This window comes from Sorex fumeus, unplaced genomic scaffold, assembly GCF_029834395.1.
Source record: "Sorex fumeus unplaced genomic scaffold, SorFum_2.1 ptg000050l, whole genome shotgun sequence".
NCBI classification, from domain to species: domain Eukaryota; kingdom Metazoa; phylum Chordata; class Mammalia; order Eulipotyphla; family Soricidae; genus Sorex; species Sorex fumeus.
Window position 1 is genome coordinate 6,495,493 of NW_026606107.1, and position 72,089 is coordinate 6,567,581.

General features: G+C 38.7%; 1 non-coding gene and 1 pseudogene across 1 annotated transcript; both read left to right on the forward strand.

The window, feature by feature from the left end:
- The first annotated feature begins 9,521 nt into the window (after positions 1–9,521).
- Positions 9,522–33,685, forward strand: LOC130032592 (heterogeneous nuclear ribonucleoprotein C-like 2; annotated as a pseudogene).
- LOC130032690 (U6 spliceosomal RNA) lies at positions 18,067–18,173 on the forward strand. Its single transcript, XR_008793866.1, has one exon. It is a non-coding gene; the product is annotated as a U6 spliceosomal RNA (small nuclear RNA).
- Positions 33,686–72,089: the final 38,404 nt, after the last annotated feature.

A 72,089-nucleotide genomic window follows, 5' to 3' on the forward strand; every position in this document is an offset into this window, starting at 1 on the left:
AGGAAAGGACCCCCATGGCAACAAAATTCCTGGGAAGTAATAACCAATTATTCCTAAAGCAGTTAAAACCCACCCTTTGGACATAGGAACTAACACCTGATAAAGTATTTACCTGTTTTTTTTTCCCTTTGGAAAAGTTTCTGTTCATTTTATCACCGCATTTTTGATGGAGTTGGATGTTTTCTTCTTGTACAGTTCAACCAGTGCTTTCTATATCCTTGATATCAACCCCTTATCAGATGGGTATTGGGTAAATATCCTTTCCCATTCTGTAGATTGTTTTTGTATTCTGGTGACTGTATCTTTTGAGGTGCAGAAGCGTCTTAATTTAAGATAGTCCCTCTTGTTTATCTCTATTTCCACTTGTTTAGTCAGTGGAGTGTCGTGTCTTCTTTGAAGATACCGTTAGCCTCAATATCATGGAGGGTTTTGCCGACCTTGTCTTCAATGTATCTTATGGATTTTGACCTGATGTTGATATCTTTAATCCATTTTGATCTGACTTTTTTGCATGGTGTTACGTCGAGGTCTAAGCCCATTTTTTTTGTCCAGTTATGCCAGCACCATTTGTTAAAGAGGCTTTCCTTGCTCCACTTCACATTTCTTGCTCCCTTATCAAAGATTAGATATTCATATATTTGGGGTTGCAAATACTGATATTTCACCCTGTTCCATTGGTCTGCCACCCTGCCTTTGTTCCAGTACCATGCTCTTTTATTTATTACAGCTCCATAGTAGAGTTTGAGGTTGGGGAGGGTGATGCCTCTCCAAGTCTTTTCCCAAGAATTGCTTTAGCTATTCGTGGGCATTTGTTGTTCCATATAAATTTCAGGAGTGCTCGATCTATTTCTTTGAAGAATTTCTTGGGTATCCTTATCGAATGGCTAAAAGACACATGAGAAAATGCTCTACATCACTAATCATCAGGGAGATTCAGATCAAAACAACAATGAGATATTGTCTCACACCACAGAGAACAATTCCTTTCTCCATACTGAGTCCACAGCTTCCTAAGAAATCAAGTTGTGGGGATTAACTATTATGCCCAGCAGGACACGTTTACATTATGTGTGGCTTGATGAATATATAGTGGGGCAAGCAGGAAATGAAGTCCATGCTATTCAGGGTCTCACTGCAGACTATTTTCAGTCCTAGTGTTCCCAACTGCTTCCGTGGTGTTAGAGGTAGATTGGGAGACAGAGGCTGTCTCTCCTCTCTCTTCCACTTCCCTTCACAAAACTAACCCAAAGGCAGCACCAGCATCATAACCATACATATATATTGGGTGATCTAGAATCAATGGACAGATCAATAGAGTATTTTAATCTTTCAAAACTTAATGAAGAGGAAACACAAAAATCTGAATAATCCAGTCACAGGCAAGGTAAGTAAAGCATTAAGAATCTCACCAAAAACAAAAACTCTGGTCCAGATGGGTTCACTGCTCAATGTTATTAAAAATGCAAAGAAGACTTAGTATCCTTACCCACAAACTCCACCAAATTATCAAAGAAGCAGGAATTTTCCCTATCAGATTTCATGAAGCCAACATGATTCTAATATCCAAACTAGACAGAGATACAACTGTAAAGGAAAATTTGATACCAATTTACTAGGTATATATTGACTAAAAAATTCTCAACACCAGGAGAATGTCCCGGGCCCCAAACAGAGCGGATATCACGGGGAGGTCCCAGATGGGGTAGGTGCTGCCGTCCCACCTTCTCCAGATGGAATCCCGGTGACCATGAGCTTCTACAAGCATGGTTCTGGCATGCAGGTACCAGGACATAAATAATAATTAAAATAATTCGTTAAGCCTATCTCAATTCATTCTGCATATCAAGCAGAATAGTAACAGTGAACATGAAGGTCTAAACCACACTGGTCACAATGGTAAAGCAACGCAAAAGCCCACCAAACTTTCTTATTGAAGAGGCTAGTTTTGCCAGCACAATTTGTTAAATAGTCTTTCCTTACTCCACTTCACATTTCTTGCTCCTTTATCAAAGATTAGATTATCATATGATTGAGGGCAGACGTCAGTATATTCAACCCTGTTCCATTGGTCTGAAGCTCTGCCTTTGTTCCAGTACCATGCTGTTTTAATTATTACTGCTTTGTAGTAGAGTTTGAAGTTAGGAAAGTTGATTCCTCCCATTTTCTTTTTCCCAAGAATTTCTTTAGTTATTCGTGGGGGCTTATTGTTCCATATGAATTTCTGAAGTGTTTGTTCTATTTCTTTGAAGAATGTCATGGGTATCATGCTAAGATATAAATTGTAAGATATATCATTATCATTATCTAACTTGAAACTATAGTAAAAAACACAGTGATTAATTCAGCAGGGTATTATATAAGGATAGACTCTCAATTGTAAAGTTTCTGCATAGAAAAAGAAACAAATTAAAATTTTAAAACACCCAAATGGATGGGAGAATATATTTGCACTTAACAAATCAGATATAGGACAGATATCGTACATCTATAAGGCACTGACAAAAACTACTAAAATTTCTGAAGAACTTATGAAAAATGCAGTCTTTCTATGTCTGACCCTCTCTTTCTGACTCATTTCACTTAGCATAATACTCTCCATTTCTATCCACTCGTAAGAAAATGTCATGATTTCATCTCCCCTAATAGCTGCATAATATTCCATTATGTAGATGTACGAAAGTTTCTTTATCCAGTCATCTGTTCTCAGGTACTCGTTTTGTTTCCATATTTTGCCTATTGTGAACAGTGTGGCAACAAACATATAGGTATAGATGTCATTTCTATCGTGCTCTTTTGCATCCTCAAGATATATTCCCAAAAGTGGTATTGCAGGGTCATACGGAAGCTCAATTTCTAGTTTTCGAAGGACAGTCCATATTGTTTTCCAGGAAGGTTGGACCAGTCAGCATTCCCACCAACAGTGAAAGAGTGTCCCTTTTTCCCTACATCTACGCCAACACTGGTTGCTTTTGTTATTTTGAGTGTGTGCGAGTCTCTGTGGTGTGAGATGATATCTCCTTGTTGTTTTGATTTGCATCTCCCTGATTGCTAGCGATATGGAGCATTTTTTCATGTCCCTTTTGGCCATTTGTATTTCTTTTTTGAGGAAACATCTGTTCATTTATTTTCCCCATTTTTTGATGGGGTTGGGGTTTTATTTTTTTCACAATTCTACTAGTGTCTTGTATATCCTGGATATTAATCCCTTATCAAATGGGTATTTTGTAAATATTTGTTCCCATTCTGTGGGCTCTTTCTGTATTTTGGTCACTGTTTCTTTTGAAGTGCAGAAGCTTCTTAGTTTGATGTAGTCCCATTTGTTTATGTTTGCTTCCACTTGCATTGTCAGTGCTGTTTCATCCTTAAAGATGCCTTTAGCTTCAATGCAGTGGGAAGTTCTGCCTACATTTTCCTCTATGTACCTTATGGATTCATGTCTGATATTGAGGTTTTTAATCCACCTTGATCTGACTTTTGTGCCTGGCATTAGACAGAGGTCAGAGTTCTTTTTTTTTTTTTTTTGCAGGTAGCTATCCAATTTTCCTAGCACCACTTGTTGAAGAGGCTTTTCTTGTTCCACTTCACATTTCTTGCTCTTTTCTCAAAGATTCAGTGGCCCAAACATGGAAGCTTGTAACTTTCTCACGGTGATTTAATAAAATTTAAAAAAAGTTACAAAAAATTGGGAGATGAAATGAAAAGCCACTTATATGAAGAAGATAGAGGATGAATAGGCAGACACATGACAAAAGTGCTCATCATCACATATCAGAAAACTAGGAACAATCTTGCTGTTGGAGATGTGGTGAAAAAGGAACTCTCATTTACTGCTCTCCCCACCCACCATGCTGTCTGGTTCACTCCACATAGAAAAGTTATGAAGATTTCTATGAAAATTAATAATGGAGCTGCAACGACCCAGCAATTTGACTCCTTGGTTTCTGCCCCCAGATCTAAAATTGTTCATTCAAAAGGACAAATGCATACCATTACTCACTGCAGCACTTAGTGCAACAGCTAGGATATGGAATTAACACAGATCTTCCATGACAAATGAGCAGATAACGAAGGTGTGGCATATATGCACAAAAAATACTAAGCAGCTGCAAGGGAAAGTTAAGTCATGCAATTTGAAGCAACTTGAACAGAACTCAATATCATGTTAAGTCAACTAAGTCAGAAGCAAATGACAAATAATGAATGATCTCACTTACATGTGGTACTTAAAATGACAGGACAAATGAATGCAAGGTACTTAGAGGGAATATTGACACTACCCTTGGTAATAGATTATAGAAATGAGGACAGGGAGCAAATGAAATCATCGGGGAAAATAAAAAAAATGGGTGATAGTGGCCTCAAGCACACTGGTGGTGGTGGTATAGGTGTATAACTTAGTAATAGAGCCAGTAACACTGTAAATATGATGCAAAACTATATCACTTATCACTTAATCACTTAATCCCCGTTATTCATCGATTTATTCGAGCGGGTGCCAGTAACGTCTCCATTCCTCACGGTTGCGTGCTAGCGTAGCCCAATGGTATCTGTTCGTTTTAGGAACATGTAGAGCCTCAAACCGATCATTTAGGGTCTTGACGAAGAAGTCTGACCATCTTATAGGTGGGCGTCCACGTGATCTTTTGATGTCTCGTGGAATCCAATCAGTAATGGCTCTAGTCCAGCGGTTGTCTGTAAACCTCATTACATGTCCAGCCCATCTGATTTTTGATGTCTTGGCAAATGAGACAGCGTCTCTGATTCTTGAGCGTTGACGAAGATCAGAACTCCGGATTCTATCTCTCATTTGAGTGAATCGTGATATTCCAAGCATAGTTCTTTCGATTCCTCTTTGAGAGACCCGAATAGTGTTCTCATCCTGTTTTCGTAGGGTCCAGGTCTCTGAGGCATATGTTAATACAGGAAGAATAGTGGAATCAAAGAGATGTGCTCGTAGTTGGAGGTTCTTTGTCCTTTTAGTTATTTCTTCAATGCTCTTGAAGGCATTCCAAGCCGCTCTCTTCCTCCTGCGTAACTCAGGTGCCAGGTCATTCATCATGTTGATTTCTCGACCTAAGTATATATAACTGTTGCATTCGGAGATGGTGGTTCCGTTGAGAGCGAATGGAGCGTCAGGAACAAGGCTGTTTCTCATAAACATTGTCTTCGTAAGATTCAGCTGTAGTCCAACCTTTCCACACTCACGGTCAAAGTCCGCAAGCATTTGTGCTGCTTGGCTGATGTTTGGTGTTATTAGAACTATGTCATCAGCAAAGCGGAGGTGGTGTAGTTGCCGACCATCTATCTTCACTCCCATGTTTTCCCATTCTAGTCGTCGCATGATGTTCTCGAGGGTGGCACTGAAGAGTTTTGGTGAAATGGTATCACCCTGCCGAACCCCTCTCTTGATATGGATGATTACTTCTTTGTAGAATGGTGAGATCTTGGTAGTGAATCCGCAATAGAGCTCACGAAGGATCCTGATGTATTGAGTTTGTACGCCCTGATTGGCTAGGGCTTCCATGACCGCTTCCGTCTCAACAGAATCAAAGGCCTTCTTTAAATCAATGAACGTTAGACAGAGCGGCATCTTGAACTCCCGAGATACCTCAATGAGCTTGGTTATTGTGTGGATATGGTCGATGGTACTGAATCCTTTTCGGAATCCAGCTTGTTCACATGGTTGTCCTTCATCTAGTGTTCTGCTAATCCTATTCAGGATGACTCGAGTGAATAGTTTGTAGATGACAGACAATAGGCAGATTGGGCGATAGTTGCCAATGTCGTGGATGTCTCCTTTCTTGTATAGTAGTACAGTCTTGCTGGTTTTCCATTGGGATGGAACCTTGCATTCAGACAGGTAGCGTGTGAAGAGTCGAGCTAATGTATTGATGAGTACTGATGGTAAGTTCTTCAGGTGTTCAGGTCTGATCTTGTCTGGGCCAGGTGCTTTTTGTTTCTTTACCGACGAGATGGCATGTTGGATTTCGGAAGGGAGAACATTGGGAACGACATATCCATCATGTGGTATGTGGTATGTGGGCAAGTGGATGTGGCTATTAAAGAGATCTGAGTAGAATTCATGAATAATCTTCTCCATTGCCCTTCTGGAAGATGTGATAGATCCATCATGATGTCGGAGGGCAGTCATCTTGGTTTTGTAGTTGGTGAAGGACAGGCGGGCATTACGAATGTTTTTCCCAGCTTCTGCTGCATCTACCAGTACTGCTGCTCTCCTGTTTTTGAGGTCATCCTTGATGGCTTTTCTGCACTGTTTTGCCAGTTCGGACGTTTGCTTGTGGTTGCCTGAGGCACGTGCCACGCCACGTTGGCGAATAAGTTCAAGAGTGTTCGAAGAAAGACGGTTTTTTGTGGTTATCTCTCTCTTGGCATTCCTTGCACAATCATGGAGGTGTTGAATCATTCGATCGTATTCCTCATCAATGTTGTCAATGACGGCATCTTCCCATGTTGCTGCAACAGAGCCAAAGAGTTCCCAGTTGGTGGTTGTTCTGGGAGTCTTCTTCTTAAACCTTGCATTCTTTTCTCCTCGTTCTGTGAGGTAGAATTTTGCACGAAGAAGACGGTGGTCTGATCCCTATAATAACTATAATAACCAAGAATAAAAATGTGCTTCCCACGTTGTCCTACTTGAAGGTTAAAGAGGAACTGAGAATATTGGTGGAGGAAAATGGACCCTGAAGTGGGCTTGATGTTGAAACATTATGTTCCTGAACTCTATTATGGATGACTTTGGAAATTATCGTCTTAATAAAAATAAAATTAATGATTATATGTAGTGATAGTAGACATCCACTTTTTACTACTACTTCTAATGATTTTTCTAGCACTTTGGCTATTTGGGAAAACAATCTCTATCTGACCATTGAGAATGACGAAACCTGTGATTTTGTCACTTCATGTTTTTATTATGTTGTTCTGTGGTCAATAAAAAATTTAGAGAAAAATGAAATAACAAAAATAAGGAGATCAGTTATCAGACTCTATTTAAATATTATGGAAATGCAGCAAAATCAGTATTAAGCAGGGAGTTTATCACAATATAATACCGCACAAATACTGAAGAAAATTATCAAACAAATAATCTTTCCTTATATCCTTATATCCACTACCTCCACTACCCAGCCACTGCCACGCTCCAGGATGGTTTCTGGATGCTCGGGCCGAGACTCACACACGAGTGAAGTCCCACAGAACAAGGCAAATGGAACTCTGTGGCCTTGGACTCCAGGCTCAACAGACCCGGGAATAGAGATCCACTGCCTGCTCCCACCAATCACTGGCGACCAAGGGATTAAAACCAGGAGCTCCACCCTACCCTGGCCTGACTGCTTACCACAAACACCAGAGCCCCAGGGATTACACATGGAAGACCCACACTACTGGTACCACATAAATACCTCACTGGGAGACCTCCACAACCTCCACTACCCAGCTGCCCCCATGCTCCAGGATGCTTTCCTGACACATGATAAGACACTTAATACCCATCTTCCAGGATTGGCGCACCATATTTGATAGGGTTCAAATATGGTTTGAACCATGGGAACACCGGCAAGGGTGATTAGAGGCCGCTCTAAAAGACTCTATCCCTCTCGGAGAGCCTGGCAAGCTACCAAGAATATCCTGTCCGCATGGCAGAGTCTGGCAAGCTCCCTGTGGTGTATTTGATATGCCAAAACCAGTAAATACAGTGGGTCTCATTCTCCTGACCCTGAAAGAGCCATCAATATGGCAGGATTAAGAAGGATGAGGAAGGAGAGGCTGATAAAATCTCAGTGCCGAACTAAGCTGCCAAAACGAAGGAAGGCAAAAATGACTGTCTGTACGTTCAATGTACGTATGCTGGCATTGGATGCATCCATCGAGGACCTGATGATACAAGCACAAAAGATCAAGTACGGCATCATTGGTCTAATGATATGAGAAGGCATCAATCACATCATGCCGTTTTCGACACTGGAGAAGAACTGTTCCTCGGAACATGCAAAAAAAGAGGCATGGGTGGTGTCGGTGTCCTTGTCAACACGAACTTGGCCATGAGCATTGATTCATTCAAATGTCTAGCAACCTGAATCAGACGATTACACTTGAATAGATGTGGTTCACTGCCGGCAGTTTCTGTCTTCGTTGTCTACGCACCAACATCCAATTATGATAAAGGAGAAATTGAGAAGATCTACATGGAGCTAGAGAAGTTCTATAAAGAAGACCACTCTTTCTACAAGATCAATGTCGGTGGTTTTAATGCCAAGATAGGACCAAGAAGATCAGCCAAAGAACTCCACATTGGGACCCATGGCCTGGAATGGAACGAACAGGGTGAGAGATTGTCTGAGTTCATCATGTCGACCAAGACCATCCATGGTAACTCACAGTTACAGAAGGCTGAATCTAAACGTTGGGCTTGGGAGTCTCCCGGTGGATGGTGTGCCTAGGTCAAGAAGTCAACATGAAGAATGACCTGGCACCGGAGTTGTGCAGGAGGAAAAGAGTGGCTTAGAACGCCTTCAAGAGTGTTGAAGAAGGGGCTGGAGCGATAGCATAGCGGATAGGGTGTTTGCCTTCCACCTGGCCGACCCAGGTTCGATTCCCAGCATCCCATGTGGTCCCCCGAGCATCACCAGGTCGCCAGGAGTAATTCCTGAGTGCAGAATCAGGAATGACACCAGTGCATCGCCAGGTGTGACCTAAAAAGCAAAAGCAAAAAAAAAAGTGTCGAAGAAATAGCTAAGAGGACGAAGAACCTCCAAATCCTGGAATCTCTTCGATTCCACTGTTCTTCCTGCATTAACATATGCTTCAGTGACCTGGGCCCTACAAAAACAGGATGAGAATACTATATGGGTGTCCCAAAGAGAAATCGAAAGAGCTGTGTTTGGAGTATTATGATTCACTCAAATGAGACAAAGAATCCGGAGCTCCAATCTTCGTTGATGATCAAGAATCAGGGATGCTGTCTCGTTTGCCAATGTGTCAAAAATCAGATGGGCTGGACACATAATGAGATTTGGAGATGAATGACTGCTGGACTAGAGCCATTACAGATTGGATTCCACAGGACTTTAAAAAATTGCGTGGCTGCCCACCTACGAGCTGGTCAAACTTCTTCATCAAGACCTTGAATGATCAGTTTGAGGCGCTTTGTGTTCCTAGAATGAGCAGACTCCATTGGGCTACACTAGCACGGGACAGGAAAAAATGGAGACATTACTTGCACCCTGTTCAAGCAAATCGATGAGTAAAGGGATGTCAAGTTATCAAGTGATATCTAAAAAGTAAAAAAGATCTAGAAAACATGTTAGAATGAAGTGTCAGCAAAAGAAAGGAAATAATAAAAACCAAAGTGAAAATAAATATCAAAACCAAGAATGGCAATATAAAAGATTGGTTAAATCAAGAGCTGTTACATTTAAAGGATGAATATAATTTAAAAAACTTGTAATGTTCATACATGCACTGACCCTGCTCTACAGATTCCTTACTAAATCTCCTGGAAGATGCAGGCCAAGCAGCTAAAATTCATGAAACACTGGTTCCCAGAGCAGAAAACTCCATGGCACACTCGGGAGGCAGGTAAGACTCCATACTTATGAGTATCTACCCTACAGAAGCCCCATCAGCTGTACCCACATTCAACCTCTCCAGTTACACCACTCAACTTCACTGGTTCACAAATATTCTTTGCAGAGATCATAATCATGATCACGATCATCCTGTTGTTCATCGATTGCCTCGAGCAGGCCCCAGTAACGTTGCCTTCATCCTAGCCCTGAGATTTTAAAAAAGTGCCATATTCAAGGCTCTTTCAGGGTTAGGAGAATGAGACCGATTATTTTTACTGGTATTTGGCATATTGTATACGCCACAGGGAGTTTGCCAGACTCTACCGTGTGGGCAGGTAGCATTCGGTAGCCTGCCAGGTTGTCCAAAGTAAGAATGAGATAATAAGATGTCGCATGGCTGCAAATTCAGCCGTGTGCTTCCGGGAGCTGAGTTTTATAATCTCTGGGTCTTGGACATTGATGGGATTACACGGAGCCAGGGGGCCAGTTGGTGGGTGTGACCCCTGCCTACTGGAAGATGGAGGATCTGGGTGGAGAATGCTCAGCCCTGATTCGAGCAGGCTTGGAGATCTCAGCCCTGGGACCCGCATGCCTTTGTTCCTCTGCCGGTACCTTCATGCGTGTGGAGAGTGGTCTCAGTATGGTGGTGGCTGGTTCTGGAAGTCTTCGACTGCCGGAACTCTACTCAGGGCTGGGAGGGAAACTCACCCTGCCCCCCTCCAAGGGGCCCTGGCGAGGACAGCCAGGCACGGGGGCAGTAGTCTCTGCGCTGTTCTCTTCCAGGAGCTGAGTTTTGTAGTCTCTGGGTCTTGGCTGTTGATGAAATTACATGGCGGGGGACAGTTGGTGGGTGTGACTCCTGCCTACTGGAAGATGGAGGATCTGGGTGGAGGATGCTCATCCACGATCCAAGCAGGCTTTGAGATCTCAGCCCCGGGACCCGCATGCCTTTGTTTCTCTGCCGGTACCTTCATGCGAGTGGAGAGTGGTCTCAGCATGGTGGTGGCTGGTTCTGGAGGTCTTCGGCTGCTGGAGTTCTGCTCAGGGCAGGGAGGGAAACTCAAAAGGATGCCAAACAGAAAAAATTAATAGCTACCCCAGTATCCAGGCTGGAACTGTGGGGTCTTTTCAGAACTGCGGTTGACAGCCACCCCTAAACCCCTTACTTCTAGAAGCCTCGATAGCCCCAACCACAGAATCCACCATGTAAACTCATTGTCCAAAACCACAAATCCTGAAATCTCTGTACTGTGTTGCCCTGTGACAATTTGTAATTCCTAAATACTGAAATTCCAGTAAGAAGATACCATATTAGACGGGAAAGAAACATAGAAATCAACTCAACTCAACAAACAAAAACAATAACGCAGAAGCCTCAACTAGCAACAAATGGCTTAATGAATTTCTATACAAGGACTTAAATCTGTGATCAGATATAATAATGTTCCCATAAAAATTCATTTTAGATTATATATTCACTGGTTTTAATATTGGTTCCTTGTTACACAATCAAGTGTTTTCTCTAGAATTGCATCAGTAGAAGTTTATTTTCATTTTTCATTGAAATAAAATTTAAAAATGTGAAACAAATTAAAAATCTATTCAAGCTTCCTAATGGCCATGATCTAGAGACACACAAAAGAATCTCAGAACTGAAAATATCGCTACAGAGATTTCTCCAGAACCTAATTATCTAAAATTTTAGAATTCTAAGAGCATGCAGCCATGACATCTTACACTATTCATAGCAAGCAATACAAAATACATTAACTAGCATCTGCCTTTCGGCAGGTTTGAGTGGTGGTAGGAAAATTCAAAATAATGGTTGCCTCTACATCACTAATCATCAGGAAGATGCAGAAAAAAACAACAATTATATATCATCTCACACCACAGAGATTGGCCCATATCCAAAAGAACAAAGGCAACCTGTGTTAGCATGGATGTGGTGAGAAAAGGACTCTCTTTCACTGCTGGTGGGAATGCTGACTTGTTCAGTCCTTTTGGAAAACAGTGGGATGATTCTCAAAAAATTAGAAATTGAGTTCCCATTTGACCCAGCAATACCACTCCTGGGAATATATCCTAGAGAGGCAAAAAAAGTATAGCCAAAATGACATCTGCACTTCTATATTCATGCTGCACTGTTCACAATAGCCAAAATCTGGAAAATTCCAGAGTGCCCGAGAACTGATGACTGGTTAAAGAAACTTTGATACATCTATACAATGGAGTACTAGGCAGTTGTTAGAAAAGATGAATTTATGAAATTTTTATACAAGTAGAACTACATGGAAAGTATTGTGCTAAGTGAAATGAGTCAGAAAGAGAGGGACGACATAGAAAGATTGCATTCATCTGGGGAATATAAAGTAACAAAATAGGAGACTAACATCCAAGAATAGTCGAGATAAGTTACAGGAGATTCACTGCATGGCTTGAAGGCGAGCCACACATCTAGGGGAAAGGGCAGCTCAGACAGAGAGGGGAACAATAAGTAAAGCATGTTGTTAGGATCCTCCGAGGATGGGAGATGCATGCTGAAAGTAAACTATAGACTGAACATGATTGCCACTCAATGCCTCTTTTGCAAACCTCAGCAACCAAAAGGAGAGAGAGAACAAAAGGGAATGCCCTGCCACAGACACAGGATGGGATGGGGTGGATGGGAGGGGTGGGAGGGATAATGGGATCATTGGAGTTGGAGAATCGGCTCTTGTGGAGTGATGGTACTTGATAATTGTATAATTGAAACCCAAGCACAAAAACTTGTAACGTCCACAACTGTACCTCATGGTGTTTCACTAATACAAAAATAATAATGATTGTGGGACTGGTGTTGAAATATTGAATGTAATCTATTGTTGTGAACAACTTTTGTATAAATAAATTTTAAAACAAAGAAAGAAAAAAATTAAAAATTAAAATAAACTTTTTATTTGACTCACACAAAAAAAAGTCAAGCACATTTAAAAGTTTTCACCTACTCTAAAACAACTGAGTGTTTTAATTATAAACAAGTATTGGATGTTGTGATATTTCAGCATCTGTTGATATGTTATTCTTATCTTTGTTTTTCATGGACTATTAGTTGAACTGTATATGCATTTTGAAATATGTTTGCATTCTTTAGTTGCTTCTGGGCTGGAGCGATAGCACAGTGGTAGGGCATTTGCCTTGCACACAGCCAACATGGCCGACCCAAGTTCGATTCCTCCGCCCCTCTCGGAGAGCCCGACAAGCTACCGAGAGTATCTCACCCACGCGGAAGGGCCTGACAAGCTACCCATGACGTATGCGTTATGCCAAACACAGTAACAACAAAGTCTCCAATGGAGATGTTACTGGGCTCGCTCGAGCAAATCGATGAACAACGGGAGGACAGTGACAGTGACAGATGCTTCTACTTTGTATGATTTATGAATTATGAATATACTAATTATTAATGATTCACTTGATGTGGTTGGATATGATTCGACAACATTTCATTTAGATTTTATCTTCTAGGTTCATCACAGTTCCTAGTTTCCTTCTTGTGCTGTCCTTTTCTGCTTTGGTGATTAGAAAAGTTTCATAAATCAGTGGAGGTATTCTGACTCGTCAAATTTTTGTTTCTGTTTGGACAAGACCAGGTGGTTCTCAGGGTGTACTCCTGGTTCTGTGCTCAGGTCTCATGGGGCTATATGGGGTATGGTGAACTGGAACCAATTCTACTATGTGCAAGGTGAGTGCTCTAGATGCTGTACTATTTCTGTAAGAACTGCTGTTCAAATTTTTGTATATTTGAGCAAGGTGAGTTTCTTTTGGAAAAATTTGATAGTCCTGCCTGGAATCAATTCCAGAGAATACTGTTATCATCCTGCACTTGTGACTAGTTTACTACACATTTCTATTTCTCCTTTGTTTTGAATCAGATTATGTTTCTAAAAATGTGTGCATAATCTAGGTTGCATAATTTGTTTGCATATATATATCTATTCATAGTATTCTCATGAAAATTTGTATTTCTGTGATGCCAATTTAACTTTCCCTCTTTCACTTAATTTTCTTGTTGTAGACTTTTCACTTTTGTGTGTGAGTCAAGTATGGAATTTTAAAATTATATATATATATATATATTTAAAGCACCAGCTGTTGGTTTAACTGATCTTCTATATTGTAGTTTTTTCTTTGTCATTTATTTGTAATCATTTTATTATCTCTTTCTTTGCCCACTTTTTGTTTCTAACATATTTCAGGATTTCATTTTAAGTTCTTTTACCTATAAGGTAGATAATTTGTTGATAACTTTCTTCACTGATTTTGTGGGCAAGTACTATGGTAAACTTCCTTTTTAATACTGCTTTTGCTGCATTCCATAAGATTTAAATGTCTGATAGCTGCTCTCCTTATTTTTGTTATTTTACTTTTCCCAGGGCTGAAGCTATAGCACAGCTGGTAAGGCGTTTGCCTTGCACAGCGCTTACCCGGGTTCGTTTCCTCCATCCCCTCAGAGAGCCTGGCAAGCTACTGAGAGTATCCCGCCAGCACGGCAGAGCCTGGCAAGCGAACCATGGCGTATTTGATATGCCAAAAACAGTAACAACAAGTCTCACAATGGAGACGTCACGGGTACCTGTTCGAGCAAATCGATGAACAATGGGAGGACAGTGCTACAGTGCTACTTTTCCCTAATTATTTTTTGACCACAGAACTATTCAGAAGCATTTTATTATCCCTCACAAGTTGAAGTTTCTATCATTTTCTGTTTGTTGCCAGTTTCAAGTCTTATACCACTGTGATCTGTAAAGGTGATTGATTATTTCAATCTTTGCATATCTATTAAGATTTTTTTGTGCCCCAACATATGCTTAACCCTGAAAAAGTTACATACATGCTCAAGAAGAATATAAGTTTTGGAATGAGTTTCTGTATCTATTGATTAGTACCATCATATTTATTGTTTTATTTAGTGATGTCATTCCATTGCTAGGATGATTTTCTTGTCTCAATGATATATCATTTCTTAACGATGTGTAATGAAATCTAAAATTATGTGCTACTGTCACTGTATCTCCTAAAGTCTGGTACTAATTGATTCATATAATTTGGATTCCAAACTTTTAGTGCCTGTCTATTGGTGACTGATAAAACTTCTTGACTGTTTTCTTAATCAATATATAGCATCTCTCATAATCTTTTCTCTTTTTTGTTTGATAGGTAATTTTTATCATCTATGATAAAAATCATAGTCTTTTCTCTTTTTGTTTGATAGGCAATTTTTATCATCTATGATAATAACGTATTACCTTTTCCTCTGCATTATTAGCTTAGAACAACATGCTCTAGTAATTCACTTTTCAACTATATCTGCATTTATATCAAATGTGAGTCTCATATATATATATATATATATATATATATATATATATGCATGGTATAGATAGAGTCTGCTTTTTAGTGTACCCAGACATTTAGATTGGCGAATCAGATTATATACCTGTAGGGTGAGTATTAATAATTCAACTGTACTTCCAATCTATCATTTGGTTTCTGTTATTTTGTATTTATAGGGATTTTCTATGTGTGTTTATATAGATCTGTCTTTTGATGTTGGTGATTTTCCCTCGTGATTCAAGTTCTTCTTTTGTCCCTCTAAGTCTGCTTTGTTGTTTACTTGGGGGTTATATCAAATATACCATCTAAAATTATTTTTGTGCTTTCATTGGTTTGCCATCATTTGACTGTACAGACTATGTTCTTTTATGTTCTCCCCATTAATATTTTATGTTGTCTCAAATAGCTGATGTTTCTGTTTGTGGTATTGCATAACTCTTTATCCTCTTGCTCAAGGTTTGTGCTTTGTTGTTTCTTTTTTTTTTATGTAGAAGAAGTCTTTCAAAACTTCCTGTAGAACAAATTTAATGATAAAACAAAATCTCTTAGTTTTTGGAACCTAAAGTGAAAAATAACTTTATTTCTCCATCACATTTAAATGGTATATTTTTAATGTAAGAGATTTTGTTTGGAGGCTGGAGCGGTAGGGTAGGGTGTTTGCCTTGTACACCGCTGAACCGGGTTCGATTCCTCTGTCCTCTTGGAGAGCCTGGAAAGCTACCGAGAGTATCCTTCCCACACAGCAGAGCCTGACAAGCTCTCTGTGGTGTATTTGATATGCCAGAAACAGTAACAAAAAGTCTCACAATGGAGACGTTACTGGTGCCCACTGGAGCAAATTGATGAACAACGGGAGGAGGACAGTGCTACTTTTAATGTAAAGTATTATTTTATGATATTTTAATTTTTTTGAAATCTAAATATGTCAGTTCATTTGATGATAACATATAAGGTTTATGCTGAGAAATCTGATGAAAAACTTCTTGGACTGTCTATGTACTTCACTATTTCCAACAAAAAGATGTATGTTTCTATCTATCTATCTATCTATCTATATTTATCTATCTATTATGTTATCTGGCTTTTGATAATTTAACAATAATATTTCCTAAAGTAAACAGTTTTATATTTAGAAAAATGAATGTTCTCTAGTTTCCTAGATATCTATGCTGTGTACCATCCTTAAAATCGGGGAGTTCTCAGGTATAGTTTATTTGAATTTAGAATCTATTCCTTTCTTATTCTTGATCTAATTCGCATAACTCTAATTTTTACTCTACATACAGAGCCTAACATTTATAAAAGTCTTTTTTAAACATTTGGGGGAAGATTTTATTTTATTTTATTTTTTATTAGTGAAACACCATGAGGTACAGAAGTAGACCTTACAAATTTTTTACTTGATTTTCAGTTATAAATGATCGAGTACCCATTCCTCCACCAGTGTCCATTCTCCACCACCAATGATCTCAGTAACCCACTCACCCCTTCATCCCCCCATCCCATCCCACATCTGTGGCAGGGCATTCCTTTTTGTTCTCTCTCTCCTTTTGGTTGCTGAGCTTTGCAAAAGAGGCATTGAGTGGCAAACATGTTCGGTTTTTAGTCTATTTTCAGCATGCATCTCCCATCCTGGGAAGATCCTCCCAACACCTTTTACTTGGCGTTCCCTTCTCTGTCTGCGCTGCCCTTTCCCCTAGCATGTACGGCTCGACTTCAAGCCCTGGAGTGAACCTCCTGTAACTTATCTCGACTATTCTTGGATGTTAGTCTCCCATTTTGTTACTTTATATTCCCCAGATGAATGCAATCTTTCTATGTCTGTCCCTCTCTTTCTGACTCATTTCACTTAGCATACTTTCCATGTAGTATAACTTGTATGTAAATCTCATAACTTCATCTTTTCTAACAGCTGCATAGTACTCCATTGTATAGATGTACCAAAGTTTCTTTAACCAGTCATCTGTTCTCGGGCACTAGTGTTTTTTCCAGATTTTGGCTATTTTGAATAGTGCAGCAATGAACATAGAAGTGCAAATGTCATTTTGACTATGCTTTTTTGCCTCTCCGGGATATATTCCCAGGAGTGGTATTGCTGGGTCAAATGGGAGCTCAATTTCTAATTTTTTGAGAATTGTCCACACTGTTTTCCAAAAGGGCTGATCCAGGCAGCATTCCCACCAGCAGTGGAGAGTTCCTTTATCACCACATCCACGTCAAAATGGCAATACTCCCGAATGCATTATACAGATTCAATGCGATTCCTATAAGGATACCCAAGAAATTCTTCAAAGAAATAGATAAAGCACTCCTGAAATTCATACGGAACAACAAACACCCACTAATAGCTAAGGCAATTCTTGGGAAAAAGACATGGATAGGCATCATCCTCCCCAACCTCAAGATCTAATACAAAGTAGTAATAATTAAAACAGCATGGTACTGGAACTAAGGCAGAGTGCAGACCAATGGAACAGGGTGGAATATTTGCATACACAAGCCCAAATGTATGAACATCTAATCTTTGATATGGGAGCAAGAAATATGAAGTGGAGCAAGGAAAGCTTCTTTATCAAATGATGCTAGCATAACTGGACAACCACATGCAAAAAAATGGGCTTACACCTCGACGTAACACCATGCACAAAAGTCAGATCAAAATGGATTAAAGATCTCAATATCAGGCCAAAATCCATAAGGTACATTCAAGACAAGGTGGCAAAACCCTCCATGATATTGAGGTTAACGGTATCTTCAAAGACGACACTCCACTGACCGACCAAGTAGAAACAGAGTTAAACAAAAAGTACTATCTTAAATTAAGAAGCTTCTGCACCTAAAACAATACAGTGACCAGAATACAAAGATAATCTACAGAATGGGAAAGGATATTTACCCAATACCCATCTGATTAGGGGTTGGTATCAAGGATATACAAAGCACTGGTTGAACTCTACAAGAAGAAAACATCTAACCCCATCAAAAAATATGGTTATGAAATGAACAGAAAATTTCCCGAAGAAATCCAAATGGCTAAAAAATACATGATAAAATGCTCTACATTACTAATCATCAGGGAGATGCAGATCAAAACACAATTAGAGTGGTCGCTTCGGCAGCACACATACTAAAATTGGAATGATACAGAGAAGATTAGCATGGCCCCTGCGCAAGAATGACATGCAAATTCGTGAAGCATTCCATATTTTTAGTGATTTCTGAGCGTAGACCCAGGAAGAATGCCTCAGCATCGCTGGGTATGACCCAAAAAGCCAATAAATAAATAAATAAATGTTTACTGTGTAATATTCCCAGTAGATCCATGTGAAACATTGACGGATAGAGAAAACATGATTTTAATTTTACCACAATTAATAAAGCATAAAGTAAAGAAAAAACAACAACAATGAGATATCACCTCACACCATATCCAAAAAAGCAGGGGCAACCGGTGTTGGCACAGATGTGGAAAGAAAGGGACTCACCTTCACTGCTGGTGGGAATGCCGACTGATTCAGCCCTTTTGGAGAACAGTGTGAATGATTCTCACAAAATTAGAAATTGAGTTCCCATTATATCCAGCAATACCACTCCTGGGAATATATCCTAGAGAGGCAAAAAAGTATAGCCAAAATGACATCTGCACTTCTATGTTCATTGCTGCACTGTTCACAATAGCCAAAATCTGGGAAAAAAAGCCCGAGTGCCCGAGAACTGATGACTGGTTAAAGAAACCTTGATAAATCTATACAATGGAGTACTATGCTGCTATTAGAAAAGACAAAGTCATGAAATTTACATGCAAATGGTATTATATGAAAATATCATGCTAAGTGAAATGAGTCAGAAAGCGAATGACAGACTCAGAAAGATTGCATTTATATGGGGAATATAAAGTTACAAAATAGAAGATGAACATCCAAGAATAGTCGATAATAGTTACAGGAGGTTTACTCCATGGCCTGAAGGCCAGCCCCAAATGCTACGGAAAGGAGAGCTCAGATAGGGAAAGGAACACCAAGTAAAGGGTGTTGGGAGGATCCTCCCAGGATGGGAGATGCATGTTAAAAGTAGACTATAGACTGAACATGATTGCCACTCAATGACTCTTTTGCAAACCTCAGCAACCAAAAGGAGAGAGAACAATAGGGAATGCCTGGCCACAAATGCGGGATGGAATGGGGTGGATGGGAGGGGTGGGAGGGTTACTGGAATCAATGGTGGTGAAGAATGGGCACTGGTGGAGGGATGGGTACTCTATCATTGTACAACTGAAACCCAAGTACAAAAACTTTTAAGGTCAACATCTGTACCTTATGGTGTTTCACTACTCTCTCTCTCTCTCTCTCTCTCTCTCTCTCTATATATATATATATATATATATATATATATATGCTTTATACCCAGTAATGATGCTAGGAATATAAATTAGAGCACTTTTATGAAAGTATATTTTATGATAACAATCAAAACTGTTAGTTTATTTGTTTTCGTCCACATAGGGGCTGTGCAGGGCTTTTTCCTATCACTATACACCATGATAACTCCCGGAGAGCTCTGGGTTTTTTATGTGATTCAAGGGATTGCCGATGTGCAATGAAACACATTTCCTATACTAACCTCTCCATCTCCTCAGTCAAAAATTTAATATGCATATTCTTTTGTTTGAATATGAATGCCTGATTGGCTAGGGCTTCAATGACCTCTTCTGTATGAACAGAATCAAAGGCCTTCTTTAAATCAATGAATGTTAGACAGATCGGCATCTTGAACTCCCGAGAAACCTCAATGAGCTTGGTTATCGTGTGGATATGGTCAATGGTGCTGAATCCTTTTCAAAACCCGGCTTGCTCGCATGGTTATCCTTCATCTAGTGTTCTGCCAATCCTATTCAGAATGACTCGAGTGAAGAGCTTATAGATGACAGACAATAGGCACATCAGGCGATGGTTGCCAATGTTGTGGATGTCTCCCTTTTTGTACAATAGTAGAGTTCTGCTGGTTTTCCATTGGTTCGGAATCTTGCATTCAGACAGGTAGCGTGTGAAGAACTAAGCCAGCGTATTGATGATAACTGATGGCAGGTTCTTCAGGTGTTCAGGTCTAACCTTGTCTGGGCCGGGTGCTGTTCATTTCTTTACTGACAAAATGGCGTGTGAGATTTCGAAAGGGAGAACATTGGTAACGACATATCCATCCTGCGGAATTGCAGCCCTAGCCAATCAAGGCGTTCAAACTCAATACATCAGGATCCTCAGAGAGCTGTATTACGAATTCACTACCAGGATCTCACCATTCTACAAAGAAGTAATCAATGATGTCAAGAGAGGGGTTCAGCAGGGTGATACCATTTCACCGAAACGACTCAGTGGCACCCTCACGAACATCATGCGAAGACTGGAATGGGAAGGAATGAGAGTGAAGATAGATGGTCGGCAACTACACCACCTCTGCTTTGCTGATGACATTGTTCTAATAACACCAAACATTAGCCAAGCAGCACAAATGCTGGCCGATTTTGACCATGAGAGTGGAAAGGTCGAACTACAGCTGAATCTTACGAAGACAATTTTTATAAGAAACAGCCTCGTTCTTGACACTCTATTCGCTCTCAATTGAATGACCATCTCCGAATGCAACAGTTATGTGTACCTAGGTCGAAAAGTCAATATGATAAATGACCTGGCACCTGAATTGCACAGGAGGAAGAGAGCGGCTTGGAATGCCTTCAAGAGCATTGAAGAAATAGCTAAGAGGACGAAGAACCTCCATCTCCGGGCACATCTCTTTGATTCCACTGTTCTTCCTGCATTAACATATGCCTCAGAAACCTGGACCCTATGCAAACAGGATAAGAATGCTATTCGGGTCTCCCAAAGAGGAATTGAAAGAGCTATGCTTGGAGTAGCACATTTCACTCAAATGAGAGAAAGAATCCGGAGTTCTGACCTCTGTTGATGTTCAAGACTCCGGGACGCTGTTTCCTTTGCCAAGGCGTCAAAAATCAGATGGGCTGAACACGTAATGAGATTTAGAGATGACTGCTGGAGTAGAGCTGTTATCGACTGGATTCCACGGGACGTCAAAAGACCGCGTGGCTGCCCACCTACCAGATGGTCAGACTTCTTCATGAAGATCATGAACGATCAGTCCGAGGCTCTTCATGTTCCTAGAATGAACAGACGCCATTGGGCTACACTAGCACACGACAGGGACAAATTGAGACGGTACTGATGCCTGCTCGAGCAAATCGACGATTAATGGGAAGTCAAGAGATCACGTGATCAAGTTCTTTAGTTTAACAATTCATTTGAAGAGCGCTATTTCAGAAATTTTCCCATATGTTCAAAAAATCTGTTTATGCAGATGTTCTTTTATTATTCTAGAGAGAAAATATAGAAAAAAACTTAAAAGTACATGTTTATGAAAATCAGAAAGTATTCTAGCACATCAATATTACAGCTGATTTTACAATATCTTACAGAAAACTAAGGTCAGTCTTTATGTATTGACATGCCGTACTCTTTAAGGACATTCCTCAAAAACTAAAAAGTAACAAAGCTTGTTGTAGAATAAGACCCAAAAAATGATCATTAAGTCACACGTTTACAATGAAGGATTCTCTTTCTTCCCCACATCTGCGCCAGCACTGGTTGTTCTTTTGTATGTGTGTCAGTGTCTGCGGTGTAAGATGATATATCATTGTTGTTTTGATCTGCATTTCCCTGATGATTAGTGATGAAGAGTATTTTTTCATGTGCCTTTTGGCCATTCTTATTTCTTTTTTGAGAAAGTTTCTGTTCATTTTACTGCCTCATTTTCTTTTTTTTTCAATTTTTATTAGTGAAACACCACAAGGTACAGTTGTAGACTTACAATTTTTGTGCTTGGGTTTCAATTATACAATGATCAATTACCCATCCCTCCACCAATGCCCATTTTCCACTACCACGAATCCCAGTATTCCTCCCACCCTCCATCCTCCCGTCCCACCTTGCCTCTCTGGCAGGGCATTCCCTTTGGTTCTCTCTCTCCTTTTGGGTGCTGTGGTTTGCAAAAGAGGCATTGAGTGGCAATCATATTCGTTCTATAGTCTACTTTAAGCATGCATCTCCCATCCTGGGAGGATCCTCACAACACCCTTATTTGGTACTCCCTTCTCTATCTCAGCTGCCTTTTCCCCTAGCATGTGTGGCTGGCCTCCAAGCCATGGAGTAAGCATCCTGGTACTTATCTTGGCTATTTTTGGGTGTTAGTCTCCTATTTTGTTACTTTATGTTCCCCAGACGAATGCAATCTTTCTATGTCTGTCCCTCTCTTTCTGACTCATTTTGCTTAGCATGGTACTTACCATGTAGTACCGCTTGTATGTAACTTTCATGACTTCATCTTTTCTACATAGTACTCCATTGTGTAGATGTACCAAAGTTTCTTTAAACAGTTTTTTAGGCACTGTTTTTAGGAACTCGGGTTTTTTGCAGAGTCTAATTTCCCTATATTCTCATGGGATTACATATTTTCTTGTATAGTTCAAGCAGTGCCCTGTATATCTTTGATATTAACCCCTTATCAGAAGGGTATTGGGTGAATAATCTTTCCAATTACATAGGCTCTCTTTGTATCTCGTCACTGTTTCTTTTGTGGTGCAGAAGTTTTTTAGGTTAAGGTAGTCCTATTTGTTTATCTTTGTTTCACTTGCTTGATCAGTGGGGTAGGAATGTTGACTGGTCCAGCCATTTTTGGAAAACAATATGGACATTCCTAAAAAAAACTAGAAATTGAACTTCCAATTGACCCAGCAATACCACTTCTGGGAAAATACCCTGAAAGCCCAAAAACATGTAGTGAAAACCCCATCTGCACTGCTCTGTTCATTGCAGCACTATTCACCGTAGCTAGAATCTGGATATTACCTGAGTGCCCAAGAATAAAAAAAAATGGATAAAGAAACTATGGCACATCTACACAATGGAATAATATGCAACTGTTAATGAAAATTAAGTCATGAAATTTTCCTATAAATGGATGGACATGGAGAGTATCATGATGAGTGAAATGAGTCAGAAGGAAAAGGAAAGATATAGAGTGACTGTAATATATAAAAAGTATATAGGAGAAGAATAATATCCATGGTCAGGGAGAACAAGGGCTAGGAGGAATGTTTAATGGTTGGAATAAATCACAACTGTGAGGGGAGCAGAGGATAGGTAAAATAGGGAAGAGACCAGTATGACAATAATAGTTGGAAATTATCTTCCTGGACAAGATCTGAGTATTAAAAGTAGGTAAAGCGATATTCTTGATAACTTTTCAGTGTTAATACTGCAAACCACAATGCCCAAAAGGATAGAGAGAGAAAGAGCAACATAGAGTCAGAGAGAGACAGAGACAGAGATAGGGGGAATAAAATTGCCTACCATAGAGACAAACTGGAGGGAGGGAACCTAGGGACACTGGTGCTGGGAAATGTACATTGATGGAAGGATGGTTGTTGGAACACTATATGACTGAAACCAAATCACAAACATCTTTGTAAGAGTCTATCATACAGTGATTCAATAAAAATATTTACATACATATTCATACTAAAAGAAAATTGATATCAGTGCTTAGTATTAAGAGTGGACTATAGTGAAATAGATAAAGGTGTTCACAAGCAATCTTTTTGGCACTTGTAAGGCCCACACCCAGAATGTTCACAGGTTCTAGGTGTGTAGCCCTGGCCACACCCCTCCTGATTAGCGTACATACAATATTGTAGATCAAGCTCAGAGCCTCTTATAAATATATATATGTATATATGTATATATATATATATATATATATATGATACGTGCTGTGTCGCTTGAGCCATACCTTCCAGCTATTGCATTTCAGTTTTTATCCAATAATTTTCTATGGTATTTGACACTCGTTTGTTTCTTGACTCAATGTTTTATTATTCATATTATGACTCATGATTTTTATAGTACCTGAGTGATAGAACAATGGGTAGGCCACTTTCACAGCACCCTATATCGACCCCCAGCACTTCCAGAAAAGATCCCTGAGTGTAGAGTTAGGAGTAAGCCCTGAGCACTGCTGGGACACGGTGTGACCCCAAAACTAAGCAAAAACTAAAGCAAGAAGCTGAGTTTTAGGGTGAGAGAGATAGTGCAGAGAGTAGGTCTATTTCAGTATATGAGACCAAACAGATTATATCTCTGTCACTACATATGGCCCCCTGAGAAACAAGAATGTTACCTTAGTACTCGGGACCCAGAAACCCAGCAGTCCCCGGGTAGGGACCCCTCCAGCAGCTGGAGCCGCCTTCGCAGGGAGCACAGGTCCATGTAATCGCCGCCCCCCACTACAGGTACTGCTGTCGCCTACACCCCACCCCAACTCGGGACCCAGAAACCCAGCTGCCACTGCCACCCATGGGCAGGGGACCATCCAGCAGATCGAGCCGCATCTACAGGGACAGCAGGTCCAGGTAATAGCCACCCCCCACAACAGGTCTGTGGACTAGCATCTGGACTGGCTGGGGGCGTGGTCATTACTGTAGGGGCGTGGTTTCCATCGAAAGAGGGTGTGGCCTCCCCCAAAGTGGACGTGGCCTTCTCCAGAGCCACGGTTGCTTACGTGGCCGCAGTTATATTTCCCACACCCAGCAATCTGGACCCTCACCCCAGCCCTTCCCATCTAATTCTGTGGGAAAAAATTCCAGCCACCTATGATACAAAAAAATAATAACCCACTGGCCTACTCCAAGTCTAACAAAAGACCAATATGCAATAGAAGCTGTATAGAACACCTACAAACTTTCACTAGATGCCCATCATAAGCCAGAGAAAAAAATGCCAGAAAAGATGTTCAGACCCTAAAAAGAGAGAAGGGTATCCACCAGCGACCGGCATTATCGAGAACCCTTTCCCACAATAAGAGGGAACAGTGCTGGTGAATTCCAGGGGTGTACCACTGGACAAACAAAGCAACATGAAGAAAAAACACAAATCTCCACTACAAGGTGAAGACGAAGAAAAGATTCCCGAACCCTAAACCGGGCTCGTAGACAAATATGCTCTCTCCGATAAAGAATTCCGGGATGAAATGCAGAGGATGTTCAAGTACCTACTCAAAGAATCAATGGAAGAGATAGCCAGAAAACTAAAAGAAGAAGTGAAAGAAACAATAGAAAGGTTAGTCAAGAAAATACAGGAAGAAATGAAAGCAGAAAAAAAAAAAACTACAGAAAGAAGTGTCACAGAAAAAGGATTCGGTAGATATAATTAAAAACTCAGTAAGTGCTCTTAGCAATAGGATAAGTGCAGCTGAAGAGAGGATCAGTGAGCTTGAAGATGAGCAGCAGAAATCCCATAGGGAAAAACAAGCAATGGAAAAAGATCTCAAAAAGGCTCTTAGGAGAATCAGAGACCTAGGGGATGACACCAAGAGGAACAACATTAGAATCATTGGAGTACCAGAAGGGCAGGGAGGCAATCTCAATGAAAAAGCCACAGTCAAAGAAATCATTGCTGAAAAGTTCACAGAGTTAAAGAATGCAGACATACAAATCCAAGGAGCCAGAAGGGTGCGAGTAAAAAGAGATCCTAATAAAAACACCCCAAGGCATATCATAGTCAGAATGACGGATGCTGTGGACAGAGACAAAACACTACAAGCAGCAAGGTCAAAGAAAGAAATCAAATTCAAAGGAGCACCCCTTAAATTTACAGCAGACCTATCAGAGGAAACCCTCCCAGCCCGAATGCAATGGTGGGATATAGTGAAAAAACTCAATGAAATGACTGCCTCACCAAGAATACTTTACCCAGCTAAACTCTCACTCAAACTCGATGGAACTATACACCATTTTGTAGATAAACAATAGCTCAGGAACTTCATAAACTCAAAACCAAAACTAAAAGAAGGGTTAAAGGGGCTCCTGTAGGATAAGAAGGAAAACACTTAGAAACACAACCAGCCCCTACAGAAACATGGCACAAAATCCCATGACAATAATCTCCCTTAATGTCAACGGCCCAAATGAACCAATCAAGAGACACAGAGTGGCAAAATGGATCCAGAAACAGAAACCAACATTCTGCTGCCTACAAGAAACTCATCTGAACAATCAGAACAAAAACAGACTCAAAGTAAAAGGATGGAAAACAATCCTTCAAGCAAACAACTCCTACAAAAAAGCTGGGGTGGCCATACTAGAATCCGACAACATTGATTTCACATTGAAAAAGATTAGAAGTGTCAGTGAAGGCCACTTTCTCTTCATTAAGGGATATGTACAACAGGAAGAAATTACACTCTTAAATGTATACACACCTAATGAGGGAACAGCTAAATACTTGAAACAACTGCTAACAGATTTCAAGGAGGCCATTGCTAGCAAAACAATAGTAGCTGGAGACTTCGACATCACCCTATCACATCTGGATAGATCAACAAGAACAAAACTCAGCAAGGAAACATTGGCTTTGAAAGAAGAAATAGAAGAGAAAGGACTTACAGACCTGTACAGGGCTTTACACTCAAAAAAGAAAGAATACACATTCTTCTCCAGTATGCATGGAACATTTTCCAAAATAGACCATGTGCTAGGCTACAAAACATACCTCAGTAGAATCAGGAAGATAGAAATACTACCAATAATCTTTTCAGACCACGATGCACTGAGAGTAGAAATGAATCACACACAGACACGGAGAACCAAATCAAACAACTGGAAACTAAACAACTCAATGCTGAGCAATGAATGGATCAGGAAGGAAGTCAAGGACGAAATCAAAAGATACATGGAAACAAGTGAGAATGAAGACACGAGCTACCAGAACTTATGGGATGCAGCGAAAGCCATATTAAGGGGAAAATTTATAGCTCCCCAAGCATACTTCAAGATGGAAGAAAGGATGCACATAAACAACTTGTCTTCACAGCTTAAGATCCTAGAAAAAGATCAACAGAAGGAGCACAAATAGGGCAGAAGGAAAGAGATCATAAAACTTAGAAATCAACGACATGGAAACCAAAGAAACAATCTGAAAGATCAATGAAACTAAGAGTTGGTTCTTCGAGAAAATAAATAAGATAGATAAACCACTAGCAACACTCACAAAGAAACAGAGAGAGAGAACCCTAATAAACCGAATAAGAAATGAGAATGAGGATATCAACAAAAGAAAAGATAAAAATCATATGATCATATCAATAGATTCAGAGACAGCATTTGACAAGATCCAGCACCTGTTTGTGATGAAAACCCTCACCAAATTGGGGATAGAGCGGACTTTCCTCAATATAGTTAAAGCCATCTACCACAAGCCTACAGCAAGCATCATCCTCAATGGGGAAAAACTAAGAGCCTTCCCCTTAAGATCTGGGATGAGATAAGGATGCCCACTCTCTCCACTACTATTCAATATAGTACTGGACGTATTTTCAATAGCAATTAGACAAGAAAAAGAGATTAAGGGCATCCAAGTAGGAAAGGAAGAAATCAAGCTCTCACTAATCTCAGATGATATGATACTATACTTAGAGAACCCTAAAACCTCTACCAAGAAACTCCTAGAAACAATAGATATGTATAGTAAAGTTGCAGGCTATAAAATCAATACCCAAAAGTCCATGGCTTTCCTATATGCAAGTAGTGAGAGAGAAGAAAACGACATGAAGAAAAAAATCCCATTCAAAACTGTGCCCCAGAAACTCAACTACCTAGGAATTAGCTTAACTAAAGAAGTAAAGGACCTGTACAAAGAAAACTACAAAACGCTGCTTCAGGAAATAAAAGAAGATACAAGGAAATGGAAAAATATCCCCTGTTCATGGATCGGGAGGATTAATATTGTCAAAATGGCAATACTTCCCAAAGCACTGTACAAATTCAATGCGATCTCTATTAGGATACCCATGACATTCTTCAAAGAAATGGAGCAAACACTCCTGAAATTTATATGAAATAATAAGCCCCCACGTATAGCTAAAGCAAATTTTGGGAAAAAGAAAATGGGAGGAATCAACCTCCCTAATTTCAAACTCTACTACAAAGCAGTAATAATTAAAACAGCATGGTACTGGAACAAAAGCAGAACAGCAGACCAATGGAACAGAGTTGAATATACTGACATCTCCCCCCAAACATATGATCACCTAATCTTTGATAAAGAAGCAAGAAATGTGAAGTGGATTAAGGAAAGCCTTTTTAACAAATAGTGCTGGCAAAACTGGATGGATACATGCAAAAAAATGGGTTCAGATCTCTGCCTAACACGATGTAGAAAAGTAAGATCAAAATGAGTTAAAGACCTCAACATCAGACCAGAATCCATAAGGTACATTGAAGACTAAGTCGGCAAAACCGTCCATGACATTGAAACAAAGATGTCTTCAAAGTAGTCACGCCACTGGCTAAGCATGTGAAAACAGAGATAGACAAATGGGACTATCTTAATCTAATAAGCTTCTGCAACTCAAAAGAAACAGTGACCAAAATACAAAGACAGTCCACAGAATGGGAAAGGATATTCGCCAAATACACATCTGACAAGGGGTTGATATCAAGGATATACAAAATACTGATTCAACTCCACAAGAAGAAAACATCCAACCCTATCAGAAAATGGGGTGACGAAATGAACAGAAACTTCATCAAAGATGAAATCCGAATGGCTAAAAGATACATGAGAAAATGCTCTACATAATTAATCATCAGGGAGATGCAAATCAAAACAAGAATAAGATATCATTTCACACCACAGAGATTGGCCCACATCCAAAAGAACAAAAGCAACAGGTGTTGGCGTGGATGTGGCAAGAAAGGGACCCTCCTTCACTGCTGGTGGGAATGTCAACTGGTTCAGGCCTTCTTGAAAACAGTATGGACGATTCTCAAAAAGCTAAAAATTGAGCTCCCATTTGACCCAGCAATTCCACTCCTGGGAATATACCCCGGAGAGGCAAAAAAAGTATAGTTGAAGCGACATCTGCAGTTGTCTGTTCATTGCAGCATTGTTTACAATAACTAGAATCTGGAACAAACCTGAGTGCCCAAAAACAGATGACTGGTTAAAGAAGCTTTGGAACATCTACAGAATGGAATACTATGTAGCTGTCAGAAAGGATGATGTCATGAAATTTACATACAATGGTACTATATGGAAAGTATCATGCTAAGTGAAATGAGTCAGAAAGAGAGGGATAGACATAAAAAGATTGCATTCATCTGGGGAACATAAAGTAACAAAGTAGGAGACTAACACCCAAGAATAGCCGAGATAAGGACCAGGAGGATTACTCCATGGCTTTGAGGCCAGTCGCACACACTAGGGGAAAAGGCAGCTCAGATAGAGAAGGGAGCACCAAATAAAGGGTGTTGGGAAGTTCCTCTCAGGATGGGAAATGCGTGATGAGAGTAGACTATAGTCCCAACAAGATTGCCACTCAGTATCTCTTTTGCAAACCACAGCACTCAAAAGGAGAGAGATAACAAAAGGGAATGCCCTGCCACAGTGGTAGGTTGGGATGGGGGGTGGGAGGGATACTGGGACTGGTGGTGGTGGAGAATGGGCACTGGTGGAGGGATGGGTTTTCGATCATTGTATAACTGAAACCCAAGCACAAAAATTTGTAAGTCTACATCTGTACCTCATGGTGTTTCACTAATAAAAATTTAAAAAAATAAATAAAAAAATACAAAAAAAAAAAAGAATGTTACCTTAGTACAGAGCCAAAACAAAAGCCCTGAAATTTGTTAGGTGTAACCTCCCACACAGAGACAAGAAAACTGACTTTTAATTTAAAGACTAATTTGCATCAACATTTTTTCCTCATCTACTATAATTATAGATAAAATTTTAATGAAATTAATGTAACTAATGTATATATTGATCATTATATGTTACACCATGTTCTATGCTAAAATGCATATTGTCATATATAAAATTAAAATTAAACTAATATATAAATATAATATATAAATAAATATGTAAATATAAAATGCAAAAATTTAAAAAATGAAGAACTTAGTTCATTAGTTACTATGCTATTTTACTTTATTATGCTTGTAATATTTTTAAGTTCTATCACAATCTATTTCCATTATTATATGCCAGTGTCTTGTCAAGTACTTATATTCTCTCATTTGTCATTCTTTTTTTTTCTTTTTGGGTCACACCCGGGGATGCACAGGGGTTACTCCTGGCTCTGCACTCAGGAGTTAACTCCTGGCGGTGCTCAGGTGGTCATATGGGATGCTGGGAATCGAACCTGGGTCAGCTGCATGCAAGGCAAACGCCCTACCCACGGTGCTATCTCTCCAGCCCCTCTCATTTGTCATTCTAACAACCCTAAGATTTGACTATTATTCTATTTGTGTTGGTCCCTGTTAAGATACAAATGCTATTTTTTAACACTTTATTTTTTCAACAGAAATCCAAGAAAAAAATGACTTTTCTCTTTTATAAATTGGGATTTAAAATGCACTGGTGGTTCTGAGATGGCTTAGGGACAAAAATATGTGATCTGAAACATGTGACCACAGGCTTGATTCCTAGTTACTCCACTGGGCCAAGTGCAGTCCTAGTGTCATGAGGTTTGAAACTCTGGAATTGCAATAGAATTTGTGATCTCTACTCTACCACAGTAAGGAAAATGCAAGTTCTGTGCCTAAACTGTAACACCTGACAAAGAGAAGTTAAAATATATGAGTACTATGGGCAACACTAGCAAACCAAATTGCTACAATTAAAATGTAAAGATACTTGGTAGGGGGATATCAAATGCACAATGGCAATAGAAACAAAGAGCAGAGACATTATTATCAGAAAGAAGCTTGTCACTGGGGTGGAGTTGGATAAATTAGGGAAGGGAATAGTAGGACAACGGGGGAGGTGAAAAGTGAAAAGTGCCAGCCACAAAGACAGATTGGGAGGAAGCAGGGGAACTGGGCACAATAGTGGAGGACTAATGTTAGAAAAATGTATGCCTGAAACACAATCTTGAATATCTTTGTAGCTTTGTTATCCACAGTGATTCAATCAAAAATATTGAGACGAGAGTTATAATATAGTGGGTAGGGCACTTGCCTTGCACAAGATTGACCCCATCCCCAGCATCCCATCAGCCGAAATAGTAGAGTGCAGGGCCAGAAGTGATTCCTGAGCCCTGCTGGGTTTGATTCCCCCCAAAACAAAGCAGCAACAAATAAATTGTGTTCCCCAGATAAGCAACAAAGCCAGAATGTGAGTGAGCACCTCTATTAAACGTGTAATGCCCCTGGCAAGCATAACTCTAAGCATCATGAAATAACATTAGTATATGGGCACTGGGAGAAATGTGACTGTGTGCGAGAACTGTCATCAAAAGTATGTGTAATACCCAGTCATCACATTAGAGACAAAGTAAAAGGAAAAAATGAGATAAAATGTAAAGGTAATGTGCACCATTAACCTCATGTTTTTTAGCAGCACTTTCCTTTTATATTGTTGAACTTTGCTTCTAGCCAAATACCAGCATATGATATCCAAACAACTTTTATTGATTATAGCTTGGAGTGATAGCACAGCGGGTAGGGCATTTGCCTTGCATGTGGCCGACCTCGCCAATCTAGTTTCAAATCATCCGCCTGGCAAGCTACGGAGAGTATCTCGCCCGCATGGTAAAGCCTGCTACCCATGACGTATTCAGTATGCCAAACACAGTAACAAGTGTCACAATGGAGATGTTACTGGGCACGATTGAGCAAATTGATGAACAATGGGAGGACAGTGACAGTGACAGCTTATTATAATAATATTTTGTTTAGTCACGGGGTGAGATTTTCCATAAATCTTGACCAGTTTTCACCACAATACATTATTATTCTATGTGTCTTGTTTATTACTGGTTTGGCAACATAAGTTTTAAACTTTTTGGAATAGGTGCATTGTCATTTATTTCTCAGATAGACAATTCTTTCCTTTGATAAACCTGATCATGAGGTATGATTTTATATTTACGTATATTTTATCATTTCAAAGGCAAATGTTTTTGCCCTTTCTGACATTGATATGAAAATTTGTCACAACATTGTCAGTCAACATAATTTTACTTAACATATCTTTACCTATTTCAAGTGCATATCAGATAATCTCATAAATATTCAGCATGAACTAACATAGCTAGGAAAATAAATCACTGGATATATTAACAATATTTTAAATCAACAACTACAGTATTTTGACTAAATAACAAGAACAAAATATTTTAGACATAGGTATAAACATATGGGTACAGACTCTCTTCCCAGAAAGCATAGTTTATTAAATTGTTATCTACCTTATTAAGCTCAGGCCCATCATTAAGATATAAGAAATAATTTTTAAAAAAAAATCACATACATTCATTCAGCTTAAATTTTTTTATGAATATTATTTAGGAAATCATCTGTGCCTAATTGCTAAGACTGGCTATCTTTTTTCGGAAAAGTAATTATTTTTAATTTTCCGGCCACAATGGGTAGTTCTCAGGGATTACACTTTGTTCTGCACTCAGAAATAAGCCTTACAAGTGCTTGGAAACCATATGCAGAGCTGAGAACATATTAATGAAATTCGATTCTTTATTGCAGTGTCATTGGTAGGTACCAAATTTAAGTTTCTGTTATTTAAATAATAGAAGACACTACTATACGGGAACAAAACAAAAAAGTTAAAAATGGAAGAAAAATTTTTGTGAAGAGTCAAGCGCTGAGCAGTTGAGACAATGTCGACCACCTCTAGCAGCTGGTGAACCTCTTCTCACTTCCCCTTTGCGAGATTTTTTTGATCTTCAGCTACATTCTTTCTGACGTCATAAAGAACCTAATTAGCCAAGGTAACGGCCAGCAATGTTATCAACAAGACAGAACTTTGTTCTGTGCTTTCCGTGGGTTCATCGGGAATTTGAATACTCTGGAGATCAAGAAGTCTGATGTGGAGGCAATCTTCTTAAAATATGGCAAAATTGTTGGCTGCTTTGTTCAAAAGGACTTTGCCTTTGTTCAATATGTTATTGAGAGAAATACTCATGCTGCTGTGGTAGGAGAGGATGGCAGAATTACTGCTCGCCAGGTTTTAAACAATAATCTGGGTGCAGAGCAAAAAGTGAACCGATGAAAGCAGGTGTGAAATGATTCGCAGCAGAGATGTATGGCTCCTTTTTTGATTTGGGGTCTGACTTTTCATGGGATTATTATGATGGGATCTACAGTTTATCCAGCACGTGTTTTTCCTCCCCCCGTTATTGCTCGGGCTGTAGTCCCTCAAATGTATCTGGAAACACCTCATGAAGGGGCAAAAGTGGCCTCAATTCTAAGAGTGGACATGGAAGATCTTCCAAGTCTGGGAAGTTGAAAGGAGATGATAGTCAGGCTATTAAAGACGCTGACCTAGATAAAACAAAATGTGAGTTCTCTATTAGAATACCTGAAAAAAATTGAAAAGGAACAAAGTAAACAAGCAGTAGAGATGAAGAATGGCAAGTCAGAGGAGAAGCAGAGCAGCAGCAACCTGAAGAAAGATGAGACTAATGTGAAGATGGAGTCTGAGGAGGGTTGGAGATGACTCTGCTGAGAAGAGGAACCTGATTGATGATGATGATAATGACGATGGTGGGAAGACCAGCTGTAGTTGATCAAGAATAATGGATAAAAGGCTGAGGAAGGAGAGGATGGCAGAGACAGTACCAATGGCAAGGTGGACTCTTAAGCACATAATGGAGTTTAGAATTTTTGTTCCATTATTTCTTTACCTAGGGGCTTGTCTAATATTGACACCAGATTCCCTTCCCTAGTATCTTCAGCACATGGTCACTGTTCTTCCCATCCTTTTCCTTCTCATGTTCATTAATTCATACTGTCCTGCAGTCTAGTGCCATTTTCACTTCCTTTGATGTTCCTAGTACTTATGTTCTATTATCCTGCAATTTTTGCTTTAAACTTTGATATATCTTTATGACTTTGACAATAAAAAGGATGTATGGTTTATATCAAAAAAAGTGGAAGGAAACCAGAAGTCCAACCTGGATCATTGAAAACAGCTAGTGAGTAAGACTTTATAAATTCATTGAAGCATCTTCAGATGATACAGTCTAAGTTGCACAGTATCTGATATTTTCCTATATTTAAATATTCTCTATGAGAAGCTGGAGATATATAGCAGGTAAAATGCTTGCCTAGCACACAGCTGGCTCAGGTTCAATCACCTATACCCTTTGTGTTCTCCTGAGCACCACCAGGAGCCACCACTGAGCACAGCCAGGTGCGGCCCCCAAAACAAAACAAAACAAAACAAATGTTCTATGAGATTTTGCCAGACCTGATTATCATTTCAATCTCTATGAAGTCTGTATTAAGTCTCTAACTGTAGGTTGTCTATTATCACAAAAATGGACAATCCCTGTTCTTACTCAGTACTAGAGTAGCACTGTCCTCCCATTGTTCATTAATTTGCTCGAGTGGGCACCAGTAATGTCTCCAATGCAAGACTTGTTGTTACTGTTTTTGACATATTGAATATGCCACGAGGCGCTTGCGAGGCTCTGCCATGTGGGTGGAATACTCTCGGTAGTTTGCCAAGAGGGACAGAGGAATCCAACCCCGTTTGGCCATGTGCAAGGCAAATGCCCTACCCACTGTGCTATCACTCCAGCCTTACTCAATACTAGTAAGAAGAAAAATGGGAAAAATATGTAAAGTTGAAAAACTAGAAAACTTTAGAATACATACTAATTCACCAGGAACAGTCTCAAAAATAATTAAGAGGTCTAGAATCAGATACCAACAGGAAGATACACCACTAAAACATTTACTTTCCACTTTTACTCCAAATTCTAATAATCAAAGTATAATTAATTCACTTGCAAATTAAATCAGGTTCTAATAAACTTCAATAGCTATTTTGCAATAGTTCACTAAAGAACAGAGAAAGTTATATAAGTTATTTTAATTAACATGATTTCTCTTATAAGATTTTATGTTGAACTTTGAATATCAAATTGAGCTATGAATTTTAAACTAATCTCAGGGATCAGAAGATATATTATTTTTTTTCTAATCACCAATGGATATTTATACTTTGGAGTAAGTCCTTTCTCCCATGATTTCCTACACATTTTGCAGGTCAAGGGGCATTTATTAATTTTGTATTCTGACTAAACTGGAGCTCTGTGAGTAAAATATCAGGCCGTTTAAATTTTTTTTGCTCTGTGAGATAAATATTAATTTACAATATATTTGGTCTTTGATACCCCAATGAAAACATTGATAATTTAACCTCTTTCAAGCCATCTATTACAAAGGAAAAGATATTTTTCCTGGCATTATACAGGCAATTGTATTTCCATGATAAATATGAATAAATGATCACTTTCACATACCATTAGAGAGGAAAGCAGACATTTCAGGGTTGCTCACAAGAAGATGCAATATACCAGATTTCTGCAAGTTACTGTCAACACAAAAAGTTGAATAAAGTAAACATGATTAAAATCAAAAGATAATTAAAGTGTATAAGTCTAGATAATAATGTGCTCAGTCTCATATAGAAAATCTCAAATTGTTGTCATTTATGAGTTCATATTGTTTAAGATTGAAATCTTTATCCATGATAAACCTGTATTTTAGAGTAATTGTCTCAACTCCTTACTTTCATTTTTTTCTGGCAATGAGAGTAAAAATAGTTTCTGTAAAGAGCAAGGGGCTTAAAATGATAATAAATAAGGATCTTGTTATATGCAGTTGATAATAGTTTGTCCAATTTTGTGGCATATTATACTTTATGAAGGATGAGGAAGAAGAGGCTGATAAAATCACAAGGCTGAACTAGGCTGCCAAAACGAAGGAAGACAAAAACGACTGTCTGTTCTATCAATGAACGTACACTGGCATCAGATGCATCCATCGAGGACCTGAGGTACAAGCGCAAAAGATCAAGTACGACATCATTGGTCTGATCGAGACAAGAAGGCATCAATCACATCACACTGTTTTCAACACTAGAGAAGAACTGTTCCTCGGAACATGCAAAAAAAGAGGCGTGGGATGCGTCTGTGTCCTTGTCAACACGAACTTGAGTATTGATTCATTTGATTGCCTAACAACCTGAATCAGATGTATACATTTGAATAGATGTGGTTGACTGCCAGAAGTTTCTATCTTTGTTGTCTATGTACCAATATCCAATTATGATGAAGGAGAAATTGAGAAGTTCTACATGGAACTGGAGAAGTGTTATAAAGAAGAACACATCTTCTACAAGATCATTGTTGGTGATTTTAATGCCAAGATAGGACTGAGAAGATCAGCCGAAGAACTCCACATAGGGACCCATGGGCTAGAATGGAACGAACAGGATGAGAGACTCTCTGAGTTCATCATGTCAACCAAGACGATACATGATAACTCACAGTTCCAGAAGGCCAAATCTAAACGTTGGACATGGGAGTCTCCCGGTGGATGGTTCCATTGTTCTTCCTGTATTAACATACTCCTCAGAGACCTGGGTCCTATGAAAACAGGATGAGAACAGTATTCTGGTCTCCCAAAGAGAAATAGAAAGAGCTGTGCTTGGAGTATCACGTTTCACTCAAATTAGAGAAAGAATCTGGAGTTCCGACCGCCATCAGCGGTCAAGAATCAGGGACACTGTTTTGTTTGCAAAGACGTCGAAAATCAGATGGGCTGGACAACTAGCACTTTATTATTTTCTTAGAATTTTTCTTTCCAGGAGGTTTTATCATAGGTGTTAACAATCTATAATACAGGGATTACATGATATAATGTTTCCATTTAAGAAAATTGACATAATTCAAAAAGCAATATAAACACTCCCATGGTTGAAAATAAAATTTGTATGTTTTTTAAAATTAGGCCAAATTTTATTTAAAGAAGTGAAAGACCCAACTGAAAATTAACATTAAGAGCATAAATTTAATTTGATAAGACATAATGTATACTTGTCTAAGTAAATGAAATCATTCAAAAATTTTATTAAAAAAATTAACCACAATATTACAAAGTTTTCACTTCTTTGTGGATGAAAGAAAGCAAAGCTTTGAATTTTATATAAATATCCTAGAGAAATTGAAATTTAAGTTTTAAAACTCAATGTGTCAGTTGCACCACACAAAATTATTTTTTTTATTTTTTTATTAGTGAAACACCATGAGGTACAGTTATAAACATAAATTTTTGTGCTTGGGTTTCAGTTATACAATGATCAAGTACCCATCCCTCCACCAGTGCCCATCCTCCACCACCACGGGTCCCAGTATCCCCCCCAATCTCCCATCCCCCCCTTCCCACCCTGCCTCTGTGGCAGGGCATTCCCCCTTGTTCTCTCTCTCTTCTTCTGGGTACTGTGTTTTGCAAGAGAGGCATTGAGTGGCAATCATGTTTGGTCTATAGACTACTTTTAGCATGCTTCTCCCACCTTGGGAGGGTCCTCACAACACCCTTTATTTGGTGCTCTCTTCTCTATCTGAGCTTCCTTTTCACCTAGCACGTGTGGCTGGCCTTCAAGTCATGGAACAAAATTATTTCTAAGATTCCTTATTAAAATGTTCTGCACTCTTCACGCCCTACCGAGGTCACCAGTTGCCCCCACGAGCGGCTCTCCAGCACGGCCACAGCCCCAGAAGCACAAGGACTTAATGCAGAACCCAGCAGCTTGGAGCAGAAAAGTGAAAGGACTATGCGTTAATCCAGGCCATCATGTCTGCCCGGAGGGGAAAGGGTGTTGCTCCCTTCCGCCCTCCTCCCTCTGGAAAGAAAGATGGCCACCCACATGGGAGCCTTGTGGACAGCAGGTATGAGCCAGGGGTGTGGGGGCAACTAAAACCTCATGGGTCGGGGGGTGTTCTGGTCCGTCCTTCACGCCCTACCGAGGTCACCAGTTGCCCCCCGCGAGCGGCTCTCCAGCACAGCTACGGCCCCAGAAGCACAGGACTTAATGCAGAACCCAGCAGCTTGGAGCAGAAAAGTGAAAGGACTATGCGTTAATCCAGGCCATCAAGTCTGCCAGAGGGGAAAGGGTGTTGCCCCATTCGCCCTCTCCTCTCTGGAAAGAAAGATGGCGGCTGCATGGGAGCCTTGTGGACAGCAGGTATGAGCCGGGGGTGTGGGGGCGACTAAAACCTCATGGGAAGGGGGGCGTTTCGGTCCACCCTTCACGCCCTACTGAGGCCACCAGTTGCCCCCCACGAGCGGCTCTCCAGCACGGCCACGACTCCAGAACACAGAAACCAATTTCTTAACTATCTGACTTTCAGTAGAAATATTTCCAGGGTCAATAGGTAAAATAGCAGAAATCCAAAACCAACATTTAATTCTTGAACCCACCTGTAGAAAGCAAATCACTTCACAATGCTTTTTCAGCATGTCTGATTTGGGGGAGGGGGGTAAACTCTAAATAATAGTGGTAAATCTTTTATTGAAACAGTGAATCTAATCAAAGCAGATAGAGTGTTAACTAGAATTCATCTGCCTCACAGGGACTGGGAGGGGTGGGGTGGGGTTTTATTGGGGTTCTTCATGGTAAAAAATAAGTATTGGTAAAGGGAAATGTGTTTGATATTTGCATGACTGAGACCTAAACCTGAACGTTTTGTAACCTTTCCCACAGTGATTCAATAAATAAAAAAAAAATAAAATAAAATGTTCTGCACTTCATTGTATGTTTACACTTTATCCTACAGATTTACTTTAATCCATTTCACAACTAGTTTTACTCAGAGAGAGAATTCTTTCAGTTTCTTCAGAAAAACATTTACATAATTTTTAAACTTCCCTTCCTTGAGCCATATTTCTTCTTTTTCTCTTTCTCTCTCTTCCATTACTTTCATCCATTTCTTTCTCTCTTCCTTTTCTTTCATCCCTTTCTCCCTTCCTTCCTTCCTTCCTTCCTTCCTTCCTTCCTTCCTTCCTTCCTTCCTCCTTCCCTCCCTCCCTCTCTCTCTCTCCTCTCTTTCTCTTTTTCTTTCTTTCTTTCTTTCTTTCTTTCTTTCTTTCTTTCTTTCTTTCTCTCTCTTTATCTTCCTCTTTCTTTCTTTCTTTCTTTCTTTCTTTCTTTCTTTCTTTCTTTCTTTCTTTTTTCTTTCTCCTCTCTCTATCTTTCCCTACCTCTCTTGCTCTCTTGTTTGCTTGATTTTTTGTGTTCTATCTTCACAGCCAGCAGTGCTCAGGGTTTACTTCTATCTAGAATTGTATGTCATAGAGGCAGGGGGAGAGGTGGGATGGGATGGAAGGGGAGAGATACTGGGGACATTGGTGGTGGAAAATGTACATTGCTGAAGGGATGGATGTTTGGTCATTGTATGACTGAAACTCAAACATGAAAGTTTTGTAACTGTATCTCACGGTGATTCTATTAAAAACTAAAAACAAAACAGTTCAAGACTTTCACTGTGATAATGCCCTAATGAACTGCAAAATTCCAGGAAAATTTCATTAATTGTATAAAACCTCCCAAAAGTCATTTGGGGCTTGCCCATTCAAGCTGATATATTATCTTAAGGACATATCTCATTTACTTGCTTCTTTCTCTGCTTGAGGCCTTTTCCCACCTTGGAAAAGACCACACTGTTTCTTGAACACATGCTTTCTCTATTTTTTTCCCCTTGTGTCTTTCTAAGTAAATTTCATTCAATAAAACTATCTTGTGTTACTGTTTCATCTCCTTAAATTACTATCTGTGAGAGAAAGACCCTGGACCTGAAAAGCCTGGGTAAGATTTAGGATTGACTTTCTTTTCATGTGAAGAACATTTCCTTGCTGTGTAAGTTCACAGTTCTCAGAAAAAATGGGTGGCAGGGATCATCTACCAGGCCATGCAGAACAAAAGGATTTCAGGCACAGCCTAATGGCTGCCTCCTGGTTCTGGTGGATGTGAATGTTTGTGCCATGGAGGTTAATGGCTGACTAAGCAATCCTGATCAAAGTCAGTGTATGTGGCAGAGATGGGTCAAGAGCAGAAAGGTAGAAGTACATTTTTCTATCTCCCTAGCTCCCACTTTATGGAGCCAGAGGCAGCAATATCAGCACACAAAAAGGGAAGAAAAAACAATGACCCTATGGCTATTGTTTAATTAATTAAACCCTCTGCTCTTCCTTGGACCAGGGAAAGCTTTTCTCCTCCAGGATCTTTCACACTCACTATTCTGAAACCGCTAAATCAGTGCCTGGGCTACATTTAAAGCTTAGGTAGTATGAGATTTCACTCTCTTACATGGGTATGGTTAGCACTGTGTCAGCATCAAGTTACAGAAGACAGACCTTCATCTCTGTACCCCTCATAGATTTAAGGGGGTGAAATGCGGGAGGGGGGAGGAGTGAGGGTGGAATTTTGTAGCCAGATAGGTGAGGAAGAAGGGTAATGAGCTTTTAAGGAAATAATAAAACTTTAGAAGAAATAATCTAGTCCTGAAGTAACCCAAGGGCATGAAGACCACATCAGTTTTGAGATGCAAATCCTGAGCTCTTAGGAGCTAGGGAAAGACACCACCCAGATGCAGAAATCCAAGGCCCCACCCAGACGCCTCAGGGAAAAAAAAGAAGGTACTGAAGAATATACAAAGTCTGATGACATTATGAAAGGACCTTCAGCAATCTAATTAGTTTTTTTCTCCCCTGTGACAATGCCTGGATTGACTGTTATCTCTGCAAAAACTATAGGCCAAGATCATTTGGAGGAGTTGTATATTAACCTCCCAATGCCATTCAAGGTTTGCTCTTTCATGCCTGGTTCTCTCTTGAGCACGTTTTACTCCTGTTTAGCTTTTTATTTTCTCCCGAACAAGTATTCTTTTCTCTCCCCTAACATCTTTCCAAATAAATTTCTTTAATAAAAACCATCTTGCGTTTCACACACACAGACATGCACACACAAATACACACATAGAAGTATATTTAGAGGACATCCGATGTGTTTCAGGTGGCATAGCCATAGATAAAAAAAGAAAAAAAAACTGAAGGGGGAAGAGAAAAAGAAAGAGGATGGAAGGTAATGGAAGCAGGAAATGGGACTTTGAGCACATTGATTTTGTAGAGGTATTGTATAGCTATATATCTGAACCACAGAATGAGCAAATCTGAAAGAATGAGATCCAGTTATGAAGGGTGGTTGATAAAATAAGGTCATTGTGGAAAGAAGGTCACCTGTGGTTGAAGGATTGTCCTTGGTACATTGAATGCTAGTAACAACCATACTATGAGCAACTTTTTAAACCATGGTGCTTAAGTAAAAAAATCTATAAAATAAAATTAAATATGTTCAGAGATTCCGATTATTACTTTTCTTTTTTCCTGCCAATTATGGCAAAATAATATGTTCAGACATATTAAAGTGCTATGTGTCTCCCCTCCCTCTACTATCATATGAAATAAAACAAGGAGGGCCTCTGACTGTTATTCCTTTTAAAACTTGAAATACTGGCTTTGTTGAGGAAAACCTTTGAATTAAAACAATGAGTCTCTGGATAGTTAAATGTTTTATAACCATGGATTATTTATTTATTTTTATAATATTTCACGTTACTTTAGATGTTTTAAACATATATACAATAAGATTTTTCAAATAGTATTAATACTTATGGAACTGATGCATATTTTCTGCAACTTACCACTAACAAAGCGTCAATTATTCTTTGAAACTCAAACATGAAAGTTTTGTAACTGTCTCAGGGGAAAGAAAGTGGGGGAGAGTGGAGACTAATATGCTCAAGAGAGAACCCGGGCTTCTCTAAGGGCAGAGAGAGCCCCTACATACATTCCAGCATTAATCATGAAAGCATGAAAGTACACATCCCAAGAGGGCAGATGCAGGAAACACATATGCTCAGGTACTGCATGTGCTTGGCCACATAGGCACAGGCAGCACATGGGCTTGGGCAGCATATGTGTGTCCTTCCTTTGTTCAAGATGGTCTTTATAGGGTTTCTCCAACCTGCCCTGTGGGTCTTCTACTTATGTCAAGTCTATTGGTAAGGAGGTTACCAAAGGGGATGGGAGTGCTGATGGTCTTCTTTGATATTACATTCCTGGTCTTTTGTTTCTGCAGGAGCTTCTCTGAGTCTGTTGCTGTAGATAGGTGAGGGTCTTATCAGGCATTAGTTTCTGGTTTTTCCTGTTTTCTCAAGGACAGCTTCTGCCATTGCCTTGGGAGGGTATCTCCCATATCCTGCCTACATCAGAATAATAAGAGTTCTATTCTTACTTAATTTTAGAAACTTTAACACTGCTCTCCATGGATTCTGCATCAAATAATCCCATCAACAGTGAAATAGGGCTCATTTTCCACTACATTTACCAACACTAGTTGTTTACAGACATTTACATATGTAGTATTTTCACTGTGTTGGATTATTTCTCACTGTCATTTTTAGCTTCATATCCCTGATATTAAATGACCATTATAGTCTTTCATATGCTTACTGACCATTCACATCTATTTTTCAGGTAAGTGTTTCTTCCAACTCTTTTCCAGACTTTCCTTTGGTTGCTGTACAACACCCAGGGTGCTCAGTGTTTACTTCTAGCTCTGTGTTCAAGGATCACTCTTGGAAGTGGTAGGAGAATCATATGTGTACCTGGGATAGAAATGACACTGACGAGACCCTTGAGTCACCACCCAAGAACCACCTCTCTAGCTCCTGATCAAACTGCATAATGGCCATGATCCCAGAGACTCAGAAACAAATCTTGAAACCCAGCGGCTTTTGGCAGAAATGTGTCCGGACCCCACAGTAGGTTACTGTTGCCGGGCCATCCCAGGGGGGAATAGTTTTCATGCCTTGTCCTGTTTCCTCTGGTGGTTTGGTGGCTGCCATCCTCCAAAGGCTATTGGACCGTCAGGTTTGGGCCCACAGTGATGAGATACGTGGGACCCCACAAGATGGTGGTGGAGCTGGTCCTTTTTTCACAACCTCAACGAGAATCCCGAGTTGCCGCCCATGAACAGCCTCTCTGGCTCCTGATCAAGCTGCTTAACAGCCATGATCCCAGAGACTCAGAAACAAATCTCAAAACCCATTGGCTGTTGGCAGAAATGTGTCTGGTCCCCACAGTAGGTTACTGTCACAGGGCCACCCCAGGGGGAAAAGGGTGCTGTCCCTCCACCTGATTCCCCTTGACAGCTCAGTGGCCGCCATCCTCCTCCAGAGGTCATGGACAGTCAGGATGAGGCCCACAGTGATGAGACATGTGGAGCTTTGTGGGATGGAGGTGGAGCCAGTTCTTTCCTCCCCACCGCAACGAGATCCCGAGTCACTGCCCATGAATGGCCTCTCTTGCTCCTGATCAAGCTGCTTAACCACTATGATCCAAGAGACTCAGGAACAAATCTTGGAACCCAGCAGGTTTTGGCAGAAATCCCTCCAGATTTGATTGTTAAAATTTCGGAATTCCAATAAAGGGTGTTGGGAGGTTCCTCTCAGGATGGGAAATGCGTGATGAGAGTAGACTATAGACTGAACAAGATTGCCACTCAATGTTTCTTTTGCAAACAACAGCACTCAAAAGGAGAGAGATAACAAAAGGGAATGCCCTGCCACAGAGGAAGGGTGGGATGGGGGAATTGGGGGTGGGAGGGATATTGGGACTGGTGGTGGTGGAGTATGGGCACTGGTGGAGGGATGGGTACTCGATCATTGTATAATTGAAACCCAAGCACACAGGTTTGTAAGTCTACAACTGTACCTCATGGTGTTTCACTAATAAAAATTTAAGGAAAAAGAACAAACACAAAAAAATTCGGAATTCCAAAATTGCGTGGCCACTACTTCAGCCGTGCAACATCATATGTTATTCATAACCAGCAATAGAAAACAAATTGTCTACTGTTGCCTTTTTGGCAGACCTAAGTGTTGGAGTAAAATCCCAAATAATAATGGTGGGTCTGGTGTTGAAATATTGAATGTAATTAAAGTAGAGAGAGAGAGAGTAATGTGGAAATCATCTGCCCCTCAAGTAGGGGCAGGGTGTGGGATGGGAGGTATACTGGGGTTTTTGAAGGTGGAAAATGGGTACTGGTGAAGGGTGTTTCATTGTATGACCGAAACTTAAACCCGAAAGCTTTGTAACTGCTCTCATGGTGATTCAATAAATAAAATTATAAAAAAGGAAAAAAAAAAAGAAAACTGGCTGCTTCTAAGGAAAGTGCCTTTTTTTCTGTACTACTCTAGTTTCTCTTCAATTTTTGACAGCGGTATCATTTTTACTGTTATTGTTGTTACTGAGGATGCCTTTTTTGTTTTAGTTTGAGTTGTTTTTACTACACAAAAATACTTTAACTTGATTTAGTCTTACTTTGTTGTAGTTTTATATTTTAGTGCTGTTATATAGACATGCCTATGAGATCCATATTCTGGAGTATAGCCTATATTTTCCTCAATATATTTTAATATTTTCTAATTTGTATGCATTTAATTTATTTTCCTCGCTTAACTTCTCTGATAAAGCTCAGAGCAATAGTAGAGCAGATACTGTGTGTGCCTTATACCCTGCTGACCTGGCTTTTATCCTTGGCAGAAAGTTCACTCCCCACACTTTTCCAGGAGTGATCCCTCAGCACAAATACAAGAGTAAGCTCTGAGAACAGAGTGGGTGCCCCTCAATCCCAGTGTGGAGTGGGGGTTACAAGGAATTTCAAGACTGTGTTGAATAATGGAGGATAAAGTGAACATCCTTATTTGTGTCCAATCTCAGAAAAAAACTTTTAGGTTTTACCACTGAGTATGATATTGAGTATGGTTTATTGTAAATGGCCCTTACTAATCTTAGATGCATTCCTTCAATTTCTATTTTGTTGAGCCTTTTTTCTTTGTCATGAATGGTTGTTAAAACTTTCAAAAGTTTTCCTCAGCATAAGTTATTAGTTACATTATTTCTATATTTCATTTTGTTCATATAGAATAGTAGATAAATTGATTTATGGGTACTAAACTACTATTGCATAACTTGAATAAATTCCACTTGATATGGTACATTAAGATTTTCATATATTTCTAAGTACTGTTTGATAATATTTTGTTGTGAATTTTTGCATCGATATTCATTAGAATATACAGTTTATAATTTTCTTTTTGAATACTATCTCTCCCTGGTTTTGATATTAAGCCAATGTTAGCTACACGGAAACTATTGGGAATGATCTCTCTTTTTCATTACTTTGAAGAGCCTAATGAGTATATAGAAGGTTTGTTAAATGTACTACTAAATCCTTCTGGACATTAGCTTTAGTTCATAGGGACATTTTCAATTTCTATCTGAATTCCCTCACTTGGGGTTGATTTTTTAATGTTTACTTTTTCTTTTGATTCAATATTGGAATTGCATGATTCTAACAAATCATCCACTTCTAAGTTCTCCAGTTTAGTGGCAAAGATTTTATGTAGTAACCTTTTAAGAAGTTTGCATTTCTAACTTCTCTATTGCATTTTTTCCTCTTTCACCTCTGATCCAATTTATTTGTTTTCTCTCTGATTTCCATGCAAGCCAAGATAAGTGATTGTTGGTATTCTTTATTCTTTTGGAAATGTAGTCCATATTTTATCCACCCCTTGGACTGCTTGCTGATAAGCATATCACTAATTTCTGCTCTAACTTTTATATTTGTTTCCTCTACCTAGCTTTGATTTTTACCTAGTTTTTCAAGCTGTTAGATCAGGTTATTTATATGAACTTTTACCTGTTTCATGTCATAAGAAATTATTTGTATGTAGGATTTTGTTGCCTAATTTTAAGTTGAATGGCTTGATATTTTATGCACAAATTTCTATAAAGTAAAATTCAGTATTCTTTGAAGAAATTGTTTGAATACCAGAAAAAATAAAAATAAGAAGTCTTGTGCTGTTGTTTTCCCCAGAATGTTCTTATCATCCCTAATCGTTAAGTGCTTACCTTGCCAGCTAGAGGATCCTTGACTAGAGGTTCTTTATATTCAGTTCATTTAGTTGAATATATAAATATGTAATTCCACTCCCTTCTTGCCTGCAGAGTTTAATTTTAGAAATTAGATATAAATTCTATGCTATTATAATTGTAGCCGAACCTTTATTTATCGCTTGCCATTTTAAGAAGTTTCCCTGTCTTTCTTGCATTTTTATTAGTGCATTTTGATTTTGCTTTGTTTGAGTTCAATTTGTTTGGCATTGCTGAGCCTCCTGAATCTAAGCACCAGTCTCCTTACTGATACTGAGGAAATTCTCAGCAATTATATCTTTTCTCAGATGTCTCTCTTCTGTCCTTTTGGAATTCTTGTTAGAGGTTTTTTTTCTAATAATATATACTAGACGTCTATATTTTTATTATTATTAAGCTCTTTTGTGTCACTTCTTCTTTTAATGATGTTGCATGCCTTATCTTCCAGATCACTGATTTTATTTATGGTCCTTTCCATTACACTCTATGTTTAGTTAATAAATTTTTAGATTTTTAATTTTCATTTTAATAATTTACTTAACCAATAACTTCAACTTTGTTGAATATGTCTTCAAAATTTTAAGGTAGTGCTTATGACAATAGCAATTTATGGCATCATTGGATATAAGGCGATGATTAGTTGGGTGGATTAGTTTGAGTGGTGTTAAATCTACAGCCATAATGAACAAGGGTCAGGAACTAACCAAGGTTGTAGTTCAGTCCACATGAACTCTCCTAGTAAAATTAGTAAAATTATCAGTGGTGACACTGGTCTTTTTAAGACTCTTGGTATGACTAATTAATGGAAGGTCATTAATGGAGGGGGTTGGAAGGCAGGGTGTATAATCTCCGGGCGGCGGGGGGTGTGGGTGGGGGGGTGTGGGTGTGGTGGCTCTCCTCCTTGCTGCCCAGGTTCAGGGAGCCAGGATGACCTAGGCCATGGGGCAGATGGAGGAGGAAATGAGGGCCAAGCCAGTTGATTCATCAGTTGCCGTGTATTTTATTCTCCCCACGCGCATGTTCCAGCCTCTCTAACCCTCCATTCTAGTGTCACACTGTTCCTCATTTCCATCTCCTTTCTCTCCCATTTATCTCTCTACAATCCACCTCACAGCCTGGGCTCTCTCTCTCCACGGGCCTGCTCCTGCATTCTTATACATTCTTCTCTCTCTGTCCCCCTTGCTAGTCTCCCCACGCCCCATTTGTTGCCCTGCTCTTTCATCTTTCCCTCCACTCCCTCATCTCTCTCTCACTCTACCACACTGGGGGTAGATGCTGCACCCAGTCTGGTAGCAAAATCAACACAAGAAAACTCTTCCTTTGCTCATGGGCAAGATACCAACAGGTGTTTTTCTCCTCTCCTCAGTCCAATAAATTAATTAACATCTTAATTCTACTTCTTAATATTAGTTATTTTTGTATGGACACAGTAAGAGATACATTGAACCTTGTAGGGTGACTCAACTGGGAACATCTCACCACAGACTCAGACTACAGTGCTCAGGACAGATTAATCTTTCCTATCCCTAGGAAAGTCCAAATCTAGTTATTACTTTCAGAATCATGACAGCATTTGTCCATGACCAAGCTCTTAACTTATACTTAAGCATTATGGTAGTTTGGCCAGGCCCATTTTGATGCCAGGGTAGCACATAGCTCACCACTTGCCTGAGTCCACCCAGTCCCTCATCAGCTTAATTTGATAGAATAGATGTCCTAGAGGTAAATATAATTTAGAGTCATTTAACTCCCAAGTTACAAAAGCATATCATTTACTGCCTTCTTGTGTCCATACAAAAAGGACATTGCTCTGAATTAACTATGCAAAGGACTTAAGGAGAAGAGAAAAAAAATATTTACAAGTCAACAGAGCACAAAGAAAGAAGTTACAAATAAATACAGAGGAATGGGAGCACTGTTATGGGAGTAACCCAATAAATCTAAGCTCCCTGCAGCAAGGCAGAACGGACAAACCAATGTTGTCATACAGCAGGGTACAGAGAAAATATTGTTGGAAAGTTGGGTCTGGTGTGGGCGACTCAAGGGGCTAGATTTGGTAAAAAGCTAGCATTGAGGTTCTCCAAACCTGTTAAGCAGTGTTGTGAGCAGGCACTTCGGTCTGAGAGGCAGCAGGCAGGTGGAAGAGCATGAGGTGAACTGAGCAGTGAGGCCACACTCTACTTACAAGGGGAAAAAAAGATGAGAATGTAAGGATAATTTTAAAAAAATTGTTAAAGTGTCATGTAAAGTTTTAGTCGAGATAAATAAGAATTTTTTTCTGTATGAGAAAAGCTTATAATAAATTTGCAAATAAGCTAATAAAATAACACTATAAGTATCCCTGATAGTTGTTCATTAGTACAACTGTCTGGTAGTCATAATTCTATAACTACATCCAATTTTCTGGATAGTAGGGGAGAAAATTAAGTTTTAGCACAAAAAAGAGTGTAAGTAAGAGTATATGAAGACATTTTAATTTCTTAATTTGTTTATAGATTCTGGATAAGGAATGATATATTTTTCATATTTATGACTTTAAGTTTACAACACAAAATGCATGTATGAGATCTAAGGAGTCATAATTGCATAACTGGTGTAATAGTAATGGTATCTTTGACCTTTGTTTTTCAAAATAAGACCATGATCTTCGCTAAGATACAATTTTAGATGTTATTTCTGTATTTTCATTTTATTAAAACATTTCCTAAGGCTAGCAAAAAACTTTTTATATATTGTCTGTATGTTATTTTGCTTAACCAAATTAACCTTTATTCAAAAACAAATTTAAATTGGTAACCCTCTAAATTGTTTATTATACTAAGCAATTTAGGTTTCTAATGTAATCATGACTCAAAATGAAAATGCAGCAATAATCAGTTTTATGACTTTTTGAATAGATTTAAAGAACTTTAATCTTCAGTATAAAACAAAGGAAAGGAAGGCTAAATGTGAATTAATAGTTTTAGTTAAACTTTGAATCCTTGGAGACAAGACTATAACTTTAACAAAATTTACTTTTGGCTTTCATTATTCTTTCCTTGGTAAATTCAAGTTTGTTGTTAGAGTCCAAAGGTTAATTTTCTCTGGCTATTGGTGTTTCCGATGTACCAGATATGAGTGAGATCATATGGCATTTGCTTTCACTCTGAGTTGTTTTACTTATCGTTGTATTCGCTATTTCCATCCAAGTTGTAGCAAAAGGTAAGAAACGAATTTTTTATTGTAGTATGTATTAATTCAGAAACCAGAGAGATAATCCACGGGTTGTTGTGATTGCCTAACATGTGGCTGACACTTGTTTGATTTCTAGCACCACAAATGGATCCCCAAGTACTACAAGGCGTAGTCTTTGACTACAGGGCCACAAGTGAGCCCACAAGTGAGCAACATCAAGTATGACCCATACACCACTCCCACAGAAGTAGTAATGCATTATAACAGCTATCTTAAATTATTCATTTTTCTGTCATTGGGCATTTTTGTGGTTTACAGATTTTGGTTATTGGAAGTAGCAATGCAGTACAGCTTTCTGAATTAATTTTTATGTTCGATTTTTGAGGTAAAAAACAATTGATCACTTGAAATCCCGTTACTCATCGATTTGCTTGAGCAGGCGCCAGTAACATCTCCATTCGTCCCTGTCACATGCTAATGTAGCCCAATGGTGCCTGCTCGTTCTAGGAACACAAAGACTCTCAAACCAATCGTTCAAGGTCTTGATGAAGAAGTCTGACGATCTCATAGGTGGGCAGCCACGCAATTCCTGTGGAATCCAGTCGGTAATGGCTCTAGTCCAGCAGTCAGATGTCTCCAAATCTCATTATCTATCCAGCCCATCTGATTTTCGACACCTTGCCAAACGAGACAGTCCCTGATTCTTGACCGTTGATGGAGGTCGGAACTCCGGATTCTTTCTCTCATTTGAGTGAAGCATGATACTCCAAGCATAGCTCTTTGATTCCTTTTGGGAGACCCGAATAGAGTTCTCATCCTGTTTGCGTAGGGCTCAGGTCTCTGAGGCGTATGTTAATGCAGGAAGAACAGTGGAATCGAAGAGATGTGCCCGGCGCCAGAAGTTCTTTGTCTTCTTAGCTATTTCTTTGATGCTCTTGAAGGCGTTTCAAGCCACTCTCTTCTTCCTGCACAACTCAGGTGCCAGGTCATTCGTCATGTTGACTTCCCGACCTAGGTACACATAACTGTTGCATTCGGAGATGGCCGTCCCGTTGAGAGTGAATGGAACATCAGGAACGAGACCGTTTCTCATAAAAATTGTTTTTGTGAGATTCAGCCGTAGTCCGAACTTTCCACACTAACGGTAAAAACAGACTTTACTTAAAAAAATTTAGGAAGGTGAGGGAATGAGAGAGAGAGAGAAGAGGGAGAGACAGAGAAAGAGACAGAGAGAGAGACAGAGAGAGGAGCAAGAACACACTCAAGAGAAAACAAATGCTTCTATAGAATGGAGATGGAAGCCCAGTTCTTAAGACGGGATATGCACATGACACATGTGCTCTGGCACAAAATGCACTCTGCAGAAATACATGAGCACAGGTAGAACACTGAGCTCTGGGATATTTTTATGTTTTTGAATTATATGACAAGAAATAGAAGCACTGGATCTTATGATTGTTTAACTTATATTTTTTGAGAAGTTGTTACTTTGTATTCCATAGAGGCTGAACAATACAGCATTGCAGCACAGGGAATGAATTTTCTCTTTTCACCATATTAATAGTTTTCAAGCTTATTTGTATGAATGATTCTTGGTCTGAACTGACATCTCATTGTCTTTTGATTCGTATTTCCCTAATAATCAATTATGATGAACACTTTTTATATTCCTATTGATTTCTAATTTGAGAAGTGTCTTCAACTCTTTTCCCTAATGTCTTTTTTTTCTTAAAAAACTATTTTATTGGGCTAGAGTTACTGTAGAATCAGTAGGTTATTTGCCTTGCATGTATATGACTTAACAGGTTCAATCTCCAGCACCTGTGTGGTTCCCAGAGCCTGTCAGGACTGATGATCCCTCCCTGAATGGAGACCCAGGAGTATGTCCTGAGCACAAACAGGTGTATGTGCCCCTTACTGACCCCCCAAAAAAACACCTTTTGATAATTGAGTTTATTGGGGGAAGGTTATTGCTTGTTTGTTTTGGGGGGCCACATCTGACAGTGGTAGAGCTTACTCTTGAAGCTGTGCTCAGAAATCATTCCTGGCACTGCTTGGCGGACCATAGGTGTTGCTGTAGATCAAAGCCAGTCAGCCACATGCAGCTCAATTACCATACACTCTGCAATCCCTCTCTTGCTTATCATTGAATTTTCTGGGTGCTTTTTATATCTTGACTATTTGTTGATTGTCATATGTACAGTGTTTGAATATTTTCTCCCATTCAACAATATAAGATGTTTCTCTTATATTTAATCATCACTTAGCTTATGATGCATCACAGTTTAAATTAAGTGGATTATAAGTTTGTTACTGATTTTGTTTTACTTTTCAGTGTAAAGTAGTGTTGTCTTCAATGAACGACATCTCTGAAAGATAATATCATACAGAGTTTTTCTCAATTTGTATTTTATGTATTTATTGATCAGAAGCCTGAAATTCATTTTAAGATTTTTTAAAAATTTTTATTAATGAAACACTATGAGGTACAGTTGTAGACTTACAAATATTTGTGCTTCTGTTTCAATTATACAATAATCGAGTACCCATCACTCCACCAATGCCCATTTTCCACCACGTTGTTTCCAGTACCCCTCCCACACCCCATTCCCTCCATCCCACCCTGCCTCTGTGGCAGGTCATTAACTTTTGTTCTCTCTCTCATTTTGGGTGCTGTGGTTTGCAAAACAGGCATTCAGTGGCAATCATGTTCCATCTATAGTCTACTTTTAGCATGCAACTCCCATCCTGGGAGGATCCTCCCAACACCCTTTATTTGGTGATCCCTTCTCTATCTGAGCTGCCTTTTCCCCTCCCATGTGTGGCTAGCCTCCAAGCCATGGAGTGAACATCCTGGTACTTTTCTCGGCTATTCTTGGGTGTCAGTCACCTATTTTGTTACTTTATGTTCCCCAGATGAATGCAATCTTTCTATATCTGTCCCTATCTTCCTGACTCATTTCGCTAAGCATAATACTTTCCATGTAGTACCACTTGTATGTAAATGTCATGACTTCATATTTTCTAACAGCTACATAGTACTCCATTGTGTAGATGTACCAAAGTTTCTTTAACCAGTCATCTGTTCTCAGGCATGCAGGTTTTTTTCTAGACTCTGGCTATTGTAAACAGTGCTGCAATGAACAAACAAGTGCAGATGTCACTCGACTATAATTTTTTGTCTCTCTGGGATATATTCCCTGGAGTGGTTTTGCTGGGTCAAATGGGAACTCAATTTCTAATTTTTTGAGAATTGACAATGCTGTTTTTCAAAAGGGCTGAACCAGTTGGCATTCCCACCAACAGTGAAGGAGGTCCCTTTCTCGCCACATCCACACCAACACCGGTTGCTTTTGTACATTTGAATGTGGGCCAGTCTCTGTAGTGTGAGATGATATCTCATTGTTGCTTTGATCTGCTTCTCCATGTTGATTAATGATGTAGAGCATTTTCTCATGTGCCTTTTAGCCATTCGGATTTCTTCTTTGAGAAATTTTCTCTTCATTTGGTTGCCACATTTTTTGATAGGGTTTGATGTTTTCTTCTCGTGACGTTCAACCAGTACTTTGTATATCCTTGATATCAACCCCTTGTCAGATATGTATTCGGCGAATATTCTTTCCCATTCTGTAGACGGTCTCTGTATTTTGGTCCCTGTTTCTTTTGAGGTGCAGAAGCTACTTAGTTTAAGACAGTCACATTTGTCTATCTCTGTTTTCACTTGCTTGGCCAGTGGCATGACATCTTTGAAGTTACCACTGGCTTCAATGTCATAGAGGATTTTGCTAACTTTGTCTTCAATATACCTTATGGAATCCGGTCTGATATTGAGGCCTTTAATCCATTTTGATCTTACTTTTGTCCATGGGTTTAGGCAGAGGTCTGAGCCCATATTTTGGCATGTAGCCATCCAGTTTTGGCAACACAATTTGTTGAAGAGGCTTTTCTTGCTCCACTACACATTTATTGCTCCGTTATCAAAGATAAGATGATCAAATGTTTGGGGGGAGATGTCAGTATATTCAACCCTGTTCCATTGGTCTGTAGCTCTGCCTTTGTTCCAGTACCATGATGTTTTAATTATAACTGCTTTGTAGTAGAGTTTGAAGTTAGGGAGGTTGATTCCTCCCATTTTCATTTTCCCAAGAATTGCTTTAGCTGTTCATGGGGGCTTATTGTTCTATATCAATTTCAAGAGAGTTTGCTCCATTTCTTTGAAGAATGTAATGGGTATCGTTATAGGGATCACATTCAATTTGTACAATGCTTTGGGAAGTATTGCCATTTTGACAATGTTAGTTCTCCTGATCCACTAGCAGGGGATATATTTCCATTTTCTCGTGCCCTCTTTTATTTCTGAAGTAGCGTTTTGTAGTTTTCTTGTACAAGTATTTTACTTCCTTAGTTAAGCTGATTCTTGGTACCTGATTTTCTGAGGCACAATTATGAATGAGATTGTTTTTCTTTTCATGTTACTTACTTCGCTCTCACTATTTCCGTATAGGAAGCCATGAACTTTTGGATATTGATTTTATAGCCTGCAACTTTAATGTACAAGTCTATTTCTTCAAGGAGTTACTTGGTAGAGGTTTTAGGGTTCTCTTTCATAGTATCATATCATCTGAGAATAGAGAAAGCGTGATTTCTTCCTCTCCTACCTGAATGTCTTTAATATCTTTTTCTTGCCTAACCACTATTGCAACAACTTCCAGTACTATACTGAACAAAAGTGGAGAGAGTGGCATCATTATCTTGTCCCTGATCTTAGAGGGAAGGCTCTCATTTTTTCCCCATTATAGATGAGCGATAGCACAGCGGTAGGGCATTTGCCTTGCACGCATACAACATGGTCGACCCGAGTTTGATTCCTCTGCCCCTCTTGGAGAGCCCGGCAAGCTACCAAGAGTATCTCGCCCGCACGGAAAAGCCTGGCAAGCTCCCCGTGATGTATTCGATATGCCAAACACAGTAACAACAAAGTCTCCAATGGAGACGTTACTGGGCCCACTCGAACAAATCGATGAACAATGGGAGGACAGTGACTTCTATGGATGATGCTTTTTGTAGGCTTGTGGTATATGGCTTTAACTATGTTGAGGAAAGTTCCCTCTATACCCATTTTGGCAAGGGTTTTCATCATAAACAGGTGCTGGATCTTGTCAAATGCTTTCTCTGCATCTATTGATATGATCATATTTTTTCTCTTTTCTTTTGTTGATATGTTGGATTATGTTGATTGATTCCCAGATGTTAAACCATCCTTGCTTCCCGACATGATTCCCACTTGGTCATGGTGTATGATCTTTTTGATGAGTTGTTGGATTCTATTTGCTAATAGTTTGTAGAGGATCTTTGCATCTGAGTTCATCAGGGATATTGGCATGTAATTCTCTTTCTTCATGGTATCTCTGTGTGCTTTTGATATCAGAGTGATATTTGCTTCATAGAAACTGGAAGTTTTTTTCATATTTCAATTTCATGGAAAAGCTTAAAAAGGATTGGCAGTAAGTCCTCTTTAAAGATTTGGAAAAATTCACTAGTGAATCCATCTAGACCGGACTTTTGTGCTGGGGTGAATTTTTAATACTGTTTCAATTTCCTTGATGGTGATAGTTCTGTTCAGGTTTTCCAGGTTTTCTTGGTTCAGCATTGGGAGGCTATAGGAATCTAGGAATTTATTAATTTCCTTGAGGATTTCGTGTTCTGTGACATAAAACTCCTCAAAGTACTCCCTGAGGATCCTTTGAATTCCACTTTTCATTGCTGATTTGGTTTCTTAGGGGTTTCTCTCTCCCTTTCTTTGTGAGATTTGCTAGAGGCTTATTGATCTTGTTTATTTTCTCGAAGAAACTACTCTTGGTTCCATTGATCTTTCGCCTTTTGGGTTTCCATCTCGTTACTCTCTGCTCTGAGTTTTATTATTTCCCTCCTCCTGTTCTGATTGGGCTCCTTTTGGTGGTCATTCTCCAAGCTCTTAAGCTGTGAGCTTAGGTTATGTATGTGGGCTTGCTCCTCCTTCCTGAGGAATCCTTGTAGAACTATAAACTTTCCTCTTAACACAGCTTCTTCTTTGTCCCATGAGTTTTGGTAATCTGTGTCCTCATTTTTGTTCCTTTACAGGAATATTTTGATTTCCTCTTCGATTTTCTTTCTGAGCCACTCATTGTCCAAAAAGTGAACTGTTTAATTTCCAGGTATTTGATTTAGTTTTCTGTTTGTGTGTGTGATTTATTTCTGATTTCAGCACATTATGGTCTTAGAAAATTGTTGATACAACCTCTATCTTCTTTATTTTATGGAGATATGTTTTGTGGCTCAGCATGTGGTCTATCTTGGAGAATGTTCCATGCACAGTTGAGAAGAATGTTTATTCAGCTTTTTGAGGATGAAGTGTCTTGCATATATGTACTAAGTCCCTTTCTTCCATTTTTTCTCTCAGATGAAGTATGTCCTTGTAATCTTGAGTCTGGTTGATCTATCAAGAGGTGAGAAAGTGGTGTTGAATTCTCCAACTAGTATTGTGTTGCTATCAATGTCTTTCTCCAAGTCCATGAGTAGTTGTTTTAAGTACTTTGCTGGGTCCTCATTAGGTGCATATACATTTAATTTTTTAAGTTCTTCCTGTTGTACAGATCCCTTGATCAACAAGAAATGGCCTTCACTGTCTCTTGTGACCTTCTTCAGTCTGATATCAATGTGGTTTGATACTAGGATGGCTACCCCAGCTTTTTTATGGGAGTGGTTTGCCTGTAGGATTGTGTTCCAGTCTTTGACTCTGGGTCTGTGTTTGCTTTGACTGTTGAGATGTGTTTTTTGAAGGCAGCAGAATGTTGTTTTCAATTTTCTAATTCATTCTTCCACTCTGTGTCTTTTAATTGGTATGTTTATCCCATTGATGTTGAGAGAGATTATTGTTATGTGTTTTTGTCCCATTTTTCTATTGAAATTTGGTGTATTTGAGGGACCTGTCTTGTCTTAAAGTAGCCCATTTAGTTGTTTTTGTAACCATGGTTTTGAGTCTATGAAGTTCCTGGGCTGTTGTTTGTCTGTGAAACTGTTTTTTTCCTTTTGTTATGAATGAGAGTCTCGCTGGGTAAAGTATTTTTGGTGAGGCATTTATTTCACTGAGTTTTTTCACTATATCCCACCACTGTTTTCTGGCCGTGAGGGTTTCATCAGAAAAAATCAGCTCTGAATCTTAAGGATGCTCCTTCATGGGAAAATTCTTTCTTTATCTTGCTGCTTTCAGAATTTTGTCTCTATCTAAGGTTTTGGTCATTTTGATCAGGATTTGTCTTGCTGTACTTTTATTCAGATTTTTTCTAGCTGGCACCCTTTGGGGGTCCTGAATGCGGTTGCATGTTTTCTTCAGCTCTGGAAACGTCGTAGCAATGATGTCTTTGACAGTTTCTTCTTCGTCAGGGTATTCTTCCTGTCCCTGTGGGACTCCAATAATTCATATGTGACTCCTCTTGGCTTCATCACAATCTTTTCTTGCCATCTGTTCCCGAATTGTGAGTCTCTTTTCCGTTTTCTGCTCTTTTCTGGAGAGTCTCTGGACTTAATCTTCGAGCTTACTGATTCTGTCCTCAGCAGCTGTCACTCTGTTGCTGAGGCCTTCCACTGAGTTTTTCCATGCACCTACCAGGTTTTTCAGTTCTGACATTTCCACTTGTGATTTTGTTTGCATTTCCGTCATTTCTACCTTCAAATCCTCTTGACTTTTATTGGCATTTCTTTCCATTGTTTCTTTTAGTTCCCTAAACATCCTCAGTAGCTCACTTCTAAATTCCTTGTCAGAGAGGTTGTCTAGCACTTCATTAGTGTTGGTGTCTTTTGGGCTAGCCTCTTCAGTAATTAAGCTTGGTGGGCTTCTGCGTTGCTTTACCATTGTGACCTGTGTGGTTTAGCCCTTAACATTCACTGTTACTATTGTGCTTCAGATGCAGAATGAATTGAGATGGGCTTAATGAATTATTGTCTAATGTGTATCTGGTGTTTAAGCTAACCTATTGAAAGTTCCATTTAAGAGGGTAACTTATGGTTCCTGTGGGATACGTAGGGGGATAATAACCTGTCTTCAGGCGGCTACCTGGATGAATGAAGAGAGGGTGCCCAGAATGGTTCAACTTTGGTTTCGTGTGGTGTGCCACAATTCCCTTCCCTCACAGACCAAGGGTGAAAACCAGCTGTTCTTGGGGGATCTAGTTAGAAGCACAGCCCCGGGAAGGGGCCCTGCTGCCGGGAGGGTACCTGGATGAATGAGCTTAAGTTAACTTTTGCTTATGGTGGGGAAGAGGTGATCCAATCTTTGTTTTTCTTTTACATGTGGCTAATCAAGGATCCGAGTACCATTTCTTTTCCTGAATATTTATTTTATTAAAACACTGTGAATTACAAAATTATTCATAGTTGTGTTTTTTATATACAGTGTCCTGCCATCAATCCCACTACCAGTGTTAACTTCCCTCTACAAGTGTTCCCCATTTTTCTTTTTCGGTCACACCTGGTGATACTCAGTGTTTACTCCTGGCTCTGTGCTTAGGAATTACTCCGGGTGATGCTCGGGAGCCATAGCACAGTGGTAGGGCATTTGCCTTGCACACAGCCAGCCAGGCTGAGCCGGGTTCGATTCCTCCGCCCCTCTCGGAGAGCCCAGTAAGCTACCAAGAGTATGTCACCCTTGTGGCAAAGCCTGGAAAGCTACCCATGACGTGTTCTATATGCCAAACACAGTAACAGCAAGTCTCAAAAAGTGGAGACGTTACTGGGCCCGCTCAAGCAAATCTATGAACAATGGGAGGACAGTGACAGTGATGCTCGGGAGATGATATGGTATGCTGGGGATTGAACCCAGGTCATCCACATGGAAGACAAATATAAACATTGTACTATTGCTTCGATCCCCAGTGTTTCTTTTTTTTTTCTTTTGGTTATCTCTCTTTTTTCTCATAATCTTTGCAGCTATTAATATTTTTTAGATATGTAAAACTTTGGTGGTTGCAAAAATGGTTTAAATATCACAAAGAAATACAAAATATATTCCTTGATTTGCTTAAAAATATAAAGAAATCTTGAATCTCAGTAGATTAATATATTAATGGTACCTTATCTCAAATGGAAAGATATGATTTTAGAAGCTTTTTCTCTTAAAATTTTTTAATTAAAAATCACATTTAAAACACAATAACTGGTAATAAAAGACGACCTGAAATGTGATGTTTTTATTAGGATACATATTCTAAATTTTTATCACAATTAATTTTCAGTTTTATGTCTTGATTTTTTAAACAGTGCAAGTAATATTTATCAAAATTATGTCTTAAAAGCTATTAATTTTATTAAACTTGCCTCTATGTTTTCATGTCTTTTTGAATAAAAAGGATCAAATGTAACTATTAGAAATAAAGCTTTTCCAATGTTCACATGGGTCATTTATCAAATCATCCTTGAAGAAAAGCTAGCAAACTTTATGCCACATCACTGGGCACTATAATATTTCACTCTTTTTTAACTCTTTTTAATTCTTCAATGTTATATCATAGACATTTTTATTGTTAATTTATTACTGCACAAATAGTACCATAAGCCTTTGGCATATATTATTATTTTAAACTTGCTCCTAAAACATTTCTTTGTAGAATAGGGAGCTATTATAGATGTGATCATTTCAGTATTAATTTATCAATATTATACAATGCCAATTCATATTTTATCATTTTATTTATTTAATTTATTTTTATTTACTTTTATTTTTATTTTACAAATTAATCCACAATATTTTATTACATTTAATATTTGAACAGCAATCCCAATAACATTATACCTTCCCGACACCATATTTTAGGTTTTTCCATCCTGAACTCCAACTCATACTCCAAAGCAGAAGCAAAATAATTTATTTTGTATTGTTTTTCATGTAAAACAGCTGAAAATGTTACAAAAAATTCCTTAGAGGAAAGAGTGTGAAGATTGTTGTATTTCATGCAGGGGCCATTAAGCCCTTCTATAAGAGATCACTAACAAGTTGTTAAAGGTTGAACCTTGTGTGCATATATACATATATATGAAAACATATTTCCCTCTAAGATTAATTGCCTTCCACTTTAAACTACATCAAATGTGGTGCAGTACTCTTGGAGTATGGGTGGTGTGAAGTACGAGTTGAGTAAAGTACTCGAGATGTTCAGGTGCTGGTGCTGGATCCCTTGGGGCAGGAAACGGTATCACTTATACCCCTCCAGGGGATCTCAAGTGAAACAGCCTGGTGCAGGATGGTTATGGCATATGTCATGTTATGCTCCCTTCTGTGAGAAAAGCTTATGATTTTAGTTTTATGATAGTCTGATGACTGACAAGTTTTACACAACCAAAATTATGTTAGGCTACTGAAGAAAACTTTATTAAAAACAATGATTTTGCTTGGGAGGTAGTTTAAAGAGAATATTTTACATGCTGGATGGCTGCATTAAATTCCCAGAAATACATGGTCTCCTAAATATAGCTTGGAGTGATCCAAAACTACCCATTCCAAAGAATCAGTTAGTATGGAAAAAAGAGCATTAATTTCATTAATCGTTCCACTGTTATATTTTTATGTATTCATTTCATCCTTTTCTAGAAACTGGAGTAACTCTTTTGTGAAAAAATTTGAAACACATTTATTAGTGATATGTGTCTTTTCAAAGCAAAGGGAAGTAATATAGTTCATCATAGAAAACTGAGTGAAAAGTTCTTTTGTATAAGAAAGGGAATCTGATTAAAATTCAACAAAGTGGAAAGATAAAAAAGTCTGAAAGCCTGATAGTAATTGATAGCTGAGGCAAAATTCTCACACAATAACAAGAAGCCAAAACGAAATAAAGTAGAATGATAATGAAGCTAGTCCAAAGAAATCAGAACTTAAATTCAGTATTAGAAACCAGAAAATTTGTCTGAATAGGAATGGTGCAAAATGTTAAGTGTTCCTCTTATCTTTTCCTACAGAATAAGAGGGCACAATCTTAATCAGAAATATTTGGAGGTGATAAGATCCTGAGAAATTTTAGTGATCAATCTGATGCCCATCAGTTTGTCACACACCCTTCCTAAAAACTGTGTCTCCCAGTTTTGTTTCTCTATTAAAACTCCCTTATTGACAGTTTGGGAGGATAAGATATGGTTCTATGATCTTCCAACCTGCAGGGTGCCAATAAAGTTTATTCTTGACATGTCATTGTTTCTCTCATCGATTGGCTCTCAAGTGGCAATTGAACCACATCTTTATGGCCACAGTTTCCTATGTCATCCAGGAGTGTATGGAGAAATGACCTTGATCTGGAAACTTTCAAGTAAAGCCATTGACTCACTGGGTCTATTTGCCCTCATGTCCCTTTTCTTTCCTGTCTAGACATACTGCCTTTTACATTATGTCACTGTCACTGTCCTCTCGTTTTTCATCGATTTGCTCTAGCAGGCCCAGTAACGTCTCCATTGGAGACTTTGTTGTTACTGTGTTTGGTATATCGAATACATCACGGGTAGCTTGCCAGGCTCTGCTGTGTAGGCGAGATACTCTCGGTAGCTTGCCGGGCTCTCTGAGAGGGGCGGAGAAATCGAACTCAGGTCGGCCATGTTGGCTGCGTGCAAGGCAAATGCCCTATTGCTGTGCTATCGCTGCAACCCTTACATTATGTCAGGGGCTGGAGCGATAGCACAGAAGGTAAGGCGTTTGCAAAGCAAGCTACCGAGAGTTACATTATGTCTGATGCGTTAATCAGCTGAGGGCAAGTAAGTTTGCCATGAGTGTGTGGCTACTTCTGTGTTTGTAAATATACACAGAAGTAGCCACACTCCAAATTTTCCTTGGAGTGAACATGTAAAATACTCTTTTTCTCTGTCTGGGTCCCATTTTCTAATTTCTTGGGGGGACTTTTTAGGTTTCTCTGGAAATAGGAATGGTATGGAATTTTCCCAAAATTTATGCACTACTTTTCTTTCCTATGTCTGGCCAACTATGCTTATTTCCCAGGAAAGCAAGTACTGGGAAATGGACATTCTGCTTCAAAAGATAATTTACCACCTTGTGCAAATTAGCCCAGTTATAGTCTTCAGTAGAAACCATTGAATCAGATCTGGTTTAACAAACAAGACAAACTAAATCATTGTCAGAGATTAGAGCAATGTATAACCTCGCAAGTTTAGAGACCAAGGTGTTACCTTAGCAAGAAAAGATTAAGTTACTCCACTTTACTTAAACCAAGCCTGCACCCCCATGTCTTTCCTTTTGGAAAATGTTGTTTGATGCTTTATTAATGTGCCATGTGCCATTTTGTTACTTGTTTCACGCTGTGATTTTGTGTTTGGAGAGTTATCTCCTCAGTTGTTTCTTTGTTTGTGTGCTGTGATGTCAGAGCTCTAACTTTTCTATTAAAACTAAAGTCAAGTATGTCAAATATTATGAGTTTGGGACAGCTCTTAGTCTCTAAGAGATTCAAGGCTTAGATAAAACTATTTTAATATTTTGGTTCCTACATTTTTTTATTTTATGGTGAGTGAGCTTTGGATATTTGGGGTAAAAAAAAGAAAATGACAAGGCCAGATTGAAAGTACAGCAGGTAAGAAGACTGTCTTGTAAGTACCCAACTAGGACTCTATTCCCAATACCCTCTATGGTTCCCCAAATTCTGTCAGAAATATTCATTATACAACAAAGCCAGGAATAAGCTCTGAGTACCGAAGGGTGTTGTCCAAAACAAAACAAAATAACCAAGACAATATTCTAATTGATTCATTGTATCACAATTAAATCAAAGGATTTCTAATTGGGTTATTGGGATCTAGAGTGATGGTTGCCTTGCATGTAACAGACCCCCAATTTGATCCCCTGAACTTCTTATACTCCATTAAACACTGTCAAGAAGTGATCCCTGAACACAAATCCAAGAGTCATCCTGAACACTCACAGGGTGGCCCAAACACACACACACATACACACACACACAAACAAAAATAAATATACAGTAGTATGGGCTACATATATGAAATGAGGCTTTCAATATATATCTCTTAGTGGGCAAAGATAAAGAGAACTAAATGGTAAAGAAATAATGTAAAATACCAGTAATCATTAGGGAAATGCAAATCAAAACAATAAGATGCATCTCACTCCACAGAGACTGGCCCACTGCCAAAAGAACAAGAGCAACAACCACTGGTGGTGCCACTGTGAGGAGAAAGAAGTTTGCATTCATTGTTAGGAGAAAGGCAGAGTGGTCTAGCCTTCTTGGAAAACAATGTGAGTATTCCTCAAAAAAACTATAAATTGATCTTCTATATTACTCAGCAATCCCATATATGTGAGTATTCTCTAGGGTCCAAAAAACACAAAGAAGAAAAGTCATTATACGCCTATGTACATTGCAGCACTATTCAAAATAACCAGAGACTGGAAACAACCTGAGTGCCTGAGAACAGATGTCTGGAAAAATAAACTATGGTCCATTAAGACAACAACTATATAGACACTATGAAAAATGAAATAATGAAATTTGTTTATGAATGGATATATATCATGCTGAACAAAATAAGTCATAGGGAGAGAGATAGATATAGAATGATTGAACTCATTGGCAGGATATAAATAATAGTATGAGACTAATACCCAAGGACTGTAGAAACAAGGGATAGGAGGACTCATGTATGATTGGAAGTTTGCCAGAAGTGGGTTGGTGGGGAAATTAGGACAGACAACTAAACTACTCTGACAATGGTAGTTGGAAATTATCATTCTGTACAAGAAATAAAAGCTTAACGGAGGTAAAGTGATATATAATTATAATAGTGTAGTGCCTGCATTGATTTCAAACCATAATGCCTAAAGGAGAGAAAGAGAGGATAGAGACAGAGAAGAAAGGTGTCTGTTATAGAAGCAGGATTTGGGGTTGGCAGGCGTGAAAATGAGGAAATTATGGTGGGAAATACATACTGGTGAAGAGATGGGTGTTAGAAAATTGCATGACTGAAATTCAGTCATGAACAACTTTGTAAATATACTGTGATTTAAAAAATGTAAAAAGTTAATGTAAAACATAGTGGCTAGCAAATTATGTTTTAATTTATTGCTTTTTGTGTGACATTGGCTATGAGCAGGGTTTACTCCTGGCACTGCACTCAGGACACATGCCTGGTGGTGCTTGGGGAACCATATAGGATGTTGGGATTAAACCTCAGTTAGCCTTGTGCAAGGCAGATGATCTACCAGGTGGACAATCACTCTGGCCCATAAAATGCATTTTTAAATTCTATTTATTTCTATTTTATCTAGGAATCATGATATACAAAGTTATTCATGAATCGGGTGTAAAATATTTCAGCATCAATGCCATCACCAGTGTAAATTTCCCTCCCTAGCTACTCTCCCACCCCTCAACTTGTCCTTGATAGTCACTTAATAAAAATTAAGCACTGTGGTTTACAGTACTGATGCTACAGGATTTTATGCATAACATATTTCAATTACACATTCTACCAGAGTGATTACTTCTCTCCACCATTGCCACCGTGTCCCCCTTCCAATTCTATCCCTCATTCTATGCTTTGTGGTCATAAGTCTGATGAAGATCAGATTTCTGTGACTTCAAGTAAGTCTCTATAGTTTCATAAACTGTACTAACTTTAAAACTATGAACCTAAATCTTTTAAAATTTGAACTTTCTTATTGGGGTATAGGAATTACAGAAAATAAGAAATCTATAGCTGTGGGTTTCTTTTATATGCCAAGACTCATGACCAACTAGGAAGTATATTGTTTTTGTCTTAAAAGTGAATCCATAATATCAGGATATACAAGACACTAGTAGAATTGTACAAAAAATAAATAAAACAACCCTCTAACCCCATCAAAAATGGGGAGAAGAAATGAACAGAAACTTCCTCCAAAAAGAAATACAAATGGCCAAAAGGCACATAAAAATGCTCCACATTGCTAATCATCAGGAAGATGCAAATAAAAAAAATGAGATATCATCTCACGCCACAGAGACAAAACAACAAAAGCAACCAGTGCTGGCGTGGATGTGGAGAAAAAAAGGATGCTCTTTCACTGTTGGTGGGAATGCGACCGGTTCAGCCTTCCTGGAAAACAATATGGACAGTTATTCAAAAACTAGAAATTGAGCTTCCATATGACCCTGCAATACCACTTCTGGATTATATCTAGAGGATGCAAAAAAGCACAATAGAAATGACATCTCTACCTACATGGTCATTGCAGCACTGTTTACAATAGCCAAAATCTGGAAACAACCCGAGTACCTGAGAACAGATGACTTGTTAAAGAAACTTTGGTACATCTACACAGTGGAATACTATGCAGCTGTTAGGAGAGATGTAGTCATGAAATTTGCTCATAAGTGGATAGACATGGAGAGTTTGATGTGAAGTTAAATGAGTCAGAAAGAGGACAGACATAGAAGGACTGCACTCATTTGTAGAGTATAAAACATGAGACTGACAACCAAAGACAGTAGACACAAGGGTGAGAAAGATTGCTCCATATTTGGAAGCCTGCCTCATGAGTGGGGAGAGAAGGCTGCTAGAATAGAGAAGGGATCAGTAAGAAAATGATGGTTGGAGGGATTGGTAGGGATGGGAGATGTGTGCTAAAAGTAGATAAAGGACCAAAAATGATAACCTTTCACTCTCTTTATTGCAAACCATAATGCCCCAAAGTGAGAGAGAGTATGGGGGAACTTGTCTGCCATGGAGGCAGGGGAGGGTTGGAAAGGAGGGTATACTGGTGAGATTGTTGGTAGGGAATGTGCACTGGTGGAGGGATGGGTGTTTGATTATTGTATGATTGTAACTCAAACTTGAAAGCTTATAACTGTATCTCACAGTGAGTCAATAAAACAATTTTTTTAAAAAGAAAATGAATCTATGGGGACCGAAGCGATAGTACAGTGAATAGGGCATTTCTCTTGCATGCAGCTGACCTGGGTTCAATCCCCAGCATTCCGTATTGTCCTCAGAGCACTACCAAGAGTGAATCCTGAGTGCAGAGCCAGGAGTAATTCCTCAGCATTGCTGTGTGTGACCAAAAAAATCTTGAATCTATGATTTAAAAAAATGAGGTGAAATATGAACCAGGAGTATGGGACTATTGAAACTAAAACAAAGCTCATGTGTTTTTACAAACATTTGCAGTTTATTTTTTTTTACTGGTATATAAAATTTGAATGAAAACCAAAAGATTGATGTATTTTGTTGTGTGTATCATCCCCACTTTTTTTTTGTCCTGCATGGAATTATTAGAATAGTGCTGTAGTCCTCCCGTTCTTCATCGATTTGCTCAAGCGGGCACCAGAAACGTGTCCATTGTGAGACCTGTTGTTACTGTTTTTGGCATATAGAATACGCCACAGCTAGCTTGCCAGGCTCTTCCATGTGGGCGGCATACTCTCGGTAGCTTGCCGGGCTTGACAGAGGAATTGAACTCTGGTCAGCTGTGTGCAAGGCAAATGTCTTACCTGCTGTGCTGGTATAAATGCTATTATCTAAAATAATTTGGGTGAATTAAAACAAGTTAAAAGAAAACTACTGGTTTAGTTAGAAACTTCCAGGTTCTGGAATCACATAAGTAGATACAAAGGGTTTACTCTAATTATTTATTAATCATAATTAGATTCTGTTATCTAAGCAGGGTAATTAATTGACTTGGTTTTACAAATTTTTTGACTAGTAATTTTGACAAGATGGAGTTGTTTATGCTAATACCAATGGAATTTCCAAATCAGTAAACTAATTTAAAAGATAAAATAGTAGAGATCTCTTGAAATACTTAATCTCTGGTATTTTTGGTAACTTTATTCTGAGAACTAATTAATGGAAGAGTAAAGCAAGGATTATTTCAGGCAGGCAAGGTAATGAGTCCAGGTTGACTGAATTAAGACTTCACACTGGTAATTGAAGGGAAATCATTGGAACTTAATGATATACTACAGGGATCAAATACTTGTACCTCACATTGAAGTATTTATCTTACATGCATCTGACCCAGATTTAATAACTATCACTTTATATGTTTGCTCAGCATTGCCAAGAGGGATTCTTGAGTATAGAGCCAGAAGTAAACCCTGAGCACTACAGGATGTGACCCCCCCAAAAAAACCCAAAAATATCAACAGGAGAATTTCCCTGGACCCATGAGCATTGCTTGGGCTCCTCTCTCCCCCATAAAAAAAAATCAATATACTTTAATTAAACACGTTTTTTTGGAAATTATTTTTAAAAACAGCTTGAATGCTTTGAGAGTTTAAACTTGACAGATTAACTACATTTTTATTAGTTTGGAATTAAAAGTGTTTTTACCAATGATGAAAAAAAGAAAAGTAGAACTTAAGTTTTTTCCAAAATCTCTTGGGAAAACTAAGTTATACTAAATTTATCAGTGGGATTTAATAAACACCTAAATTTAAAGCATTTAGTGGGATTTAATTAAATCTCACTAAATGCTTTAAATTTAGGTGTTTAAACTTATAGAAAGCATAAATAAAAACTTTAATAAAACTAATGGAGGAATATACTTTTGTATAAGGAAAATAAATAACTGTGTTAAAATGAAATAGTTTGTGAAAACGTATGGTAAAAAGGGGGGAAAGGATGTGAAAAAATGAGAGCATTGTATTTTAGGAAAACAGTTTTATGTTTAAGTTTAAATATTATAAGAACTTTGAAATTAAGTTTTCATATCTATTATACATTTGAGTATAATAATGTTTTAACTTTTTGGGAACTGGAGAGATATCCGAGCACATAGGATGCTTGCCTTGCATGCAGCTGACCTGGGTTCTATTCCCCCAAATCTACATGGTGCACCAAGCCCTGTCAAGAGTTATCCCGAAGAGTCAAGAATAATTTCAGGGTGGCCCAAAAAATAATCAAAAAAGAAAACAAAATAATTAATATTCATTCATAAAAATTACAAAAAAGATTGTAAAGACTGGTGAACTTCTTTAGACTGTAAACTGTTTAATTGGTATGCTTAGAAAAGAATTAAAATAGTTTGTCATTTTATCAACTTTGCTTTAAATAAATCTAGTTTTGGTTTTAAGACAAATAAGTTTTACTTGCAGTTTTGAAGCATTTATTACTTTGTTTAGATGGGTAGTTGAGGTTTCTTTGAAACTCTTTGTAGTTTTAAACATTTAATAAATTAGAACAAAACCGCAGGGAAACCAAAATTTTAAGAAAAACATTTGCAGCTGGTTCGTTATGGGGAAAGTATATATTAAAGATCTAAAAATGGCTTTGACATATATTTATATACATTTATATACATACAAATTTATGCATATATAACATTTTATATATATATATACACACACATATATGTATCAGACCAACATGACATTATAAGATTTTCATAGGATTCATGATAAGTTAAGGCTTCATTGTCACATAAGACAAATATGTAAGATCTTAACATATATGTTAATTATAATATGAATATTCTAAAATTATCTAAAAACTTGGTTCTTGTAAATTCTGTGTATTTTAGGAAATTGTCACAAAATTAACATTTTTTTTTCAAATTGTGAACAATAGCACAGTGGGTAGGGCATTTGCCTTGCTTGCAACCAACCCTGCGAACCCGAGTTTGATTCCTCTGCCACTTCAGAGAGCCCGGCAAGCTACCAAGAGTATTTCGCCCGTGCGGCAGAGCCTGGCAAGCTACCCGTGACTTATTCGATATGCCAAACACAGTAACAACAAAGTCTCAGAATAGAGACGTTACTGGAGCTGCTCAAGCAAATCGATGAACAATGGGAGGACAGTACTACAGTGCTACAGTGTTATAATATCTTTTTTTTTTAATTGTGAATCACCTTAAGCAAACCGGGCATTGGGAATTCTAGATTGTACTCAAGATTGCCATTTTGCCACAGGTCAGGACTGTCCTCTGCCTCTATGCTCAGCAGCTACTCATCTCTCCACCTCTATAACTCACCATAAACATACAACGACATGCTAACTGTAGGCAAATAACTAGACAATAGCACAGAAAAAACAACTCCAAACTGAAAAGGTCACAATGGTAAAGCAATGCAGCAAGCTTGGTGAAGCTTAATGAGTGAAGCTGCTAGTCTGGAGATTAAACCAATAATAAGTCACTGTCACTGTTCTCCCGTTGTTTATCGATTTGCTCGAGCGGGCCCAGTCACGTCTCCATTGGAGACTTTGTTGTTACTGTGTTTGGCATATCGAATACATCACGGGTAGCTTGCCAGGCTCTGCCGTGCGAGATACTCTCGGTAGCTTGCCGGGCTCTCCGAGAGGGGCGGAGGAATCGAACTTGGGTCGGCCATGTTGGCTGCGTCCAAGGCAAACGCCCTACCGCTGTGCTATCGCTCCAGCCCCAAGAGCAATGAGTAATAACCTCTTTTATAAGGAATTTAGAAAGGAATTGGTGAACATGCATAAGGAGCTCAAAGAAAAAATGGATCAAACTGCCAAAAAAATACTAGAAGATTTGAGAACAGAAATGAGGAAATGACAAACATAAATGACAAATCTGAAAAACAGTAGGTGAAATGAAAAACTTATTGGAAGGTCTCAGCAGAAGAGTGACATTGCTGAGAACGGAATCAGTGGTCTCCAAGATGAGGTGCAGAAAATACTCAGACGACATTAGAAGATAAAATAAAACTCAAATAAATCAACATATAAAAAGAATACTTTGGGATTAATTGAAGAGCAATAATATAAGAATCATTGGGGTCCCTGAGGGGCAGGAAGCCAACCCTGAAGAAAAAGCAACAGTCAAAGTCATCATATCTGAGAAGTTCCCAGAGTTGATAAGTTCATGCACATAGATCCAGGAGGCCCAAAGAGTACCAGCTAAAACAAATGCAAATAAAAGTACTCTGAAATATCCTAATCAGAATGACAAAACGATAGAGATTAGAATAGAGCAGATAGATCAAAGAAGGAAATTAGATACAAAGGGGTGTCCTTAAGATTTATAGGAGATTTATCAGAGGAAATTCTCTGGGTCTGAAGACAGTGGTGGAAAAGAGTGAAATAATTCAATAGAATGAACACCTCACCAGAATACTTTTCCCAGCCAGAATCACATTCAGATTTGAAGGAGCAATGCACAACCTCACAGAGAAAAAACTGAGGGTCTTTACAGACTTGAAACCATAATTACAAGAACTAAACAGGCTACTGTAAGAAAACAGGATCCCCATAAACACACAAAACTCCCACAGAAAGATGGCACAAAAGCCATAACAATAATCTCCCTCAATATCAATGGGCTAAGTGTTCCAATTAAAAGACACAGAGTGCAGAATGAATTAGAAAATTGAACTGAACATTCTGCTGTGTGCAAGAAACACATTTGAATGGTCAGGACAAACACAGACTCAAAGCTAAAGCTACAATCCTTCAAGCAAACAACCCCTCAAAAAGGCCAGGGTGGCTTTACTAGTATCACAAGACATGAATTTCAGGCTATAACCATTTATGAGACAGCAAAGGTCATTTCTTAATGATCAAGGAATATGTATGTCAGGAAGAACTCACACTTTTAAATGTAAATGCACCTAGGTTGAAAAACTAACACAATACTTAAAACAACAGCAAATAGATCGAAGAAAACACTGATAGCAACAAAATAATAGTTGAAGAATTCAACACCACTTTGTCACCCTTTGATTGATAAAATAAACTAAAGATCAACAACGAAATACTTAATTTGGAGGAATAACAGGAAGAGAGAGGATGCTAGTAGATATATAGGTCCTTTCCTCCTCAACAGGTCATTATATGTTCTTCGCAAATGTAGATGGGAAATATTCCAAGATAAACTACATTCTGGGTCACACAACTTACCTCAACAAAATCAAGAGCATAGAAATCATATCAACTATCTTCTCAGATCATGATACACTGAAAGTAGAAGCAAATCACAAAAAAGAAATGGAAAACCAGCTCAAACACCTAGAAAATAAATACTTATTACTTTACAATCAGTAGTGAGAGAGGAAGTCAAAATAGTTATTAAAAGATTTGTGGAAACAAAAAAGAATGAGGACACTATCAAACAGAACTTGTGGGATACACCAAAAATGGTGTTAAGAGGAAAATTCATTACTATACAAGCATTCATCAGAAATGAAGAAAGGCCCACATAAGTAACTTGACTGAATTTTAAGATACTGAAAAAGACCAACAAATGGAATCCAAACAAGGCAATAGGAAGGAAATACTAAAACTTAGAGCTGACTCCAAAGTCAAATGAAAATTTTTTTACACATGAAATAAAAATAACAGAGCTGAAATTAATGAACTTGAGTTCAAAAAACAGTACAAAGGATCAATGAAACCAAGAGCTGGTTCTTTGAGAAAATAAAGAAGATAAATAAACTGCTAAAAAGGCTAAGAAAGAAAGTGAGAGAGAAGCCCAATAAACTGAATCATATATGAAAAAGTGGATAACACAACTGATACCCCAGAATTCAAAGGATCATCAGAGATAACTTTGACAATCTTTATGCTACAAAACAAGAGAACCTAGAAGAACTGAATAAGTTACTGGACTTCTAAAACCTCACAAGGTTGAATTAAGATGATTTTCAATACCCGAATAGACCTAACACTATTGAAGAAATTAAAAATGGTAATCAAAAATTTTTCCAAAAGAAAAGCCCAGATCCAGATGGATTGACTAGTGAATTCTTTTAGACCTTTATAGAGGGCCTACTGCCAATCCTTTTCATGCTCTTCCAGGAAATTGAAGAAGAAAAAAAAACAGTTTCTTTGAAGCAAACATCACCCTGATACCAAAAGTAGTGAAAGATAACAAAAAAAAAACCAACAAATTACTAGTCAGTATCCCTGATGTACACACATGCAAAGATCCTCAACAAAATACTAGCAAGTAGAATCCAACAATTCATCTAAAATATCATACATCATGACCAAGTAAGATTCATTCCAGGACTGCATATATGGTTTATCATACATAAGTCAATGAACATCAATACAAGAAAAAATAAAAACTATATGACACAGTCACGGTCCTCCCGTTGTTCATCGATTTGCTCGAGCGGGCCCAGTAACATTGTGAGACTTGTTACTGTGTTTGACATATTGAATACATCACAGGAAGCTTGCCAGGCTCTGCCTTGCGGACAAGATACTCTTGGTAGCTTGCCGGGCTCTCTGAGAGGGATGGAGGAATCGAACTTGGGTCGGCCATGTTGGCTGCGTGCAAGGCAAATGCCCTACCAATGTGAATAAATTCGGAGAAATAATAAAAACTATCAATATAATGGGAAAAACCTAAAAGCCTTCCCTCTAATATCAGGCATATGACAAGGTTGCCCATTCTTGTGACTTCTATTCAATATAGAACTCGGAGTACTTGCTGTAGTGATTAGCTAAGAAAAATATATATTAAGAGCATCCAGACCAGAAAGGAAAAAGTCTAGCTCTTGTGATTTACACATGACTTAACAACCCAAGTGCCAAAGAACAGAAAAAGAAACTACCTACAACATGGCCCATTATGTAGCTCTTAAGAAAAATGAAATCTGAAATTTTTTTATAATACATAGATGTGGATAGAGAGTATTATTTTGAATTAATCAGTCAGAGTGAGAGGGACAATCATAAAGTGATTGCGCTCATTTATGACATACAATAAAAACAGTATGTTAATAACATCCAAAGGCAACAGAAACAAGAGCAGGAGGAGTGGTCCATTGTAGGAAGCTTGCCACAAAGGGAGAGGGAGGGTGAAGTTAGGACAGACAAGGGTCCATTTTGGCAATGATAGATGGACCTGATAAATAGAAAATAAGTAACCCCGAAATAAAACATACAAGAATGACATAACAGCCATTTATATCATTATAAATTTCACTCTACTGAATGTTACTCTACTAAACTCTCCTATAAAAAGTGTTAAAGTATGTGAATGGATCAGGAAATGAAATCTGTCTATTTGCCGCTTTCAATGAAACACATCAACATTC